The sequence below is a fragment of the Arachis stenosperma genome, chromosome 9, assembly GCF_014773155.1.
Source record: "Arachis stenosperma cultivar V10309 chromosome 9, arast.V10309.gnm1.PFL2, whole genome shotgun sequence".
In the NCBI taxonomy this organism is placed as follows: domain Eukaryota; kingdom Viridiplantae; phylum Streptophyta; class Magnoliopsida; order Fabales; family Fabaceae; genus Arachis; species Arachis stenosperma.
Window position 1 is genome coordinate 147,871,097 of NC_080385.1, and position 72,089 is coordinate 147,943,185.

The following is a 72,089-nucleotide window of genomic DNA, read 5'->3' on the forward strand; positions in this document are numbered from 1 at the left end:
TGATTTTGGCCTCAGACCTTAAGGACGAAAAAAGTACTTAACCCAAATAAAACATAAAAGATCTAATTTTAATAAATGTGGTTGATAAAGACTGAAATTAAATTTTAATTTAAAGTAATTAAATATATTTATAATTTTTATTATGTGAAATTAAATATAAAAATATTTTTTAAAAAAACAATTTTCTCAAAATAATGAGTTATATGGAATAATCTATTATATTGTGAATATAAAAATCAAATCGAAATTAAATATTTTTTGTAACTCAAAATTTTAATAGCTAAATTTTTAATAATTTTGGAGAATTAAAATAAGTCAAATTATAAATAGAGATAACAAAAAAAAAAACTTGTAAAAATAAATATTATAAATCACAAAGTATAACTATTTTAATAATTATATATATAATTTATAGTAGTACTAAGTAATATTTATAATTTAAATTAAATTAAATTTTTTCGTGCAAGATTAAAAAAAATAGTTGTTCCTAATAACCGAGTTCAACTGTATCTAAATTCCAAATTAAAAGATCAAATTTTATGATAATGTGTTATTTTGAATTTAAAAACGTTACATGTAAGAGAAATAAACTACATTCATGCTTCCTCATCAGTTTACTTATTGCACATCAATTTCATTAGTTTAACAATATTATAATAATTGGTCTCCTCATTTTTTTTTTGTAATTATAATTGGTCTCCGCTTAATATTTCAAGAATGAAATGGTGGCCCAATAATAATAAGTCCATTCATGATATCTCCTTGACGGAATTTTGATGCTAACCTAAAATTATCTTCCACCAGTTTAGCTACAATATAGAGCCATTGTAAACCAGTCTTGCAAGCTTTGCAAGCTGCTCAAAAAGCTCTGCGAGCTGCTCCCCCAACAATCAGCATAGATCCAAGTGTCACCTTTACATCGAACCAAAAGAAATATCTTTATATTTACATCTGTATGCTATAATTTCCCATATATATATATACACAAAATTTTAACCAACGTTAAAAGAATTTGAATAGAAGATAAATAGGTCCTAACTTTTTTTTATCCTAAATACTTAAGTTTTTTAGAATTGAAAAATATATTTATATTTCTCACTTTTTAAAATGTTTGATAATTATATCCATCCGTATAATTGGGATTAAAAACGATAACGGTAAATACTAATTTAGAGAGGAGAATGATGATGTGTCTGTTACAATGATGATGTGAATGGTTGACAAAAAGTTAATAGGCAATTAGATTCATGTGCATCAAAACAACACCATTTTGACACTGAGTCCTATTTATTCGAAATCTATCAAAACTATGGCCGTTTATGGTGCTTCTAGAACTTGATGGGAGTGAAAAATGATTGGCCATGGCAAATGAAGGGGTTCTTCATGCACAAAGCCTGGAGTGGATAGACATGAGAGGTTCATTTTAATCAGTAGTAGTTGTGCGTGCCAGGAGGAGACGAGAGAGATGAGATAGCACCAAAATGCTTCTGCGGCGTATATGTCATTCTTTATAAGTCAAGAATAACAACTAACCCTAATAGAATGTTTCTCAAGTACCCATACTTTAAGGTAAGTTCATGTTTTCTCAATATCTGGATGAAATTGTAGTGTGTCTAATTGGTTGATTCTTTAGTAATTTTCTACCGATAAAACAATGGTACTGTAGGTATTTTATTTGACTTGATGAACACCTAAAAAAAATTGGAGGCATAGAAACTCAAGCATTAGGTGTTGAAGATTATGATGAGGGAATAGATGTTGAAGAATATCTGTTTAGAAGGCAAGAATTGAAAAACAAATTGGAGAATTTAGAGAAAAAATTATTATGTATAGAAAATAAAAAATGCATGAATTTTTGGCTTACTGTAATTAGGGTAGTTGTTGCTATTCTTGTTGTGTATTTCTTAAAGAGCTGAAGACTCATTGATGTACTTGTTGTCGTTATAATGAAAATTGTCTCTGGTATAATAATTATTGCTATTGTTGTTGTTATATTTCTTAAAGGACTAAAGACTCATTTTAATTTTCTTTGCAATGAAAATAACTAAAAAAGAACACAAGTCAAATATTATATAAGATAAGCATAGTTTTCAGTAAATATATCTGGTTTAATCTTAAACATAAATAACACAACATAAGTTTGCCATAAACAAAATGATTAGATGGCATGTAAACAAATTTACCAACAAAAAAAGCTAGAAAGCATTGTTTAATTGCTTCTATTAACTAATACAAAAAATAGAAAGTAGGTTGCTATATTTAGTTCTTCTAATTCTTAGAACCAGGATTAGAGATGAACTTGAAAATTTTTGTGGTACCATTGCTAGCTGCTTTCATTTGATGGGCCCCTACTAGTGCTGATGGTTTGAGTTTGTGGTGGATTTGGTGTTGAATTTTTAATTGTTGGTAGCCTTACAATTGGTTGCTTGAGTTTAAATTTAGAGGCAATAGCTTGGAGCTTGGGTTGGCCCAATCTTGGCATCTGGGATGGATCCCTGAATGGAGTTTGGGTTGGAGCAGATGGTATAGCAGTTGTAGCTGCTTGAGGACTGGATGGTGCTGTTGCTGGTGTAGTTGCTGATGCTACTGCCTGCATTGTTGTAGTTGTTGACACACCTAGAACATTCTAGCCAATGACATTACTCTGTAAGATTAACTCAAACACACAATAGATTCAATTAATAGGCTTAGAAGTAAATTTTTGTAATTAAAGTATATTATTTAAAAAGGTCTTACAGTTGATTGTGCTGGCACAGTAATTATTTCATTGATTTTTTCACTTTATGATTGATTAACATCCTATATAACAAGTATCCAACAGATTAACTTAATTGACATATTAATCCATATACTATATTAAAAATGACATAATAACCACCAATAAACAATATGTACTTGCTTACCTCTGGTTGAGTGCTAACTGTAAAAGGGAAAGCAGAACCAATGTTTGTGAGTCAGTAGCAAACTTCTTAGGCTTCTTCCTCTTTGGCTTCTAATTGGGGTTGTTTGGTGCTCTTTTACAAGTCTTATAATTGAGCCATTTCTCATTGCACTTGCTAACTATGACTTGAAAGTTCCTTTTCAACTTATCCCCCTAAATATGAGCCTCAGTAGGGTCCCTGTGGCGATTATGCACCTTTGGCCTCCCAATAGGCCGCTTGATGGGTGGTGAAGCATGTCTAAACAGGTCAGTTCTGGTCTAGAATTTCTCACTCGAAACTGGTTGTATGCAATGTGCATATGTCTTAGGAATGGATTACATGCACAGCCAGGGATGAACATAATCATGTACCTGATCGTGTCTCTTTCTTATTGCAGCAATAGCATGGCATGCCTGGAGTCAAAACAAGTCACATTTATACCAGCATTCAATCAAAAGGAATCAAACAAACTCTTGAAAATCAAATAAACTCTAGTAGCCTAATGTGCTTGGTCATTTGCCTCATTAAATAGCACCTGATTTCTTCACACATTGTCAATATTGGTTTGTATCTGTACTTCACAGCTTTTGCATTAAACACCTCGTACATATTGTTTGTAAGGTTATCCACCTTGGGTCCGTGGCTGAAAAAAACTTTAACCCAAGTGGCAGGGTCAAAATTCATCAAATATTTCTATGTAACCTTGTTAAACCCTTTCAGCTTCTCTATATGGTCTCTTTGAACTCTGGAACTGTCGTGCACCTAGTACACTCCTAAACTATCTCTCTAATATGCAGGTCCTTAAAAGGATTGATAAAATTCTTCTGCATATGCAAGACATAGTTGCGATAGTGTGTATTTGGTATGACCTCCTTTAATGCCGGTAGCAAATCCCATAAGCATATCATATTACAAACAGATATTATTGCAGTAATAACCTAGAACAGTGCAATATAATAATCAAAGCATACTAGTATAGAGAGATCAAAATAAACAAATGTTATCAAAATAAACAATATAATAATCAAAGCATACTAGTATAGAGAAATCAAAATAAACAAATCTTATCAAAATAAACAAATTCTGGACCAAAGCATACTTCTTATCAAAATAAACAAATGTTATCAAAATAAGCATATAATAACCAAAATAAACTAGTCTAATCTTATCAAAATAAACAACATAATATATTAAATTTTTGTTGGTCGAATATAAAGTTTTAACCAAATTGATTAACATCAACCAAGTCTTTCTGAAGCAGTGTGAGGAACCACTTCTATGATTCCTTAGTCTCTAATCTTGTAATATCATAGGTCACCACATAAAATTGATTGTTCGCATCATGTGTCACTGCTGAAAGTAGTTGGCTTTCATGGTATATTTTCAGAAAAGCTCCATCTAGATGGATAAACGGCCTACATCCACTCCTGACCCTTGCTTATAGCCCTCCAAGCATATATAAATTTTGTCAAAAACAGGGAGATTATGGGATAGGCTTCACATCTAGTCTTTTTGTTGACCCGGAATTACTCTTAATTATCTCTAAGTTGTATTCCTTGAGCTTCCCATACTGCTCTTTTTTATTTTCTATAATCCTCTCTTTTGCCTCTTTCACTGCCCTATATACCATCTTTGGATTCACCACCAAGTCAAACTCTTCTCTAAGAAAATCAATTGCCTCATTAGTCATGATATGAGGTTGAGTTGTCATTCTCTTTTCTACTTTCTTATTGATTCAGTGCTGATCAACAGCATACTACCCAAATCTCTTGCATATGTATGCTCTGGCTTGTAGGTCTTTACTTGGAAGCATAACAATGTATTGTTGTAGGATAAATGTGCCAGCCTTGGACAATCCTCACCTATGTAGCCAACTCTTACTCTTTACTTATCATTTTTAATCCAAATTAGTTCATTCCCTTCAGATATAAACATATCCCTTATCACCTCCTTAAACCTATCAATAGTTGCAAACTTTGTTCCAACCTCAAATCTACCCTCACTAAACCCATACTCAGTATAAAACTCTAGAAATTGATGTTTGTATCCCTCTTCTTCTGAAGACACTGGTGTGTGAAGCTCCTCTGATTCATACTTATATACAAGGTCATCATCGTCCGAATCCACCTCATTCACATAAAGACCTATGCCTATTATTGGGCTGCACAGTAAACCTAGATCCTCTAGGATGTATAGCAGGCCCAGTTCTGTAAGGCCCAATTCTTTTGGCACTATCACTTTCACTTGCACTCCTAAGTCCAGCTCATTTTTTAACCCCACTTGACTCCGCCCCTTTCCCTAGCTTCACATTGGTCTTCTTCTTTGCACAACTTTCTCCTTTTCTTTCAAAATTTTTTTCCTCTTGATCCCATCATTTTCATCATCAAAGCTAGAGTAATCCTCATCTGAAACAGTTTCAGTCGCAGTAAGAGAAGGTTTATATAGTTCGTCCTTGGCACTTTCATGCCCATCATCTTTTGTTGATGATGATGACCGAAGCTCCCTCAAAATGTCATCAATATGAAACGCATCATCAAATTCTTCCACCCGATTTCTGCAGTAGCATTCTTTTTCCCAGCATTATCCAGTATCTTTGGTTCATCAACAGGGTGATCGAAGTATATGTAAATCTCATCAGTCTTTGAATTCTTCAGCTTGTTCTCTTGAAGTTCATTGATTCCTGCATCCCTTCTCAAAATGTGCAGCCCAAACTCGATATCACTACATATTGGTCATATCAATAAACTACTTTATAAGAGGCAGATTCCAAACCCTTGAACAAAGTTACCAAGTCTTCAAAATTCACAAAGTCTAAGTCCATCTTCAGAAAATTTTCAACTTTTCCATTAAGATACGCAAGAGTTCCACTGGGTGTTCAACTAAAATGACCTCCATGATGAAAAATGGAAATTGCATATATATCATCCATCTACATTAACAGCATATAAATAAATTAGAGATTAAACCCCACAAACCATATATAAACCCTTGTACAAATATGCAATCATAGATTAAATTCCACAAAGCATATATTAACCCTAGCTTAGATCCCCTGAAATTTTGAAATCACTCAACTCCACATAGCTTTTTCTTCTTGTACACGAATGAAACCATGCAATAATAGCTTTTTCTTCTTGTTTTGATGCACAGGGATCTAGTTGTCCATTAACCTTTTGACAACCATCCACATCATCATCGTAATGGACACATCATCACTCTTCCCTCCATATCAGCATTCTCTGTTACCTTTTTTAACCCCAACTACACGGAGGGGTATAATTATCAAGCATTTTGAAAGGTGAGGGATGTAAATATTTTTCAATTCTAAGGAAATTAATGTCCGTGGTCAAAAAAGTCAGGGACCTATTTGTCTTTTACTCAAATAATTTTAACTTAAGGTCATTTTAAAAATTATTTAATTTAATTTTTCTTTTGATAGACGACTGTCTGTTGATGATTGTGCCATTTCAGCTAATGTATGTGTCTTCTATTGAAATTTATGTCTTTGTTTTTCACAAGATTTAATTTAACAATAAAGCTCTACATCGAAGTTATTTTACTAACTAAGTCCAACCATGTTGCTATAACCTAATTCAGCTCCAGATGCCACTACCTCTAACAACCTTTTGACTTAACGCGCAACTATATATAACTGCATTTTCTATGCGGATTTTGTTTTTTTATCAAATTTTATTAGCGTTTTATGCGTTCTCTGCATTCTCTTCCTTTTCTATGTTCTCTTCGTTCTTTGTGTTCTCTTTATTCTCTTCATTTACGATCAATGTTCTTTGATCTAATTTGAAGAGTCGGACCAAATTTTTTTAAAATTAAGCTGTGAAATCAGGTTTGAACAGGTATTTTGTTTTTGAAGACAATGAATGATGTAAGTTCACACTATCTGTTGAAACAGGGTGAATTAGATTATTATTTTGAAATGAATCAAGTGGATGAGGTTTGGTTTGAACCTCGTTAATGTAGTTTGTTAGTATTTGATACTCCTGTAACTGAATAATTTTGTCTTTGTTTGTGAAAATTGGTGTTCATGGTTGAAAATTTGAATTTAAATGTAATGTAGGATTTTTGAATTTTTTTCGTTGAATATGTTTATTTTCATAGTTTAGATGCATTTGGAAAGACATTTTGGTTTAATTAGGAACAAGTTTTAGTGTTTTTTTAGTTTTTCTATGATGTGATGAGCAGTTTGTGCCAAAGATTGGGATGACTTTTAATACACTTGAAGAAACTGAAAATTTCTACAAAGATTATTCTAAACTTGTAGGTTTTTTTACAAAAATTCATAACACAAATAAGAAGAAAAATGAAATTAAGAACCAATTGATTACATGTAATAGAGAGGAAAAATAAAAATCAAACATATCTTCAACTCATAAGACAAATCCCTCAGCTGGATTAAATTATCCTGCAAAAATTTATATACATATATTGAAGGACGCTGGTGTTTGGGTTTTTTTGAAAGTCGTTTTACATCATTTACATCCATACTGTTCAAATCAAGCAGAGATGCTTAAACAACACAGGAAATTAAGCATGTTTGTACACCGTACAGTTGAGAATAACAACGAAGCTGGAATCAGACCAAGTAAAACATATCAATCATTTGTCACAGCAGGAGGGGGTCATCGTGAATTAAGTTTTATTGAAAAAGATGTGAGAAATTATATTACGAGGGAAGTCCATAATGTTTTCAAACTAGACGATGCCAAAGAATTTGAGAAATGCTTATTAAGAATGAAAGAGAATAATCATAATTTCTTTTTCGAGCTTGAACTTGAAGTTGATCACTCAATCAAAATTGCTTTTTGGGTTGCCACAAGAAGCAGGGTTTCTTGCAAGTATTTTGGAGATGTTATTTCATTCGATACCACTTACAATAAAAATAGATAATTTGCCATTCTAGTTTATATGTTTTTTTGAAACAACCTTCGGTGCATATGAGACTCTTCTTTCAGTGTATATCTTATTTTATTTTTGTGTTATTGATTCATTTGTTAGTGTCAATCACCATGGTCATTCTACACTTCTAATATGTGATTTGATGAAAAATGAGGATATTCAATCATTCAAATAGTTGTTTGAACGTTGGCTTCGTTGCATAGGAGGAAATACTCCAAAAGGCATTCTTACCAATCAATATGCATCGATGCAAAGGGCTATTGAGACTTGTATGCCTACAACCATTCATAAGTGGTGTATTTGGCATATTATGAAGAAGATTCCACATAAATTAAATGTCTACAAGAGACACAAAGAAATTGAACAAGAGATGAGTCATGTTGTTTGGAACTCTTTTACAAAAGATGCATTTGATAGAAATTGGAATGATTTTCTTATGAAGTATGGTATTGGAGACAATAAGTGGCTTTAGGTAAGGGTGTCTTTATTAGAATTAACTAATGTCAATTTTAGTGTTTGGATATTTATGTGTTTTGCTGCTCTAATAATGCTACGAACTCATATACTTTTCGGTGCATTTTGGTCTGATTTACGCATTTTATCATTTTTCAGAGCTTTTCGAAGATTGTCATTTATGGATCCTGGTTTATCTTGAACACCACTTCTAGGCTGAGATGAGAAGCACACAAAGGAGTGAGAGCATGTATGCTTTTTTTTAACAAGTTTATTACGCGCAATAGCTCACTGATCCAATTTATAACAATATGATAATTACCTAGGAAGTAGAGAGCAAAGAGAGTGAGAATCCGATGATGGAGATTTTCAACATGTGTATACTCACGAGAAGTTCAAAAAAGTTCAAGCACAATTTAGAGGAAATGTGAATTGCTTCACAACGTCAACAGAGTTTGCTCTAGGTTTTACAGCATATGAAGTTGTAGAACATGTTTCTAACTCAACTTTCAACAAGTTTGTGGTTACATATGACGCGATATCACGGGAAGTAAAATGTCAGTGCTTATTATTCGAGTCAAGAGAGATATTGTGTCATCATTCTCTGAATGTATTAAGCTTTAAGTAAGTAGATAAAATGACACCAAGATATATTTTAGAACGATGGAGTAAGAACGTAAAGAGGAGGCACACACATATCAAGAGCAGCCACGACAAGCTTTTATTGGAGCCAAGAAGTAGGAGATTTGATGATTTGTGTTTCAGTCACAAAATATTTGTGAATTTGCATCGGAATCTGAGGAGTTGATTGTGATTTTGCACCGTGCTTATGTAATGTGATTGCTGAGATGCAAGAATATAAAGCCAAAAGTAAAGGAAAATGTTCATATCTCACGAAGATGCTTCCTTTGAAGATGTTAACGAGCTTCAAAGCCCACCACGCGTGAGAACAAGAGGACGTCCCAAAAGTACATTGGGATCAAATACAAAAAATATATTGCAAATGATTTAAAGAAAAAGAAAAAGAAAGTTCTAAGTGAGGTAACACTGATGTGCTTTAAGTAGGAAAAATTGTCTTTGTGCATATTAAGTTGTTCTAATATATGATTTAATTTTTACAATTCAACCTTTTATATGGTAGATCAATAGTGCAGTCAAATTCTAGCCTTTATCATGGACAAATTATGAATTATTAGTTCATGGATTCAAGGCAATAAGATAGATATCCCATTAGGTGTTTTGGTATACAATTTTTGCTGTAATTTAGATAATGTTCTTTTTTGTAATTTTGTAAACCTGGATTCATTCAAATTAACAGGATTTTAATACAGTAAATACAAGTCCATAGAATTTTATCAAAACTTTGTAATGAATATTTACAAAGATGAAAAGAATGTGTTTGTTTTAACTATACAGTACGCAGATTATTAAATACTTAACCAATGTAAAAATTCTTAACAATTTACAGCATTCAACCTATACTATTTCTATATCTCCTGATAAAAGTTTATAGAAAAAATTATAAGCATTGTCGATGTTTATTTGAATTAATTTCCGTGTTCCTTTTGTAAGCATTTGATGCAATTTAAATAATGTTCTTTTTTCCTACAATTATATGAACCTGGATTTATACAGTTTAACATGATTTCAATACAGTACAGACAGGTTTATAGAAGTTTAATTTGGCAAAGGAATTTATCAAAATATTGGATTGAATATTTACAAGATACAAATGATGTGTTTGTTTTAACTTACAGTACACAGACAATTCAGTATACAACAAGTATAGAAATTCTTGACGATTTACAACATTCAAACTATCTACTATCAATATCTCCTGATAAAAATTTACAGAAAGGACTTGACAAGGCAGCGGAAGACTTTGAGAGTCTTATGGATTCAGAATCAGCAATTGATTTATCTCTCAACTGATTTATTTCATGAAAGAGAACAATCGAAGCATATTTTCGTTTCAAATTATCAATTTCTTCCTATAATCGAAACAAATTTATTAGTTTGTATTAATTTAGAAGTAGAGAAACTAACTACGTTTATTGATACATACCTATTTCTAATTTTTTCATTCATATTTTCTTTTTTTGATCTTTTTTAGATTGATTATCTCCAGCCATTTTATCATATGTATTGCACACGCCGTCCCAGCTAATAAATAAAAATGAAATAACACAATAAAATAGGTTTAATACAACAGTAACAGAAATAACACTACAATTGTAAAGAATAATAAGAAGATCAATACTTTGTTCGTTTACCACTGATGATAATATATGGGGTTTAATGCCCTCTTTATTATCAACATCTACCAATGGTTTTGCTCCAGTATAAACCATCATTTTTGATATTACCAAGTTCTGAAAATCACAGAAAACCAATTATAAGAATAGAACAAATAAATTTTACTTAATGATTGCAATGCTCAAGCAAAAGTTCAAAACAAGCACACAAATAAGAGAATTGATAAAATAATAGTAAACAATTTAAAATAAAATTATTTACTTTTGTTCTATCTTTATGGAGAGATTTGAATGGAAGGGCACATAAAAGATTTTCTTTCGCACATTTGCAATCTACAACCTCCAATGTCCACTATGGCAAATTGGGGCAAATAGCTGAAGTTTGGCAAATAGGACAATTTTTTAGTCTAAATAAAACTAAATGAAAGAAATATTTAAGAAATAAAAACTTACATATGGATAGAATTCTAGCTTCTTCTTGTCCAGAAAAAGGAGGTACTCCTTAAATACATTGATGCTGTAGGCCTTGTTAGTTTTAGGATCAATGTAGTTGTGCTTATTAGGGTTGTACATGGTTTGGTTAATCCAAAAATCAAACCTGTTTTTTGGTTAACCAAAAATTTAATCTTGGTCAATTAACCAAATTAGTTTTATATGATAAAACTGGTTACTAACCAGTTATAAAAATTAAAAACCGATTTTTAGTCGGTAATAAAAATAAAACCGGTTTAAAAAAACCAATTTTTCTATAAAAACAGGTTTTTAGAAAAATAAAATCATTCTTTGGATAAAAACCCAGTTTTGGGACCAAAAAACCAATTTTTAGAAAAAAAATGGCTTTTTAAAAAACCTTTTTTAAATTAAATTTTTAATCTAAAAAATTAAAATTAAAATTTTTAAATTTTAGTTTTGATTTTGGTTAACCAGTTAAAAACTGATTTTTTTTTAATTTGGTTTTGGTTAACCAATTTTATAAAATATGGATATGATTTTTAAATTGCTTTGTTAAATTGGTTAACCAAAATGTGGTTATGATTTTTTAACCGATTAACTATATTTTGGTTTTTTTAATGTACATTCATAGAGCTTATACTTCATCAACATGTGATTTTGCACTGAAATAATAACTTTTAGCACACAATATATTTTCAAAATGTAATGAAATTGAGGTTAAAGTTTAATGATAGTAGAGCTTACCACCATATCATATGGGATATAGTATATCTGTTCTCGAATCTTTTGATTTTCTTCTTGTTGAGAATTTGGCGCATTGCGGAGTCCACCTATGAAAACAAAGGACCCAAAACCCAAAACCCTAAATCCTAAACCCTAAAGTGAAATCTACATCCCTCCCAATTAGCTTTATGGTTGTACTTGAATATGACCTCCCATTCGTTGGTGCTCCCATCTTTGTAAGTTTTGATATTTGTGGGTCATTGATAGTATTTCTCTCTAAGCTCCTCTGTAATTTTCTTTTTCTTGATCGGAGTTTTAAACTTTTCAAGAAAGCTGAGACTTGATTGTCTGATTGGTTGTGGACTTGTCTCCTTAGCATATTTCAATGCTTTTGCCCCGCTAGCATCGATAACCCCAACCAATTCTTTCAACTCTTCAATTTATAGTGGATTCTCTTGGCTTCCAATATCTTGAGATTTTTTTCCATTGGTTGGTGGTTGATCCTCTTGGGTGAGTGTAGCTTCATTGCTTGATTGACTAATGCTAAGGTAAAAGGATGGTACACCAAAGTCATCATCTAATGCATCATTAGCAACCATCAACAAGCCAGAATTCAGATCTTGAGTCGGGGGAGGACTACGGGACGACACATCAAATAGTTTAAGAATGTACTGACATTATTATAACAGAAATGTATTAAGTAGAACTTACGCATGAGGGGAACTTCATGCTGAGTTTCCTTTGGCAGAGCTTCCTCAGGAGCTTCTTGATGTAGTTGTGGAAGACTGCAGAATGAGGTATAAAATTATTTAAGAAAGAACCAAAAAAGAATTATGTAACCAAAAAAGAATTTAACTAGAACTTACATATAAACAAGTTCTTGTGGAAGAGATTCTTGTGTTGGAGACTGCGCAACAGGTTCTTATTCAGTATGTAGAGGGTTGAAGATATAGGTTTCTATTGATGGAGCAATCTATTCTTAATATATAAAAGTAGATACAAAAGCATGCACCACATTATTTTTGAGATATTTCTTTCCTCCTACTAATGCCATGTTAGCAATATTGCTTACTTGGCACAACTTTAGAATCAACCACTCAATTCTTGCCAAATCAACTATTATTTCCAAATCAGCAAAAAAATAAAATATACAAATAAAAAATAAAAAATAGAATCCAATAAATTTGTAACCTACAAATACATTGAATTCATATTCCTATATTTATTATATCTTACCGTTATAACCGCAACAATTAATTTATTAATTTTTATAAATAACACACTAAAGGTAATAAATATCCATATTACAAATGTCATAATAATATTATTAATCATAATAAATTTTACATTATAAGTATTTAAATTCTATACCATTTAAACTACATATATAAGTCTCTTATCACTATTCCTTCACATAACATCAAATTTAGTACAAAAACTTTATTTCTGAACTGCACATTTCAAACTTACTCAATAGAGCATCATTCTTTCAGAGCAAAACGATTAGAAATCGAATAACTATCCAAGATCTAATGGCTATGCAATGAGAATCTGATGATCAGGTATGACAAAAAAAATCACAACATGCATCATACATTCATACTTACTCAAATACCATATACCTAATGATAACATAAATTGAATATTAGAATAGGAAAAGATCTTCACAATTTTAGGATGGAACTATGTTAAATGTAAAAAGTGTTAGAAGAAAGCATATAAAAAAAAGAAACTACTACATTTGTGGCACATGTAATCAAACACCACAATATCCAACAATAAGGTAACTCTATATACTTTTTATAATCTCATCTATCAAATTATTAGTTGCTAACCCAATACTTATTTTAGGTTCAGAATTCAATTAAAGGTTTCAGATCAAAGTGTTACAACAACTTTTGTACTATTTGATGGCGACGCAAAAAACTTATTGGGCACAACTACTTCAAACCTAATGACATTTCAGAAAAATAATGACATTGAAGCACCACCCCATCAAGAGATTAAGGAGAAAGAAAACCGTACAAATTCAAGACACATCTTCGAAAGAAGAACATACATACAAAGATGGAACCAAATAACACAATAGGAAGTGCATCAAACTCAACAGTTCATAAAGAACATGTCTTCATAAGAACCTACGACAAAAAAAGAAAGCAGCAACTCTAACAACCAACAAAAAAAGGAGGACGAGCACCACATAAGATGACTAAGTTCATCAACTAAAACAAATACAAAAATCAAACTACCAAATAAAAATGTCACTTTGTATAACTCCAACATCCAAATCTTTCGTACTACAAATTATTTAAAATAAAACACCTTTTAAATTTAACTTCAATTTACACATATTTAATTTATTTCTACAAAACATAACAATTTTTAATATTTATTATATACTATCATTAATTTACCGTCCCGCGTATCGCGCGGGTCTCATTCTAGTTTTTTGTAATGGCACTCTAATGAAGGCATACAATAAAGAAATTTATACGCAGTAAACAGTAACAATTTTGGTGAAACATTAACTCAATGATTGGAAAAGGAAACTAAATTGAAAAACTTACATAAATTCAACGGTTCAGATTGAGATTGAGTTTGTTTTCAAACCACAAGCATTTGATCGTTGGGATCAATTCCAAGATTAACAGTTTCACTACTCATACTAAATAAAATCCAGTATCATTTAAGTCAATAAAATTAATTAAAATAAAATTAAGTCAGTAACATAGTTGAATACTTTAGTCACTTGTTAGCTTTTGGTGAATCTTCCATCCTTTGCTGCAGTTGCAATTCTTTCTCTATTATTGCATGTTTAACCAGAACATCTTCCTGGACAGAGTTGGCATCATCCGCTGTGTCTTCCTGTACGTTGAACCTAAAATGCACCAAAATTATGTCAAAAAACACAACAATCATTGAACAATAACAAACTTTTGCTATATGTGAACTTATATAGGTGTAGCCTGCAAACTCTTTTTTTACTTTTTTCGTACCTTTTTTTTCTTGCAAAAAATCTTAGAGTATTTTTTTCTAAAAAAAATATGAAATTAAAGAGCTATTATCGTAGTACAAGAAATAAAGAAATGGTAAGAGAAAGAGAAATTACATGGGATCATTTGATGCATTTATAAATCCCTGAAAGCTTGACTGTGTATTAAACATGCGATCATTTTCACTCGACAGATTTACAAGTGGCATTCTGAGGACAAAATAAATATTATTCAGTAAAACTAGAGTAATTACATAAGCTTTTAGAAAATTTTAGAAAAGAAACAATATAATATATTGAATCTTACATTTGCGAAGAATCATAGTGAGCTTCTGTCGAGTGGTTCCCACTTTTTGATTGTTTTGTCCGAATAAGCTTTCTTTCTTTTTATTCACGGGTGTGGCCTTTTTTAGAGTATTTTTGGTTTTGACCTACATCTTGAAAAAGAAAAGAATCATCATGTAAATAAACATAATAAATATTGACAAAACACTGAAAATTAACACATACTCTGCAAGCTTATCATTTTTTTTTCTTCGACCTTTTTTCTATTTTTTTTTATTTCTTCGCTTCTGACAATATATACAAAAAATTCTGTTTATAAAGAAAATTTTGATTAAAAAATAGAACTTAGTTTTAGAATAATAGTTTTTGAATCTCACTCATCATTAGATTCAGAAGATGAATCCACAATAACGCGCTTTATCTTTTTGGATTCCATTCTGAAAAAGTACAAACACATGAGGTAAATAAACAGAATAAATATTTACAAAAGACAATGAAAAATAACACTTACATTTTTGCCAATCTTTAGGGTTGTTTTCTTCTCTTTGGTGTCTCCTCAAATTCATATTCAGAATCAAACTCATACTCAGAATCACTTTCACTTTTCGAAGATGAGTCCAATATAACAATCTTCTTCTTTTGTTGCTTCTTTTTTTCCTTGATTTTTCCTTTCTTTTCTTTTTTTGATTGGCCTCTCAACTGTGTTCTTATTATGAGGCCCTAAACTAGAAAAATATTTAATTAGCATAATATATTTCAAACAAATGTACCGAAACTAAAGGGAAGAATTTCTCTTGAATTACCATTTCATCATTTTCCCCAGTTCTATTCTTTTAACCAGTATCGCCCTAATCCAATGTTGCACTCATGGTGGTCCAGGAGTTCTATTAACCAGCTTATTCTAGTATATGGATTCATGAAAATATATGATCATCAGTACGAAGAGGCAGCCATCAACTACAAATTTGTTTTGCAATTTGTGATCTCTAATGCCTATGATGAGGATGTTTAGCACATGAGCAGCCCAATTCCATTTTGTATTATGTCCACGTAAAGAATGGGTGGCATGTGAACTGAACAAATTTTGCTTATTGTTATTGCCAACAAAAGCACTTCTGGATAAAAAGGATGAATGTCTTTTTGAATTTCAACTGATTTTCTGGCCCATCAACACTCATGTCAATCAAAGACTTTGTCAAAAGTGACAAAGATCAGCCTTTGAAGCTTTGAATATCTTTCTTCTACTCTTTATTAATTTCTTTATATACAATTTTGTCTGAAAAGTAAAATTCTACAATAGCAACAAAAATATTTCAATAACACATAAATAATGTAAAGAAACACTGGAATTTGATTTACAGAATAGATTACAAAATAGATTTTTACTAGATGCATTCAAGCCAAGGGCATCCCCTATCTTGTCAGGGGTGATCTTGATTACATCGTACCGTGTGTCCAGTGTGTTATTGTACAAATCAAATAAATATGCCAATTTTTTCAAGAGCTTATGTGGGATATTCAAGGCTGGGATATGCCTCATAGTAGCAAATCTCAATTCTTTGACAATAGCTTTCTTGTCATCGCTCATCTTGCTGAATATATCAGAAATAGATCTTGTGGAGCACCTCAAATCATGAGTTTTCTGTAAATAAATGAAAATTATGTTACATAACTATATTTATAAAACAAAAATGAATTGTTCTAACATATATATGCTTACTTTATATCTTGGTCCTTGCTTCTTTGTGGTGCTCCTCTCACCAACTCTCTTAATTGTCAAAGTAATTACTGATTACTACACAAAAATTCAGTTTAAAACATGCAAATCGGTTAAACATGAACAAAAACACATGCAAATTACTTAAACATGTATAAAATGACACCAGAAATACTACAACAACATTCTAAGGCCTTTTTACACCCAATCTAGGACAATAACAGCAATTGTACTACAATTCAGCCAAAATGCACCGAAAATTTTTAATGATTACTACAAATGAACTCAGTTCAAAAGATGTGAATCACTTAAACATTTACAAAAACACATTCAAAATCCTCAAACACATGCAAATAACTTTTGGATCAGAAAAAGTGATTAATATAGGTTAAACGATACGAGAAGCACTAAAACAACGTTCTTAAACTGACCTAACACAAACTGACCTAACACAATTATCACAAAATAAACATTATAATGAGAACAGTAGTATCTACTTTATCGCGAGAACACCAAATAAATAGAAATATGACTATTTAGTGTTTCGCGATTGAAAATGCGAAAAAAATGAAAAAAAAACAAGGAGGGTTAGTTTCTCAATACCTTCAGTAATGTTTATGGTTCTCTTTCTGTGTTTCTTGGTGAAGATTTCGAACGTAGCTTCAAGATTTCCTTGAGTTTTTGCATAGATTTTGAGAAATATTTGAGAGATTTTGAACGTCGTTTGAAGTTTGTTCGTTTCAGTTTTAATTGAGAGAGACGAAGCATTTTTCATATTAACGTTTGTGCTACTGAACAGTTGTACAAGCGCGTGTTTACATATTCTCTGTGAAGTTGATTTTTGTTGGAATTAGGCCAACTTAATTAGACTTAGTTGCCAAAAGGTTGTATATGTAGCATAACTATAAATTTAAGTTGATGGGAATTTAGTGTAAAGAATATATTTTTATTAGTAAAAATAACTACTACACATATTTACTATGTAAATGATGATTAAAAGTTGTGATTAAATAATTATTTAAAATATTTTATATTATTAATATATCAAAATTAAATTGACATAATTAAATAAATAATCTATACTCATTTTTTGCTTTTTTTTTTCTCTTTTTCTTTCTTGGGATGAATCTATATTATCAATTTATCGTGATGGTGTTAGTATTTAGTAGTAGTTACGCAACCTACCTTTATACGCTCTAAATCATTTATGTTTTCTAAAGCTCATATTGTAATGATGAACCTTTTAACTTCGGTCAGAGAAATATAATTGATGATTAAACTTAAAAGAAGTTAAATTGTTACCCCTAGAAATTGCATGTCATAAGCTAATTAAATTCATGATGAAAGAACCAAAAAAGATTTTAAAAAAAGGATAAAAATAATGCGCCAAATCCAATATAGACTCGAATCAATGACATAATCCAAAAGTAAAACATGTAAAATGTAACAGAAACAAGAGCATGAAACTAATCAGATAATAGTATAACTGTTGCAACTTACAAGTGTACCCAAAACCAAAAAAAGTAGTAAAAAATGTTATGTACCCATCTCCTGAAAGTTTTATATCAGTTCAAATTTTTGAGTTCAACATCTTACCATCATGCATTTCAAAGATAACACCACAGAGTTCTGTAACAAGGAAATGCCATATTTCTGCATGAACTGAAACAACAAAATAATATTTTTTGCTTGTATGAAAGTTCAGGTTCCTCGGACTCAACCAAGATCAATTTAGTTGCCATTGCCCTCATACTTTTTATCATTCACCACCCCCACCAAGCCATCTCCAAACGCCACCAGAACCCTGTCTTTGACCGGTAGTAGCATGCTCCATCTCCTGGTCTATAGCAGACTTCTCCTTCCGAAGAGCCTGTACCTGTTCTTCCACTGACTGCATTGATTCCATCAGCTTTTGAAGTTCTTCAATTTTAGCCTGGACACAACATTGACTCAAATCTTAAATTGCAACCATAATTTACGACATACCTTGAAAATAGGAAAGTGAGTTACTGAGTTTCTTACCTCCAGGTTAAAGCACCTTGATCTCTCAGCCACAAGTTGTCCCTGTACTGACTGGAGTTCCTGAAGTTACAGATTCAATGCTGAATATTATTGTTTACATACCAAACTAAAGGACAATTCCACATGAAAATAGTTGCAATGCATACCTTGCTTAACTCAGCATGAACATTATTTAATTCATCTATCTCACCTCCAAGCTTAGTATTTTCAGCCCTGACTTCCGTGATTGACAATTCCAGTAACCTTTTCTCTTCTTTAATGGTTTCGACTTTAACTGAGATATCATCCATAGGATGACCATTAATGGGAGGTTTGGAATTTGTATCCTCTAGTTGCCTGAAATCTAACTTCTCAGATTTAGACAAAGCATAAGCAGAAGTAACAGAAGCTGCAGCGGCGGCAGCGGCTGGTGATTGAAAAATCTTAGGACGCAGGGAATCCCTTGGCTTGGGTCTCATAACAAAAACCTAAATACATATCACACCAAAAATTTAATTAGAAGGTAATGCATTTTAAAAACATAATTATTTCTAAGTCAACCGAATCCTCCCAAGCATAAAATGCAATTTATAGAATGTGAATCAAATCGATTCCTAAATCAAATAACTCCAAGCACTACCTAACTACACTTTGGAACATGTAAAATTAAAACCACCAAATTTAGACAGCCATGCATGTAGAAACAAACATATAGCAGAAACAGAAACAACTGTGAAAGGACTCAATCTGATGAGCAAATTAGTAAAAACATGTGACCATACTGCCAAAAAGACCAATGTGAGCGTGAACCTCTCCAACGGCAAATCTCGATGAAAAAATAAGCTTTTAAATGGTCATATATGGAAGACAGGGTAATATATGAATCATCATTAAGGAGTTGCAATGGGAACAGGGAAACCCAATCTCCCATGCACCTTCATTGAGAAATTTAGTGTTCTACTCCTTTCTTTAAAAGGTAGTTGACATTAGAAAAATGTAAAACCACACACATTGATAGTCATTGACGATGGAAAACCAAAATGAAAACCAAACTTCAACCTAAGTGATGATGAAAGTTTCACAACCAAAGTTCTCTTTCCAGAGGAAAATAAATTAATTAAGCTAAAACATCCATGGTGAACAGAAAAATAATGAATAAAGGTCACACATCACATACCTCATTGCTATATTTCCCATTATACCCACCAAAAGCTAACAAATACTTTTCCCCACCAATCAATGTTGAGCAGACACTCAAACCCTGATAAGCAATAAATACTTGCATCACATACAAAGAAAAAGAATATGCATTAAATGATATGGCAAGAATTTTATCATATTTTAAAAAGATATACTGCACAAAAAATCACCTCGCTAGAAAGTGGATCTTTTTGCTTCACAACAGTCACTACCGACCAAACCAGCTTAGACATGTTTAATAACAAGGTTTCAGGGCAACCTGTTTCCAGAATAAGATAATCAGACATCCACACAGAGTATTCCCAGCAAATGTTGAGAACCTAATCTATTCACACATGACATCAATACTATATTTACCAACCTTCACTATTAAACAGTTTCTTATGGTTCAGTTTTGTTTAAATAGATATAAGGCAAATATGTGGTGGTAGTGTGTGGATGCTAGTGCAGAGTGGCATATTGTTAAAACAGATAAAACTCCATTATGGTTTAGTGCTAGTGCTACTACTCAATGCTGTTACAAACACCAAATGGACTGGACTTCCATACTACATTATTGATTCTCTCTTTCTATCACCACTTTCTTTTCTCATTAATTTTATATTTTGAAGAATATCTTATCGGCTTCCCTTTAGTTGTACTTTTACTCCTTCTTGAAACTACTTTTCCAATTAAAAGAATAATTACATACCACTACTATTATCTCCACCACCAACTATGAACCAGCTTTCATCAATGGTAATACCAGCATGCCCAGCCCTGGGAGATACTGTATCGCCTTGAATTTGTGGTTGGGACCACTCCATCTGAGCCAAATGAAATAGTGAGGACATTCATGCCAAATGGTCAAAAACTCAAGCAATTTTCTGTACAGGGACAATATAACTTGAAACTAATTTCACGATTAGAAGAATATCAGGATCATTGTTTCCCTTCCCCATCAAACCAACACAAGTAACAAGGACTACAAAATAACTGGTAAACAATACAAATAGATTTGAAAAAAAAACTGGTAAGCAATACAAATAGATTTTGGGGAGAAAAAAAAGGTTAAAAAAGAACTCATGGAATCTCTATATAACATTCTTAATGTCCCACTGGTATGAAAAGAAAATGTCCATCCACTGGCAGGGATACAAACAAAAACCTTTGTCCCATAATTGCTAAAGTCAAAAGAGCTGGAATACAAGCTTAAATTCACCGAATGCGCCTAATATCTAAACAACTGATCAGACCCAAATGCAAGAAATGAGCTAATACCTCGACTCACTTACACATGCAGAAAACAAATGCATAAAAGAAATAGTACTTACAGTTTGCATGTCCAATAAGTGAAGATCATTGAAGAAAACAGAATGAGAGCAACCACCAAAAATCAGAAGGTACCGATCTCCTAGCATGGCAGCTGCATGGTCGAATCTTGGAGCTGGAGGTTCTTGCCTATCAAAATGCAAGTGTCGTGATCACATGGAACTTCTCTAAAGCATGTGAACATATTTTGTGGAAGTGAAATACTTACACAGTCTTTATCATATCCCAAGTCATACATTCCAGATCAAGAACGTGGACATCATTCAGCAACTTCCTCTTCATGTCTTCTCCCCCAAATAATAGCACTTTTGAACCAACCAATGTGGCAGACTGTCCTGTACAAGCTACCTGGCAGAAATAATTAAAAGCATATCAAACTGATGACTAACAAAATGAATTCCAAGTTGCATATATAGTATTAAAAGAACATTCTATACAAAATGAATATCCTAAATGCAACAACATCAACTACTATCAAGCATTGTCCTGGTAGATAGAGTTCACCAGTTACATCAAACTACAGCTACACTTACTGGAATGCTTCCAGAAGTCTCGATAACTCCAAACTGCAATGTCTCGATGTCAATGTATCGAACTACAAGAATTCCAATGAACCTTGTGAATTTCAATGGTAAAATATCATGTAAAATGCTAACCCAAGATACCACATGAATCGGAACTTGTATGTTTCTCTACCAAATAAAAATAACATACTAACCCACTAATTTATCAGAAGAACCCTTTGAATCTCCACCAATAAGTAGAAGTTTCTCACCCCACCTAATCTGCAGGAATTTTCAAGAGACTATCAACAAATCAATTATCTAGATAGTAACTAAATACATGATTTATCAATATCAATAAACGAATAAAGCAACATTACATACTACAACCCATCAGCACATAGAGAGAATTGTGCATACAAATGTTTACCATATTGTGACCAGATGTGGCTGGAAAAGTCTTCTGGGAGGCACTGCTATCATTGCTACCAGCATTTGCTTTCAATTTCAGAGAAGACCATATAAAACTTCTCAAATCAAAAACCTGCAAACAGCTAAATCATTGACCAACTACAAATACAAAATGTCCAAGAGTGAAAAGCCTGCAAGCATGCTCTATACCTGAACATCAGATAAATGCCGCCCATTTCGACTTCCACCAACAATGTATAGTTTCTCATCGACTACTGTGGCAGCATGCTACATATGTGGGACAAACAAAAATACAGAATAAGTGACTAGCCCAGGACCAACAAAAGAATGTTCAGCTAAGAAGTAAGCAAATGACTAAGGAATCTTGGTATTCAAAGCCAAGACAACTCATCCTGGATCGAACTACAACAACATCAGCCAAGCCCTGTTCCACTAAATGGTGTCAGAACTCGGATTGACTGATCGGACAATGTCAGTGTCCTATCAAAGACCAATAATGAGTTCCTTTTGATGCCTTTGTTAAAGAGGAAGTTTTGTATTATAAATTTCTTTTATCCTATTCATATACCAAGCTCCTTCTTGAATAGTGCAAAACAATAAACAAGGGTAAGCGAGAGACTAAGAGAAGAAGAACCTTATAGCGCGCTGGTGGACGCATACCGGATACAGGGATCGGTGCCCACTGGTCATATGCTAGCTCCTTATACCAATTGTTGACTTCCATGTCTTTTCAGGAACTGTTTCAAATTCAAACCTCCTTAACTGTCACTTCAGGTTAAACGATAACCCTCATAAACAAGTTGCAAATTACAAATTCTCTGTAGAGTACGCACACACAATAGATAACAAAATTCACAAGTTCGTAGCATACACGTGAAAATATTCAAATCAAAACCGCAGCTCAGTGAAATTGAATTATGCATGAACATAATCACATTTTTATAAAAATATTAATATCTGAGAAGCAGCTCCAGAGTGTCTGATATTGCAAATCGAGATCACAAAGGAATAGAAAATTTACCGAAATTTCAAAATCAATGAACGAAGAGATAACATGGAACAGAAAATAGGTAACTGAACTAAAGAGAGGGAGAGAGGGATTAGGATTGGAACCTGGTAGAGAGGAATGTGCGATCTCGGAAGGTGGGCGTGGGACGGTGGCGGAAAGGGAGCCACCGACCGTGAAGGTGGAGATCTGGATGGATACGTCGTCGTTTGGAAAGTGCGCTTTGGGCAGAGTGACGGTTACAGAAACACACAAAACAGCAGAACAATAGAGCTGCTACGGGCTTACGGCAGTTAAATTTGAAAGTCACCGTTGTAACTTGTAACTAACTATTCACTATTAAGTTGTGATTTGTCCATTCTGTGTAGTAAAGCCCCCATCACTTCCATGATCACTGCTTGAAGTATGTTTGTTCAGATTAATACTTAAAATTATACATGAGATGGTTTTCAAAGATTTAATAATTTTTTTTAATACTTTAAGAGAAAAGTTTTTTAAAGAGACAGTAGAATATATTATTTTTTGTTAATATTTTTAGATCGATTTAAAATTAATTTAAATATTTTGAATGTTTTTGGTGTATCATAAAATTAAAAGCATTGAATTAGAATGGCAAAAGATTTAATAGTTTATATTTAATTTATGAATAATTTATTAAAAATTGAATTTAATTTTAGTGCACGTATAAAATTAAAATTAAATTCTTAAAAATTATAATAAAAAAATATGATTTTATTATTTGGACACTAAAATTAGTTATTAAAATTATTTATCAATATAAAATACATATTCAAATACAAATATACATTAAAAATAAATTAAATCACACATATATTTATACATAAATATATTAGGCTGCGTTTGTTTCTAAGAACAGGACAAGACAAGACACTGAGAACAGGACAAGACAAGACACTGATGGACAGAGACACAAAATTTTGTATTCTAGTATTCTGTTTGGTGATAAACTAGAATAAATTATGAAAATTCAATTTATTCTCATTTTTTTCATTAAAAAAATATGAGATGTGATTGTGTACTAAAAATATAAACCTTTTTTGTACATAATTAATTTTTATAATGACCTACAAACATGGTCAAAAAAGAGTTAACTTCCTCCTAAAGGTATTGGGCTAAAAGGATGAAACCCAAAAGAACACCTTAAGGAGTTGAATTTCTATTCAGTGGGAACTATATTGGTGGAAATGGATTGGTTGGATTTGGAGTGTAAAGGTGTCATCTAGTTAAAAGAAAATCAAACTAGATGTCCCTTCACTAATGTCACATGTCAGGAGCTTTGGTTTAACGTGTGAGAATCAACTTCCTACCTTTTTCAGTTGACAAGACTTGAGGTGACAGGAACACCTAAAAATATTTTGGAAAAAGCAAGTAAACCAAATATCAGATTAAAAATCATTGGACAATAGATTTCCTCTTCATCATGGTTTTACATTATAAAAAGGACCTCAAGCCACCTCTGTAAAGCATCATTACCATTACGATCATCTTCTTCTTCACTTTCACTACTTTTCACTTTCACCTTCACCTTCTTCTAGATCTTTCTAACTCCTGAAGCTAATAAGTTAAAAAACCCATCTTTTTCTCTCCCCAAATTTCCTCTCATTTTGTTCTTCATTACATTCATTGCCTTCACGAGTAAAAAATTGGCGTTCTGGTGTTCCCCCAAAACACTTGACAACCATTAACCAGCCCATGTCCACTTTAAACAAAGCTCATTCATCCTCTTCTGACATTAGTAGAGGTCTCGACACTTGTTCTCCACCTCTATTTCTCATCATTAGTTCTCGTATTGCTTATCTGCCATTAATAGAAGTGTTTTTCCTCACAAGTTTACTTACCCCGAATCTCTCATCTTAACTATTATTTTTCACTTAATCTATTTTTCACGAAACCTACCCGAATCATCTGGCGACTCCACTGGGGAGGAATACTTCGACGTGATGGCCGAGTCTAGCAATACTCATTCTGGACAGAATCGACCACCTAGGCGACGTTCAATAACCCCTCGGAACCTCGACCTTAACTTGGGATCATCTCAAGATGAGGACGAGCACAACCATGAAGAAGAACACATGGAGCAGCAGAATCTGGGTGCAGCAGGAGGAGGAGCTCATTTCTTCACACCCCATGCTGGAGGTACCGCTGGCATGCACACTCATATAACCATCCATGTTCATGTGTACAACTATATGATAGACAACCAAATAAAGATGCAAGCTTTGATCACGAAAATGATGGCTAGGGATCAAATGAGGTATAGAACCCCCTCACCGCCTCCATTTACGAATCAGGAGAATATTGAGGAAGACGAGAACACCCCAGTCACTCGTAGGGAGTTGGCGCGTATTCTAAAGGGCAAAGGAGAAGCAAGTAAACCCACTTGGGAGATAAGTCCACCATTTGGGCATTATATTTTGGCAAAATCATACCCTAAGGGGTACCAACCACCTAACTTTCGTAAATTTGATGGTACCGGAAGTGCCAAAGAACACATCCTATCATTCTTGGATGATCTCGGCGTGTACAGAAACCACCAGGAGCTCAAGATCAAGGAGTTCTCAAAATCACTGACAGGAAGGGCATTCACGTGGTATTGCAAGTTGAAAGCCAATAGCATGAACACCTGGGAGCAATTAGTGACAGAGTTCTGCAACAAGTTCCTAGAAGAGGAACCCTCTATGCACATCATGGACCTGGGAGAGTGAAACAGAGACAGGGAGAAGGATTGGTAGCATTCATCAAGAGATACAGAGATCAAGCTTTACTTTATATAGACACTCTCCCAGAGCCACAATTGGTGTACGGGTGTATTAAAAATGTGGAAGATGGATCTCAAATTTATCTTTCTATGAACAACATAAACACTTTCTCTGAACTCTTAAAGAAAGCATCTGACATAACCGAGGCAATGAAACGCAGTGGAAGGAGATCTAAAGAAGTTTTCCCTCTGAAGGTGTGTGCCGCTGATGGCAGGGCAGGAGAAGTTCCTATTTTAGGGGTGCTAAGAGAAACAGTCCTCCACCTCCGCTACCTCTCTCCAAAGCTCAGGCCATGGTTATTGTAAATGGATGGTTTGAAGATGGAACATTAAATCCCAGAACAGATAGAGAGCCACCAACACCTGAAGACCTGAGAGATCTAAGATATTGCATGGTGCATCGAAATAAGAGCCATGGGTTGACTGATTATTATGTGGTGAGGACAATGTTTCATAGGCAAGTGAAGGAAGGGAAGATACTCCTAAATGAAGAAAAAAACCAAGAAGGTGTAAGAAGCACTCCTTTTCCTCAACATGATGTTAGAATGATAGGCGTTGAAGAAGAGGTAATGTTGACAGAGATTGTAGGTGAAGCAGAAGAGATGGTCACCATAGAGAAGTCCCTGGATGAAGACACATTGACAAGAGGTCTTTTGAAGTCTCGAGGTTGTAGAATCATGTTCAACTAGCTTGGCTTGGAACCCCACATTCAGAAAGAGGTGGCCAGAGCTCTAATAGGAGTCGTTCAGAAGCATGCAAAAAGTTTTGGAGGCGTCAACGCTCCGCTCATAAGATTAGCAAAGGCCCATGTAAATGCCCTGGTGTTTCAGGACCCTGACTCATTCAATGGGGAGTTCTACCATAATAAACCATTCTACGTAGAAGCAGTGGTATAAGGCATGAAGGTTAGAAGGGCCTTGGTGGATGCTGGATCGGGAGTAAATATCATACCCACTCTTATATTTCTAGAAATGGGAGATTCTACTGATCAGATAAAGCCTACTCAAGTAGGGCTCAATGCTTTTAATGGAGCGGGTGTGAAATCTAGAGGGTGTGTTAATGCCGTCTTGGAAGTTAGCCCCATAAAGACCAATAATAAGTTTCATGTGGTAGATGGAAGCTCTAGCTACCATATCCTACTAGGACGTCCATGGATTCATTTACATCGGTGCGTTCCTTCAAGTTGGCATCAATACATAAAGTCTAGCTGGAGAGGGAAGGATATTAGCATCTCAGCCACTGTAACACCCTTTGATGCGGGAGAAGCACATTTAGTGGATGCGAGTTTTTATGAAGAGCTTGCGTTGCCAGGAGTCAACAAAATAAGGCATGTGCAGGAATGCGCCATCGGAACACCTAGATAAAAAGCAGCACGAAAGAACACCCTGATGGAGGAAACACCAAAAGAAAACACCAAAAAACAAGCAACAGCGGTCGAAGACCTAGGGCTTCGTAAGGAAATTCTCCCAGGTGGAGGATATAGGTGGTGTATCCTATAGGAACTCGGGGGTCCAACGGAGGAAAATTACCAGAACTCCTCTGGCCCCAACATCTTAAGTGTACAAGAGAAAGAATATCTGCAAAGCAACGTAGGAAATGCCCCTATCCAACTCCAAGATGAAGCAAAGCAGAAGGAAGAAGAATTGGAAGAGATTAATTTAGGGACTGAAGAACACCCGAGGCCTTTGTTCGTGTGCAAAGGAGAGAAGGAGAAACGGGATTTGATAGCGCTATTAACAGAGTTCATAGATGTGTTTGCTTGGAACTGTGATGAAATGTCGGGGTTAGATCCAAACCTGGTAACCCACAATTTAGCTGTGCGGAAAGGAGAAACTCCTGTCAAGCAAGCTCCTAGAAAATTCTCCAATGAAATAGAAGCTCAAGTAAAGAAAGAAATCGAAAAATTACTCGCAGCCAAATTCTTCAAACCAATACAACACCCCTCTTGGTTAGCCAACATAGTGCCAGTGAAAAAGAAGAATGGGCAGATCCAGTGCTGTGTAGATTTTAGAGATCTAAACAAAGCTTGCCCTAAGGATGATTTTCTCCTGCCCGATGTTGATCCTAAATGGGAGGATCCTTACATTGTTTCTGAAGTACACCCCAACGGACACTGTATCCAGCTGGACCCAGATCATGGAACAACCACTGGCCCCATCAATTTCAAGTATGTCAAGAAGTACTATGCTTAATTTCAGCTTTAGTAGTTAGAATTTCAATTCCAAAAGGTTTCATTATCAAGAGCCAATGTTTATGTTATATTATTCTGCAAGCATCTTGCAATGCACGAAAAAACTGCATTACCAATCATACACTCAAAAGTTATGAATGATGCATCTTAAGAATTTGCAGTACAAAATATTTCTAAAAATTGAAGTGCCCCACCCTCCAAGCTCCTAAAAAAGAGAGAGCATAAATAGGGTAAGAGAGATCTGGGTACCTTCATTTTCTTTGCCTAAAAAAAAGAGGCAAAAAAATAGCAGTAGATAATGCTGCTCTTCTTAGAATCATACCCTCCCCTTGCAAAAAAAAAAAAAGAGATCGTGTGTATCCAAAATAAAATGATCACACAAGCAGGTAAAACCCCCGGAGGAGTATGCATATTATAAAAAAAAGAGGGGAAGCATAACACCCAAAAAGAGGTGTACAATGAAAGTCATAGAGGTAGCAGGACAAAAAATATTTTGTCAAAATGTTACATATTTTACAAAATAAAGTGCTGAAAAAATGTCAGCCACAAAATATCACTGTAAGAAATCATAGAAGAAGCAGCCTCCTTATGCTTGGCCAATTGCTCTTGCTCTAGGCTGATGCTGGCTAACCTAGCCTTTATGGTGTTCAATTCAGATGTAAGTTTGTTAACCTTTTCTTGAAGAGCAAAAACATCAGAAGAGAGAACATGATACTCTTTAAGACAACAATTCTTCTCTAGCAAGATCAGAGACCCCAGGTGCAGGCTCCAATTTAGCAGAAAGATTTTCAAGCCAACGACCACTAAATTTAAATAACTTAAGGTTATTTAGATAATTTTCTACCATATCTCGATGAGCACCCAACAAGTCTGCAAGGGAGTGTGAAGTAAAGAAATCCCATGCGTCCAGGTACCCAAGCTTCTTGAAAAGGCAGTTTAGGTTATTCGGAAGCAAGAAGGAAGGAGCCCAGGATGCAATCTCCGATAACAAGTTCTTCGCAGATCCATTGAAATACTCAAACTCATCGCAGACAGAAACTGAAAAGCAAAACAACCTTTTTTCATCAGGAACTTATAAAATGTTGGCATGCCTGACAAATGAAAAGAAATACAATGAAACACACCAGAAGAAACACTAGTTAAAGGTTCCTTTGTGATATCAGAAGCACTCGAAGCTTGAAAGGTGGACTCATAAACAGCATGAGAAGCTGAAGATACAAACATACACACAAACAGCATGAATGAAATCATGTACGCAAATCTCAAAAAAAAGAGGCAGAGTAAAGCAGTTGTACCTGCACCAGGAAATACCGTTTGGATGGAAGTAACAACACGTCTAGTAGGGTCCCCTTGGCAGGTAACACCTGGATCAATGTCAGCATTGCCCTTAGAACTTGCTATTGCTCGTGGGTCATCTCGCACAACTTCTTGGGTAGTACCCTTGTCAGGGATGCCGCCAACAACAAATGAATTAGGAGAGTCACCACTGACCCTTCTTGAGAGCTCTCATCTACTACATTTACCGAATCAGAGGGTGCATTTGGAATTGTTTTCATTTTATCCAAAAGACGATGGGACCTACGCTTCACAACACTTCTAGATAAGCTAACCACAGCCTTACCATGAGACTGTGATGACTCAACAAAGCAAGCAGCGGCAGAAGAACCTTTAGCTTTTACTGTCGAAGAAGGAAAAATCCTTGAGCCAGTGGAAATTGGTGAAGGCGTAGCATCAACAAAAGGCCTAGGTGGTCTTTCAAGAGACCTCTTTGCAACCTCAACATTTGAACTCTCCACTTTACTACGCTTGACCACTTCAGCAGTAACAACTGAATCGTCAGGTTTTCTTTTTGAAGAAAGTGGATGTCTATAACACCTGGCGTTCAAGTCTACAAAACACCAGCACAAAAGATACAGCAGTTAAATACAAAAAGAGGAGAGAGAGACGAAAAAGAAATGAAGAAACAAAAAACAAGAATCAGCAAAGAGCAAATATTACTTGTAATGGTCGAAGGAAAAAGGTTGCCAGTCATGAAATATGGATCCTTGATTAAAACCGGGACAAATGATCTGACATCAGGGACGGAGGTACCCTCATATTGCCTAATATGCTCCTTCATACGCATAAGGTAATCCACATACTCCATTGTAACTCCCCCATCCCTGTCAAGAGGAACAACCAAGAAAGGATTGTACTCCGGGAGTTCTTCTTGAAATAGAACCTTTTTCATTAAATTTTCTGGTGTAGAAAAAATATGCTCCACATTTTTTGGATCCTGGTCCCACCTTAGTTGGCGACTCACCCTATCAGGATGGTATATCACTGGATAGATCAAAGCTCCACAGTGAAAATTCCTATCCATAACAATCAAGCCAGGAAGGGGGGTAGGAGAAGTACACAAAAGCCAAAAGTCATAAACCCCATCCTTGCCGGTGGAAATATTATTGCGGTCATGTTCAAGACAAGCAAAATATATACGATGAATAGCCGATGTATTAGGCTGGTAAGAGGTTACGTATGGGCGAAAACAAAAATTTTCCTCCAAATCAATAACATCCTCCAAAGATTTTGAAGGATGAGCTGAACCCCAAATCCAAGCACGAGGACTGGCCTTCTTATCTGGAAGAATTGTAGGGGGCTTACGGGTGGGAGAAAACAGAGAGAACCGCTCAAAAAGAAAGAGTTGAAGAAATATTTCGTCAATTAAAGCCAAAACTGGAAAGCGACCATGAGCAATCTTGAGTTGCTGGGAAAATTGATCAAGCCGCGTATATAAGCTGCCGAGATACAGAGGAGCCAATGGTAAACATTCTCCTCTAGCAATCAAGCAGGCTAAAAGAAACACCCCATGGCTCATACACTCATCCGTCGATCCCAAAAATACATATTTACTTAACCAATAAGCGACAAAAGCAGCTTCCTTAAGATCTGAAGGAACAGCAGGAGCGGGGACAAACTCACCATTGAGGAAATCACCAAAGAAATAACGAGACCAATTAGAGTAAGAATACTTAATAGTAATCTTTTTCTTCTTGCGATCTTGCTTGTCTCCAACCACCTCTTTTCCTTTCGAGGACCCACGAGTCTTTGGATGCTTATCCTTGGAAGAAGATTTCTTGACACGCCTACTCATGGACAACTCTTTTGCATATCGACCAGCATCACTTAAACTCATTTGAAGATGTCTCGCAAGCTTAAGCATATCAGAATCTGGGCGAAGAATAGTGAGATCCACACTACCAAACACCAGCAGCTAGGGGTGGCAAACGAGCCTAAACCCGCTGGGCCGGCCCGCGTAACCCGCCAAAAAAGACGAGCTGGGCTGGAAAATTGGGACCGCCAAATAGCAAAAGCCCGCCTAACCCGCACTGCTTAAACCGCGGGTTTTGGCGGGCTTTGGCGGGGCGGGGTGGGCTTCCCCGCCGGGCTAAAGTTTTTATTAGTGAGGGGGTATTTTTGCAATTTTTTTGCCAATACCTAACTTCCCCCAACCTAACTTACAAGAGTATGAAGATAAAAATTGAGTGTTTTGAATTATGTTTATGTTATTTTGGAGACAATATTTATAATTATGTTTTGGATTATATTTATTTTGCTTTGGAGAGAATATTTATACTTATATTTTGAATGAAAATTTGGTTTATAATTATATTTATTAGATATTTATAATTACAAAGACTTTAATGTTTGTGAATATAAAAATATAATTTTTTATGCCATTAGAAATTATAAATTTATTAATATAGTTGTGAAATTATATATTACTTAGTAGTTAATAGTAAAAAAAAAAAAGAGGAGCTTTGGCGGGCTTAGCCCACCAGCCCGCCAGCCCGCTGTTAGGCGGGGTGGGCTAGGATTCTAGGACCGCCTCACTAGGCGGGGCGGGGTGGGCCAGCCCGCCAAAGAGCGGGCTTCTGGCGGGGCGGGGCGGGGCGGGGCGGGCTTCCCCGCTTGCCACCCCTACCGGCAGCTGAAGAAGAACCATAACATCTTCCAAAGTGGGTGAAAACTCACCCCAAGAAGTCAGAAGAGTATGAGTCTGAGAACACCACCTCTGCCAAAGTAAACTCATATCATATCCATTTCGTTGAACACCCAAGCCTGCCAAGAAGAAATCAATTAGTGCTTCTTCAATATATAGCAACAAGGTAAAGAAATTATAAGAATCAATTATGATGATAGATGGTAGAAAACAACCAACCTGTAGATGTGCGAATAGCCTCGGCAACACCAGCTAACTCTAATCTCCTCACGAAATTACCACCCTCCTCAAAAAATACTGTGAACACCCACTTTTGCCAAACCTTACTCATGTGAGTAGCTGCCTCAGCTTTAAAAGACGTCCATGGAAATTCTTGGCGCTTCAATCGAGAACAAAGTAGAGCAGGACCCACTTGATATGAAGGCTTCTCAACAAATTCACCCAAAACTCTACAATCTGAAAAATTAAAGCCGGGTTTCATAGTTTTATCTATACCTAATAACAAGCCAGAAGAAGGAGGGTCCAGAAAAGGTTTCTTCATCAGAGGAGGATCCACAAAAGTAGCCCTCTTATCTGATGGTTTAACCCAAGGTTGGGGGATAGATTCAGAAAACCCGATTGCATATTCTTGAGGAACATCGTCCATATCATTCACAGAAGAGTCAGTACCCAAACTATTACTAGAGTCCTCTGGGTCACTATCCACTATCTCAACAAGTTTCACACGAGGCATGACAGCAAAAAGAAACAGTTCCTAAAAAAAGGTGGAAAGAAGGAGAACAGCAACAACAAAATAGAGTGAACATCAATATCACGCAAATACCAACGACAAAAATGTTCAAAATATAAAGGAGAATATTGCAGAACACTCAAAAAATTCTGAAAAAACCAAAGAGCATCGCATGTCAAGAAAACAATCAAGGAGTTCTCAAATGAAACAAAAAGCAAAAGTATGAAAATCATTCATTATATTCTTTACTCGATAAGGCCACTAACTCCTCATATCCTCACAATATCATATTTCATTTGGTGACATATATAAAAATATTGCAAGACATTATACGTTTATAGCTTTGAAAGAATATGAATATTGAACACCAGTAAATTGTTCTAATTGAAAAAGTTTATAAACAAATTACTTATGACTATACTATACAAAAAAATTAATTAAATTATTTTCATTTTTAAAATAACTATTTAATATTTACAGATGAACATTGTTCATGATGTTTAACTCAATTTCTTTTATTTTGTGATGCCATTGGAAATATATACAAATGAGAACATGTACAACTGAGGATATAACATCCAAATTGTAAGGTGAAAGATCTTTATCAAAGAATCTCTATAGCTAATCCTAAAATTAGCAACTCAATATACATGAGGGCTGAGAGGGGTTACATGAGAACAAAGGCAGAGAAATAATAATAAGGGTTCAGAGTAACAAATAGTATAGAATGATCATTAGAGTTCAAACACGAGTTCAGAGTAACAAAAGTTCAGAACAATACGAAAAAAATGCCAAATATACAATAGTAGATATTCAAGTGCCAGAATCTCATACAAGAAAATAGGAGTACGCATTATATGACAAAAAAGGGGAGCAAGACCGAAGACAAAAGCAAGAAAAGAAGAAAAAAAAGTCTTACCAAGTAAGAAGACAGAATGAGAAGACAGAGCAAAGTTAAATATGGGAGTGTCCTTTGCCCTAAGAAAAACTCCCAATTGTTGAAGAAAACAGAGGGTTTGGATGATGGTGGTGATAGTAGTGATGATACTGGAAAATACGGTTGGGTAAAAAAATGCCCTAGCAGTGATGATGAGCAACACGCTCTCCCCTATCCTTCCAGGTGTTCTCCCCTTCTTATGTATTTCTCCAAATTCAGGTATTCAAATTTAAAACGCGTCCATTAAAAAGGGTAAGAGTTTCTCCCCTTCTTATTCCCTTATATATTAAATTATTATATTAAATCAAATCATCCCTCTTTTTTCATAAAAAAATATATATGTATATATATGTATAAATAATAATAATAATAATTATAATAATAATAATAATAATAATATATTATTATTATATTATTATTATTATTATTATTATTATTATTATTATTATTATTATTATATTATTATTATTATGTACACACATACACTACTTTTAAGAATAAATACATACATATATACAAATAGATTAAGAATATATTTATTTACTAATCTTATTTATCTATTTATTTATTTTATTAATATTTAAAATATTTGTACAAAACATTCTTTTATTCATCTTTTATGAGTACATAATTATATTCATATTATACAAAAATATTTGAATATCATAATATTTACAAATACATATCTCATTATGACAAAAAATAGATAAAAGAGGGGAGATTTAATTCTTTAGAGTTATGATATGTTAACCAAAAAAAATTATTCTTGTTCTGTTGAGTACAAAAAAGTTCAATACAGCTTGAGGAAATACTTTGTACCCTCAAAGACTGCATGGAGACTTATGATTGTGTACTAAAAATATAAACCTTTTTTTGTACATAATTAATTTTTATAATGACCTACAAACATGGTCAAAAAAGAGTTAAGTTCCTCCTAAAGGCATTGGGCTAAAAGGATAGAACCCAAAAGAACACCTTAAGGAGTTGAATTTCTATTCAGTGGAAACCATATTGGTGGAAATGGATTGGTTGGATTTGGAGTGTAAAGGTGTCATCTAGTTAAAAGAAAATCAAACTAGATGTCCCTTCACTAATGTCACATGTCAGGAGCTTTGGTTTAACGTGTGAGAATCAACTTCCTACCTTTTCAGTTGACAAGACTTGAGGTGACAGGAACATCTAAAGATATTTTGGAAAAAGCAAGTAAACCAAATATTAGATTAAAAACCATTGGACAATAGATTTCCTCTTCATCATGATTTTACACTATAAAAAGGACCTCAAGCCACCTCTGTAAAGCACCATTACCATTACGATCATCATCTTCTTCACTTTCACTACTTTTCACTTTCATCTTCACCTTCTTCTAGATCTTTCTGACTCCTGAAGCTAATAAGCTAAAAAATCCATCTTTTTTTCTCTCCAAATTTCCTCTCATTTTGTTCTTCATTACATTCATCGCCTTCACGAGTAAAAAATTGGCGTTCTGGTGTTCCCCCAAAACACTTGACAACTATTAACCAACCCATGTCCACTTTAAACAAAGCTCATTCATCCTCTTGTAACATTAGTGGAGGTCTCGACACTTGTTCTCCACCTCTATTTCTCATCATTAGTTCTTGTATTGCTTATCTGCCATTAATAGAAGTGTTCTTCCTCACAAGTTTACTTACCCCGAATCTCTCATCTTAACTATTATTTTTCACTTAATCTATTTTTCACGAAACCCACCTGAATCAAGATGGAAAATATAACAATAAAAAATATAATTATGAAAAATTAACAAGAATAATGAATGAAAAAATAAAAAATAAGTTGTGTCCCTTGTTAGTGTCTCTGTGTCCTTCCTGTCAGGATGGATACAAAATACACTAATTTAGTGTCTCTGGACACATTGTCTTTGTCCATGTCTTCTCTGCCAAATACGATTTTGTGCCTCAGTGTTCCTGTCTCAGTATCCTGTCTCTGCAAACAAACGTAGCCTAATGACTAATTTTAGTGACTAATTTTAATATACAAATAATATTTTTATAAAAAATGACAAGCCTTTTAATATTTTAAAATTGCCCCATAATAAAATTAGACTAATAATATACAAATAATATTTTTATAAAAAATGACAAGCCTTTTAATATTTTAAAATTGTCCCATAATAAAATTAGACCAATTATCTACTGAAACCTCATTTTAGCTCAGGTTATGGCCGGAAGACCTCTTCCAGCAAAAGAATCCTATGGACAACATCATGGATGGAAGACCTCTAGCAATAGTTCTTTCTTTCTCGTTTTCTTCCGTTTCTTTCACTCTCTCTCTCTCAAAATCCACAATTTTATTTTTTATTTTTTTTGGGTTAAATTATAATTACAATGAACTCTGTAACTTAGAATAACGAATGATTTCATATTATGAACTGGATTAATCATACTCTTCTACTAGTGTCTTTTTTTCTTTCTTCTTAGGAGTTTTAACTTTCAAGCACTTATTCAAAACTAAATCCGGACTAATATGCAGAAGTAGAAAAATGGCATTAAACATAGATTACATAAGCTAAATCCAACATGAGATTAATTAACAAATTCAGTCTTTAGAAATTAGAAGCATGCTTGTCTTTCATTGAGTCTCTTCCTCCGCAATTTTTCACAGGCATTTGCTTCAAAGCACAGAGCAGGCCAGGAGTGGTGTGCATGTATGTGTGAAAGTCTCTCTATTTTTGTTACTATTTTTTGTTTTATAAATATCGTATATTGCTTTAGCAAAATAAAAATTCAGGTTAGATATAGCTATTATATATTCTTTCGCGACTAATAATGAAATATACTACTTATTAGCATTATGATTTTTGATTTTCATAAACTATACATGTGAATGGAGTTGCCTAAGTAGCAATTTAAGACTTTCAATTACAATCTTAATACATATATCCTATATTAAAAGCAATTAACAATGCTACACAATCCTATGTTATCACATCATTCAGATGATAAAATTTTTGAAGAAAATAATAATTTTTAAAATATTTTGACATAAATTTTGAGTTAAATATAAAATTAGGGCTAGAAGTAAGTTAAATCAGTTCGCAAGCTAATTCAAACTCGATTCATTAACAGCTTGATAAGTTAAATTTGTGAGTTTGTAAGTTAAACTTGCGTTTAAATAAACTCAACTTATTGGCTAGTGACCTAGTTCAAATATTACTTATTATAATTACAGAAACTCTCAGGGACAAGCATATATAACAAGATCTAACTATCATTCAGCCAGCATGCGTTTTTATACCAGGACTGTCTCACGCGCTATCACAAACAGCTTTCTCTCACGCTCCTCTCCAAGGAACTAGCCGGATACGCTCTTCTACAATCGCAGTTTCGTTGACAAAGCCTAAAGCTTCACCTTTTATGCTCTTCTTCTTTGTCGCTCATTCCTTCTCAGCTGCAAAACTCAAAATTTCACTCTCTTGCTCCATGTCAATGATGGAATCAGTGTTAGAAGAACATAATATTGAAGTAAGCAATTTCTCCCTCTTCTAATTTCATGATTTTTGTAATGATTTTCATAGTGCATCAATGAACACAATGATGATTATGATTATGAATTTCTGAGCTCGCAAAGCATGCTATTTTTGTTTTTCATAATAGAGTTTAAATTGAATGTACAAAATCCTGATTCATGTATGTAAAATCTCATTAAATCGGGTGCAAAACATCAGATTCATGTGTGCAAAAATTCATTACATTGGGTGCAAAATGTGCTGAGTGAGGTATATATGCAAAATCTCATTAAATCAGGTGCAAAATATCATATTTATATGTGCAAAAATTTATTACATTGGGTGCAAAATGTGCTGATTCATGTGTGCAAAATCTCATTAAATCGGGTGCAAATTATCATATTCATGTATGCAAAATTACATAACAAAAATCTCATATATATTCACATAATGCATAGCCAAAACAACATAAAAAAAAATCAAAACAACAAACACTAAGAACTATAATTTATACCCCTATTGCTAGGCGATCGCATTGGCGATCTCATGTTGTTTTCATTTTTTTGTCTTTCCTATTAAATCAATACAAACAATAATTAAAAATTTGTAGAACAACAAATAAAAAAAATCAAAACTATAAAAAAGCACATACACTATTTTTACCTTGTTTTGACCTCCTTCTCCTCATCTTGCTTTGCATCACTATAAAGAAGCACACATTATATTTTACTTTACATTCTCTTTTATCACAAAAAATAAATCAAAACTAATTTTTACCTTTCCTCATCTGATACATTGTCATCTTCCTTTGACATTTTATTGTCATTATTTTGTTCATCAAATCTATAAACAAGAAATTTAATTAGTGATAAAGAGTGTTTGTAATACTCATAGGCTTCAGTCCTTTCATTTATAACATCCCAAAACTTTATTTTTTTACCTTTCTTTCCTTCATTGTGTTATCTTTATTAAGCTCCTTCGCCTCCCTTTTCTTAGCCAAATTACTTGGTGTTCTTGTTGTGTTCTTTGCAAATTTAGCATCAACAACACCTTGCTTAACTAAAAGGGTAACAATACCCTACAATAATAGTTACACAAATAAAAGTTTTGTAAGAAAATAGAAGAATGTGTCAAGATAAAAAAAAGAAGCTATATTGAATTGGTTACCTTTGACCAAATTATATTATACACTCGTCATATTATGCAAAACAAAAAAAAATCCAGAAAAGAAACACGACATCAAACTGAAACAATTCATATAAATTAAATTAAATTGTACAGAAAGGCAGAAATTAAATTGTACATAAATTAAATTAAGTGAACTAAGTTCTTTCTAGTTTTGAAAGCCTTAGTATATGGCATATGTATCTTAATTAGGAATATATCTTAAAGTTATGTCAGTATATATGTCTTTTCCCTAGTGCTTCTTTTCTGATCTCACAAGCAAATCCTATAATCTCAACAAAGATGAGACAAAAATACTCACAACAAGCCAAACTGGTGCTATGATAATTACATTACAAAAATAAAAGGCTCATGACATGCCTCATCCGCATGTAGACCTCACCAAAAAGGTTAAATTCACTAGAAATTAATATTTAGCTTATAATGCTTTCCATCCACCAATGGAGAACAGTTGTAGCATAACTAGCATTTCATGAATTAAAAATTGAAAATAAAAAATAGAGATCGCATATTAAATTCAATTTAGGGAAGTAAGTTGATATGTATGCAACGGAATAGTCAGTTTAGTTTCAACTTTGTTATTTACCATTGTAATTGTATTCTCTGCAGTTTGCTCCAAACTTGCCACTATTTTTCTTTTATCACACTGCATTCAATCTTTAGAGCAAATAACTACACACTAATTCAATAATAAGCACACCACAAAATAGCACAATTATACTCACAAGACACTTAAAAGAAAAAAAAAGCTCTTGCATTACATTATAAGGCAATTACATAAAACATAAAAAAAGAAAATCAAAACCACACTGATGTAATTAGCAGCATTGGAGCAGAGTCCATATCTACACTCAACAACCTTGAAATATCATTTTACTAACTTCTAAAACACGACATGCAAATATAAGACTTAGAATAAAATTGAGGCACTATCATAATTATAACTATGCCATTTGAGCATTCTATATAGATAGCAGGATTTCAACAATTAGGAATTCAGCACGATTATCTCAAACAGCACACACATCACACATCACATATCACACAAGAACACATAAAGGATCAAATCTAATTAATATATTTTCTCTTGGATAAACAAAACGTAGCTGATAACTAGAAGTGAAAAGAATTCAACTTAGAAATGGATGCATTAAGTGGGTGCATTAATCGAAAGAATTCTGGATATTATAAGCAATCATCAATTTCAAAAAAAAAAAGAAGCTATATTGAAATAAATAAAACAAACTGTTGGCCTTTGCTTTGATGACTCCTGTGTCAATTTCTTTGCAAGTTTTTCTTTATCCCAATAAGCAATCCATGGTGGTGGAGGTCCCATATAATTTTTCTTATCTCCGAATGTGTCTTTGTGGTAATAGATAATCTACAAGCAAAATAATAAATGTAATTATTATCATAAAAAAAGAAATCAAAAAAGGAAAAAAAAAGATAAGTATATTAGACTGATTACCATCAAAACATAAAGACAACCATCAATACTTAATGTATTTTTTCCTTGAATTTTTGAACCCCTTTCATAAGCTCATCATGCACAAATCTTGCCCAATTGTATCTTATGATATTCTCTACATCAACAATGGCACGTAAGTGCTTTGGGGATGTGATAGCGCTACTTGTTGGTGCCAAAAATGAGCTAATAATGAACATTGTAAATGCTCTCCTAAAGTAATCTCTCCCTTTGGATGTTGAAACATTACATTCTCTTGAATGTAATACTTCTTGTAACCATGGGCTTGTCACAGACTTGAACGGGGCAACTAATCTTTCTTACTCTGAAGTCCAATCTTTTTCTTCTGGAAAACTTTTACCAATTGAAGGCAATCCTAGAGCTAACCCAATTTTATCTGTTGTCACATCGATATCCCCCACCACTAATTTCAGTTTGCTTGTTGTTGTGTTATATGCTTTAGCAAGTGCAAGGAATAACCACCTATCAATTTTCCAATCTTGAATAGCCTTCATGGATGAGAATCCCATCTTATCAACTTCAATTTTTTGTTCTTTTGTAAGAGAATTTATTGTTGTGAAAACCGAAACGGGAGAACAACAACATTCTATCAATTTCTGCAAACATAAAGTAAAAAATCTTCACCCAATTTTAACCATGTTTTGTTTGAAAAATAATAAGAAATAACAATAATAATAAATTATCATAATCATAATAAAGTAATATTGGCATTTAGATATAGATGGGTGCAAACTATGCTAAGTCATATGTGCAAAATCTCATTAAAATGGGTGCAAACTGTGCAAGTAAGGTGTGCAAAACTTGACTAAAGTGGGTGCAAATTATCAAATTGATGTGTGCAAAATCCAATTAAAGTGGGTGCAAACTATCCGATTCATGTGTGCAAAAAATTCATTACATTTAGTGCAAACTGTACTGATTAAGGTGTGTAAATTTTCATTAAAGTGGGTGCAAACTGTCTGATTCATGTGTGCAAAATTTTATTCAAATGGGTGCAAAGTGTCTTGAGTAAAGTGTGCAAAATCTCTATTTAAATGGGTGCATACCCGAGATTCTAGTTCTTCAAGAATTTTCTGCTGCATTTTCCTTCTAGTTCCTGTTTCAGATTTCTTTGTATTTATACTTCTTCGCGGCATCTTAATATCTGGATCTTTTTCCATTTCAAATAATCACTGCATATTATTAAGAAACATATTATTAACACAAACACATAAAAAAAACCTAGTAATTAATTGTGCAGTAGCCATTATCAAAGCTCTACCATAACAAAGCTGTACTAACAACTGAGATAATAACTTAATTAATTTTTTCAAAGATTTATAAATTAAAAGTTACAGCAATATTACTATTATGATTCATCTGCATTCAATGTCATGTATTTAACCTTTCACACTCCAGAACATTCTAGAAGCTTAAGTGTTCAGGCTAAAGAAAAAGTATAACCCCAGAAAAGTAATAATAAAGGTAGAAGAAGAGAAGAGTTAAGGGTTGGTTGTTGGAGGGACAGGTTCTTTTGCATTTGCTCGTGGCATTGCGGTAATTTCTCAAACAGGTGGTGGGCAATCTACTCATGAAAATGGTGTTGCTACGTTTTATCATGTTAAACTTCAGCTTCAATTTCCAAAGCTCTACCACAACAAAGCTCTACTAACAGCTGAGATAATAACTTAATGAATTTTTTCAAAGATTTATAAATTAAAATCAAAATTTATAAACAAGATATGATGAATCAAAATCAAAAGAAATTTTATTATAGAGTGCTTAAAGATTTTTCATGAATAGACAGGAAACATTGAGTAATATTTTTGGGTGCCATTATGAATTTCTTCTTGCATGTTTTGAATGGATACAGAATGATGGACAACAAGAAGGTAAGAGTTGCAGAAAGTAATAAATGAACAAAAATCAAAACTCATTAACCTTCACATTAATCTTGCAAAAGCATAACGCATCATTAGAAACGAAGGAGAATGGATAGAGAGCTGAGAGATGCTGTTGCAGAGAGTAACGCCGCTGCTATTAGAGAAGCTACTTGGGATGGACAGCGAGCAAAAGAATGCTGATTTGTATTGAGCATGCTCCAGTGTTGAGAACAAGAAAGATGGCGCGCAAGAGTGTAGAGGAGAGAGTGTGTGAAATTTTGGGGAAGAAGAAGAGCGTGTGGTAAAGGAGCGTGGGTACACGCTCTCTATATGCATTTGAGCTTTATTTTGTTTGAGGTATAAAATTACTAATGTTGGTTGTTTGCTGGCCCAAAAATAAGAAAACTGCTGACCCGTAGCGGTGCTCTTATAATTATTTATATTAATACATCTAATATGTATTTTATACTTTTAATTTAAAATAAAAAAATTATAATCATAAATACATTTGAGATGGATATGAACCCAAATATGTGTTTGGATGTATTAGATAATAACGATAATGTTCTCAAAGTAGATCCAAGAACTCTAACCCGCCAAACTCCAAAAATAGTTGTTGTCCAACAGAGCACACACTCTGTCAAACACCAAAAATTTGTCACCGCAACCAAATGGCAAAGAGAAGTTAAAACTATTATCAAAGTCATTGTTTCTTGGACTCGGTGCAAAGAGATCCAGGTTTTAACATGTGGTCGAGGTAAAGTCATTGCACATTGATATATAGGGATGGCAACACCACCCGAACCCACGGGTACCCACTCCGCTCCTACCTGCTTGGGGCGGGTAATTACCCGCCCCGCACCGGGACGGGTTTTGAGCGGGACGGGGGCGGGGTCGGGTTTAGGTAATACGTGCCCCGACATATATATAATATATGTAAAATAATTAGTAAATAATTAATAATATTGTATCATATTTAAATTTTTACTTTAATTTATGTTATGTATGTGATGATGGTTATATAAATTTTGAAATTTAATTTTATTTGTTAGATTTTAATAATTATAGGGGCGGGTAGGAGCGGGGCGGGTACCCGCAGGGGTAGGTTAGGGTTAAACGTTTTACTACCCACGAGTAGAAGCGGGGCGGGTTCTACGCGAGTTATTGTACGGCGGGGTGGGGTCAGGTAGAGCAAAAACTCTCCCCTACCCGCCTCGTTGCCACCCCTATTGATATGTATTTATATATCCTTATAAAAGGAACAGTATTATAATGTCCAATTTTTTGTATGTAGGAGTTTAAAAGTGTGCAATGACCACAGAAGATGACAAAGTGTGATGTAAATGCACAAATCTTTCGTAGAGAAGCAGTACAAGCATCAAACACATTAATTACTATACATGTTTGCGCAGAATCAAAACTACTATGTATTTTTGGACAACAAAATATGCTTGTGAGAAAAAAACCAAAGTAAAATTACTTGTATATAACATTATAAAAATTACTAATATCTTTTTTGAACATTGTGAATAATAAATGATAATATTTTACACACTTTATCTTAATCTCGATATCTTATAAATAGCAAACAATTCGAGCAAATTTTAAGACAAGACTTAAAAATACATGTTTTACCTTTTTCTTTCCTTGATAATGCATCATTATATTCTTCTCTAGTATTAGAGAATAGGATACAAGTAGGGGTGGAAACAGGTCAGGCCAGGACAGGCTTTGCTCTTAACAGGCCTGGCCTGTTATACAGTTGATTGGCCTGAGCCTGGCCTGCAGCCTGTTATAGGCTCTTCATAAAGTACTAGGCCTGGCCTGTTATTCAGCCTGGCCTAGCCTGAAACCTGTTAAAAGGCCTGATAATTTTTTTTTACAAAAATAAAAATATTATTTAAAAAAATTATTTTTTAATAAAATAGTTATATGTAATATGTCATATATTTAATATTTATAAAAAATTTTAAACTTTTAACATATTTAAAATATACAAAAATATTTATAATAAAACATAATAAATTTAAAATATTTTATAATTTTATTAATAACAAATAATTATTTATATATTTAATTATATTTTAACAGGCTCAGGCAGGCCTGACAGGCCTATAAGGCTAATTAGTAAGCCTGGGCCTGGCCTATTCATGTATTAAGACTTTTAAAAGAGTCTGAGCCTGTACCTATTTTATAACAGGCCAGGCCAGGCCAGGCCAAACACAGGCCAGGCTGCAGGCCCCTGGCAGGCCGCCTGGCCTTTTTCCACCCCTAGATACAAGGTACAAAAGTCATCCAAAAATATGATATGAATTTATGTGTGTATTGTGTATTTTTAGACCACCACCAATATTTAAAGAATATTAAATTTAAGGCCTTAATTAAGTGGATGAGTACAAAACCAACATAATTCAATTATTGCATTACAAATAAGATAGAAACATTAACAATAGTAATAAAATCAAATGGTTTATCTTTTCATAAATTAAGTAGATTGTTTGTCTAATATGTGGTGTCATTGTTGGTTTTATACACTATGAAAACCAGGGATAATTTGTATCAAAATAGAAATTATCTTTTTTGTTTTATAAAAGAAAATAAGAAAGATACAACTTGGATTCAGGGACAAAAAACAAAAAATTTTTTTTGACTTGAGTTGTGGAAATAAGATGAAGTAACTCATGAGCATTGTTTCTTATTGTAAATAATATATATGGTTTTTCTGAAGTTGGAACATGTACTTTTTTTATCTCATGGATGATGTCTTTTTTTTTATATTTTTTTTCTTTTTAAGCATTATAGTTGATATAATAAATTTTAAGTTGAAGAGTGATGTGCATAAGATGTTCTAATAAAAATTATTTGAATTCAAATAGGGAATAATCACTTATTTCAAAATGAATAGTGAGATAAATCTAAGTATGAGGCAGATAGAGATGTTTGCATATGTTTTCAATCCAAATTTATTATCAAGTATATATTTTTCCACGTTCTTAAACAAGTTCAATAATATTCATCCGCTATTATTTGCGCATTGAATCTATATTCCTTGTTATCAACGAGAACACTGTAAAGATAGGAACTTCGTTCGCAACACGTCAAGAACTTTTTTACCTGAGCAAGAATCATATAATTTATCCATGTGTAGAATTAATATTCAAATATTTTTATTACACAAATTGAAGATTCCCAAGTGAGTTGAGAAGGGGGTTGAATCAAGGAACTACTTTTATCACTTAATAAACAATTTTGCAGAATTCTAATTTTAAGAGATTATTTTCGATTTTTTTTGTCCTGTAGTGCAGAAGAGAAAGTGCAGAGAATAGAGAAAGAGAAGAGTGGCGCCTTGATATATCTTGGTTTGGCCATGAAGTGCAATGTGATCCACGTCCAGTCTCCACTATAATAATGGTAGAAAGATTAAAATGGCTTTGTATGCACTACTCTCTTTGCCATTTGTATCTCTCAAAGTAAACTTGAATCTAGAAAAAAAGAAAACTAAGAACACACTCAAATAATAAGAAATCTAAAGTTGTTTATGTAATCTGCAATATGCACAAAAAATGTTGCCTTTTTCTGGGAAAAAATCTTCTTTTATAGAGCATGGTTGCTTTTTTCAATGTTAGAATCATTCCTAATTCATCAACTAGCCGTTGTATCATTTATGAGTTGACTTTATTCACGTTGAAGTAGAAATATTTTTCTTCTTTATCTTGATAATATTTAGCAGGTGTCCAAACACTTATAATAATATTTTAAGTTTGGCTTGATATCTTCAATGATATTCCTCTTAATGATGCTTATTTGAACAATCGTTCTTGCTAGTTTAGTTATATATCTTTGATTGATTTCAACATTGCTCATCATAATAGTTAATTATAATAAAACATAGTTAATTATAATTGTCATCATAAGATATCAAATCAATTCTTAACTCAATAATTTCCTCTTTATTGACAAATGTGATTAAACTTAAATTAAAAAGAGAGTGTATGAATGAATTTTTTAAATTTTAGCAAAGTCTCCCTATTTATGAGCATTCATCAATCAAGAGTAAAAATACAAAACTGTGGTACCTGACCATATACTAAAATAACATAACAAAACTTGGTGCTTATAATATAAGATACTAGAGCAGAAAAAATAAGACATGTCAAAGCAAATAAAACCAATATCAAAACAAGAGATACTAAAAAATATCTATAAGGGACAAGCCATAAAAGTTTAACCCCTTTAATTTTTTTCCCTTTTATCATCAAGAAAAAAAAATAAAGAAAGATACCACCATCAGCAGTAATAGCAGAATAACGTGTAAAAGATTATAGGCATTAATAACTGATGCAAGAATAAAATTCTTTTAAAATAGAAAAAACTTTAAAATAAATAAGATGAGTAATGATAAAAATACTTTAAATAAAATATATTTTAATGCAGCTTAAAAATATTTTTCAAATAAATGCAAAGATCATGTAATAATTCAAAAAAGATATAAAGATGGCAAGTTGAAAAATAAATTTGTTCATCATTTGTCTAGAAAATCTTGTCTCGACCTGAGACAAAAAAATCTCATCAGTTCAATTAAAATATATAAAAAATACTTAAAATTTTTAAAGCAATTCTTAATTTACAAAATCTATCTTTAGCTAAGAGTTTACTAAAAATATCAGCTAATTGATCATCTGATTCAACGAACTGAACATCAATATTTTTTTGTACATATTCATGTATTGAGTGATATTTTATTTTAATATGTTTAATACAAGAGTGCAAAACTGGATTTTTGGAAATGTTAATGACACTCGTGTTGTCGCACATAAGGAAAATATTTTCAGCTTTAATCTTATAATGTTGAGTTTTCAACCATAGAACCTTGGAGCAGTAGAGGAAAACTACTATATATATACTCTGCCTCGGCAGTTGAAAGAGCAACTGGAGCTTACTTCTTGCTACACAAAGCATTGAGGGATTTGTCTAAGAAGCAACATGTTCCACTTTGAATAATGTTAGGCTTTGATGAGGTTAAATACATCAAAGATCCAATCATTTCTCTATATCGAGTCTTATTCACATCTTTGTCATGTTCATCCTTCAACATCTCTATGTTCGGATGTACCTGAACTAAGCCATCGGCCTTGTCGCCGGAGTTGTTGTACTACTAGAAATATGGCTTTTTCGGACGAATTTTGAGACGAAATTGAAATAAATTTTGAACAAATTAGAGACAATTTTTTTCTTTCAAACAAAATTGGGACGCATTTTTTTTGTCCCAAAAAGCCTTGTTGCTAATTTACATTTTGTCTGAAATTTCGTCCGAAATTTTTTTCAGACGATTTTGTGACAGATTTCGAATAGGCATTTATATGCTAGATTTCTAACTATTATGATATATTTTAGACGAATTTTAGACATATTAGCAAGCATAAAGATAGCGTATTTCAGACATAAAAATATTTCTTTTTAGACAAATTTCAAACAAAAGATATACTTTATTTCAGACAAATTTCTAATGAATTTAGTCAAATATAACAAATTTTTTTCAAAAAAATTTAGACAAATCAAATATTTTTTTTCAATTAAATTTCAGACAAATTTAATTTAAAAAAATTTACATATTTGAAACAAATTTCATACAAAATAAAAAATTATTTTTGCACAAATTTTTTACAAATTTAATATAATCTTTCAAACAATTTCCATACAAAAATAATTTTCTATTTAATATATAAATATTTTAGAAAATAAATTGTATTCGATCTGCTTTCTATATTAAGACCATCATAATCATTTTTTCATATTACGTCATTGAAATTATAAACACATAATAAAATCATGAAAAAGTTAATTACCATAAAAGAGTTAAAAAATATTTATTATTAAAATACTTTTGTCCATAAATATAATCAAACTAAAATAAGAAAAAAAACTTAAACTAAAACAAAGAAAGCCTTTAAAAAGGTCGAATATCATGAATAAAATAAAATATACTAACTAATTCACCTAAAAATTCCTTAAACTAAATCAGAAAAAATATATACTCCAAATATCAATTACTCATGTTATCATCACTAGAGCCTGTCCCAAGCTCATCTTCCGTAGGATTAAACAAGGTTGAAGGAAGTGGGAGATTCAACTTTTTATACAAAGCATGAATTGTCTTTTCAGTAGAACCAATTCTTTTCTGTTGAACTTTTAGTTGACGTTCTTGATCTTTTAACTTGTGCTCAGCATCTTTCAACTTAACCTTTTGCTCTTCATTGATCATTTCTTGATCCTTTCACATGTAAAGTTCTTGCTCAATATTTAGATTGTCTTTGGATGTCCCTAAATAATTTCTGGAATCCAACTTTGAAGAGAGATCTAAACCAAAAGCAGCTTTTTTTTTTCTTTTGTCACAACTTCGTTCCAAGTAGTATAATCATCTGGTATATCTAGGCGTTCCTTAGATGCCTCAACATCTCCCTCATTATCCAAGGATAAATCTACTTGAGAAAGTTCTGTTTTTCGCTTTTTGAATTCACCCTACAAAATCAATTCATTTTAATCGCAACTAAATATGCCATGAACAAATACTAACATATAGTGAAAGTTAATAGTTGGAAAAAACAAAAAGAAAAACATATTAGCATCACATACAATGACTTTCTCAGATCTTTCATCAATCCAACTTTTGTCTTTTTTGGTGTGGCATTTAGAATAAACCTCCTCTAGAGAAGGTTTTACTCTCGTAGCTTTCTCCTATAATATTATAGTTTTAATCCACAGGAAAGAAAAACGAATAAGAAAACATTGCAAATAATAAGAACAAGAATAAAATTAAACTATTTTTATCTTACCATTCTGTGTGCATGTTCACCCATAGATATAGAACCACCAGTGTGCATGGAACTTCTAGCATTTGATGCTCGATTCAAAGTATTTGCTGTTGACCAATTCTTAAAATGCGGATCTGTAGCCCAATAATGCAATAGTTGACGCCAAACTGGTGCAAGAATATATTTTGGTATATAGTTAGAGTCTTTTGAATAATTGACTCTCTCCTGTTTCATCAACCCTCTTAATCGAGCACTCCCTTTAATCTAAAAAATTTGACGAACTCTTGCATTGTATTGAGGATCCCACACACAATTTTTCTATAAAAGAAAACAAACATATACAATAAATTACCCACTATGTATAATATCAAAATATGCAAAAAAATGATAATAAATACTTAACTTAAATTCAGTAAACCACAAATCTCGTATTTAAACACTGGCATGTCCCCATGTAGGGCAGAATTCTGAAAATTTGCTTTTAATGGCAGCTGTTACTTGACGAACAGCAATACATGGATTAAACCTATAAGAAATTCAAATAATGAGTAATTATACATGCATTCACAATAGAAGCAATATAGAGAGGATGTTAAAACACAAAAGTGATTGTTGTACTTACTCGTTTCCAAAAGGCATTATTTTCAAGAGCCCTTCTTGAGTGACAGGTTCACCTTCTTGAGTAAGAGATTCATCTTGATGATTTTCATCCGATGAGTGAGAATGATGTAAATTTTGTTCATTATTAGGAACATCTTCAAATGATTGAGGTTGAATAGGTGAATAGTATGGTGATTCAGCTGGTGATGGTGATGGTGATGGTGATGGTGTATGATTGGCATGGAATGATAGTAAATTTTTCTTGAACTTTTGTGATAGCTGTGAAGAAGAGGGTGGTAATGCTGAAGGATTTTTAGATACATGTGAAGCAACTAGAGCTCGTGATTTTGTAGGTTTAGGGTGTGAAAGTTTAGTTTTTTGTGTACTAAACTTATCCTTATTAACAGATTTTTGTACTTTAATTGACAGATGTTTTTTATTTTTTTAGAACCTGACATCTAAAATAACAAAGATTTATAAGATTAGTAACACATTGCATTTAAATTTTAGTAACATGTACATTATCGAAAGAATTAAAATAATAATAATGTAAAATAATACTTGGCTGCAAAATAATCAATTAGGATGTAAAATAAAGTGCTACTTTGCTTTAGTACTAAACTACTAAGATATATGTACACATGAGCATTTTGAATCATTCATAGCTAAATTAATATTTATATAGGGTGGAAAGCCAATGAAAGGTACATATATGGGTCCAAGTATTTTGCATAGGAATCTATAAGTAATTTATAAGTACCGGACATTACATTATGATATGTTTATGTAAAAAGAAAAAATATATAAATAGGATTGTCATAATAAATTCCATTCCTTTCATTTGAGTATATATTCTCCTTCATCACTTTTAGTTTTAGGCATCCAAATAAAACACCAAACAAAACTCCATTATTATTCACTGTTTTAATTTTATAATCATCATTGCTAATTGTCCGCATCATATTTCATTTTACGCTTCCATGTGTGAAAGGGGCAGATTGTATAAAAAGTGGAAACAAAAAATACTAGTAATTAATTTATCACTTATTTATGTTGAAAATATAGTATAATAGTTGGTCACTTACTCCACAAACAAGAAAGGAATGTAAAGTTACCCTGCCTTACGCATTCTAGAGAAAATTTCATTAATTCATTGCATCATTCTAACACCCTTTCAAGAAACTGTTGCTTTCCACATACTCCAACACAAACTCTTATTACTCACTCAATCAAAAGTGTACATACAAATATATCTTTTATATTGGACCCTCATACCTGCATCCATGTGTGCGATACAAGTATAACAACCTCAATCATCATCTGCACCGAATCCTCAATTATTCCCTCCTTGTTTTTAATTTACCAATTCAACAAAGCATCAACATGGTTAATTCACAAGAACTCAACTCAACCAAAACAATAATCGCAACACAACCACAATCAAAGTAAATCCAACTATTAAACCATAATCACAATAATATCAAAGACAATTATAATTCATAGCCAAAAACTAAACTCAATCACATCAAATTATCACATAATACAACGCTAGGTGTTCTAGTACAATTAAATCTCAAATTGGCCCCTGAAATTTGGCTCGAGACTCAAAATGATCCCTACAATTTTATTAGCCTCAATTAGAATCCGAAATTTTCAATTGTGGCTCCGGCTTGCCCCTGCGATCATCTCCGTCACCGAAAAGCTGATCTGGCACAGTTTCATGACACGGTGGACTATAGTAAAATGACGGCGTATGGCTCCGCGCCCAAACCCTATTGAAACTACGCGTTTAACTTGTTTTGGCGGTTAAAACTCTCCCTCTTCTCAGTACGACGATCATAAGTTGCCAATCTTCTTCTTCTTCTTCTTCTTCTTCTTCTTCTTCTTCTTCTTCCTCCTCCTCCTCATTTTTCCTGATATGTTGCTGTGAAATCCAAAGGAGTTCCTTCTAGCCATTCTGAAAATCTATGCAAACTTGGAAGTTTTGGCAAGAGTGAAGAAACCACAAGCACAAGTTCATACAGAGGTTAGTTACAAAGCTCATTGCTACCAATGTGCTATCTTCTATTTCTTTAACTTTGGTTGCTGATTTTTCTTGTATTTTGTTAATAAACTGTTGTGGTTAATGTGCACATGCAATGTAGGACTTAGGGTTTGATGCTTTTTTTTAGTTTGCTACAAAGTTAGTTTTGTTGATGAGTGATATACTGGTTGTTTGTGGGTCTAGGATTAATGTTGTAACAGAAAGATTTGACGGTGGTGCTTTTGGGATGGTTTCCTATAAATGTCGTATGCATAAAAATTGCTTGAATTTGTTTGAAATTTCTTTGCAGATGGATGATCATATAACCATAGTATTTCACCATGGAGGTAGGTTTGTTACCAAGGAGGATGATAATGTAGCATATGTTAGAGACAACACTGATGAGTTGGTTGGATTAGATGAAGACACAATGGATGTGTTTTCAATCAGGGACTACTACAAAGTGTTAGAATATGATAACATTGTGGAATGTTGGTGGCTGGTTCCTAGAAGATCTCTGAAGACTGGATTAAGAGCTCTGTCACATGATTTTGAGTTGTTGGAGATGTGTTTTCATGCGAAGAATAACCAAGGAATTGTACATGTTTACTTTGAACATGGAGTATCCCAACCAGAATTTGATGATGAAGAGGAGTGTCCAGACTTGTGTGAGATTTCTCCAAACTCCATTTCCAATCCCACCCCAAACCCGAAAACAAGCACCACCCACACCCACGAAATAATCCACTATTGATTCAACACCCACAATCCCCATTTCTAATACAGCCATTTTGGCAAATAACAGGTGCATCTTTCATTAACATATGTACTTTAAAAATTTGATTAATATATATATTTGTTTATGTTGTTGAGCTAACTTTAACTACTTTGACAAATTATTGCTAATACATGTATTTGTTTATGTCATTGTATAATTTTTTTAATATATATAGTTTTGTTTTAATTGTTGAGCCGACTATTACTTAGATAAATTTGATTAATATATATAGATTTGTTTACGATGGTAATAAATTATAGTAGGAGTACATAAAAAGTACATAGGAAGTACATTTATGAATTTGTTTATGTTTTTGAGCTTACTGTGTAAATTTCATTAATGAGTCATATAAATTGTAGGTATGCCATGTGTCACGCATGTGCTGCATTGTCAAGGGTAAACAAAGATCCTGAAGACTTTTATCACAAATGCTTGACTATGGATTCCTATAAGACTACATACTTGCACTCATTGAATCCAATTCCAGGCGAAGCATTATGGGAAAAATCTCAATACCTTAAGCCTCTAGCTCCTAAAGTAAAGAGAACGCCATGAACTTTGACAAAGAAGAGAAGAAAAGATGCCGATGAAGAACCTTTAGGAAGTAAAAAACAAAAAAGTGCAACTAAGTTGAACAGAAAGTACAAGCAGTTTACTTGTACCTATTGTGGGATAAAAGGCCATACTAAAAGAAGTTACAGTCATAGAAAGGCTGACGATGAAGCCATTGCTGAAGCTACTGCTACTGCTATTGCAAATACTGGTGAAGCTGTTGTTACAAATACTGGTGATGCTGTCGATGGGCATAATGGAAATACTGCTAGCAATGATGGACATGTTGTTGCTAATGATATTGGAAATGATGCCGGAAACAATGCTAATAATGATACTGCAGCTTCAGAGGTTGAAATCACACAACCCAGTTATTTACAACCATTGATTAATGAAGTGGTATGACTTTTTAAATCATTTCAAAGCAATAAACAATAATTATTCCTTGCACATTTCTTTAGCAAAACTGACTCATTATCTTGCAGGTTGCTCCACTTGTTCCAATTCAACTTACAAGGCCAAACAAGTTGCCCCCAAAGAGAAGATCTCAACACTCAACTGCTGCAAATATAGATCCAATGCAGGGAGCAAGTTCTGGGACAGCAGCAAGATTGGCAGGGGTCATGAGGTTTGTCCTTACGCCAAGCTTCATACCTCCAAGGAAGAAGTGATGAGAAGCTTTATGTTTTATTGTATTTAATTATGTTAAACTTGGGTTCATCTTGATGATTGTATTTTGGGATTAGTTTATGTACAAGTCAGAAACAGTAGAACTGATATAGAATGTTTAAGTTTGGATTTCAATAGGTGGTTCTATTTTGAATGATTTTAATATTTTATATAATGAAGACGATGATGAATTATTAGTTTAGGGGTTTTGAGCCATTGTCTAGGGATTTATTTCAATCGTAGGGGCCAAATTGAGACATAAAATTCTATCTCCAGGTCATGTAGCTGTTAGCAATCCCACTCAGCACTTAACAGGCCACGTGTAGTCCACTGTGTCATGAAACTGTGCCAGATCAGCTTTCCGGTGACGGAGATGATCGCAGGGGCAAGCCGGAGCCACAATTGAAAATTTGGGGGGTTCTAATTGAGGCTAATGAAATTGTAGGGGTCATTTTGAGTCTCGAGCCCAATTTCAGGGACCAAATTGAGATTTAACTCTGTTCTAGCAACAAAGTTCCAGTCATAAATACCTTTTTACTCATTTCTTCATAAGAATGCATGCTTATGTCGTAGTCTCCACCAAAGTATGTGTGTGTGTTGCCTCGAGAGAAATTATTGCCTTTTCGATAATTACAAACTGTTCTAAGCCTCTAGGAACCGCCTAAATAGCTCTGAATTATAGTGCGTAGAGCTTGTTACTGACTCCCGCTTTCCTAAAAAGAAGCCATACAAAGGATACAATGAAAAGGTTAACAAACTTAAACTATTCACGAAGGGGTTCGCAAATCTTGAAATTGTATAAGGACCACATACACCATATGACTAAAAAAATAAAAACAAGACTACAGTCTTTAATTCCTACTAATTATTTATTATTTATTGCCTATAAAAGCTTCTACAAGTAAAGACCACACTGAATCATTGACTATAAAGAAAACAGCAAATTAAAGTCGGTAATTAGCTCCTTTTTCCTTTTTCAAAATCATAAAATCTTAATGGATACAAGATTTATCATACTAAACTTTTTAATAATCTTAATTGTTTCAAAGAAAGAAGGTACAATTTTAAGACTACTCTAACATATTTGAAGGATTACCATGTGTTCATAACACGCAGCGGAAGAAAAATAAGGTAATCCTTAAAGATCTATTTTTTGTGCTTAAACTTTATTCCAATAATAAAGAATATATAGATCAGATCTAAATACCTGAGTACGCTAGTAAAAATCCTTTTTCTCCTTCGATGGTACGAAGGCGCTATGCGTATCCACACCGAGACCAATATTTGCTGTCAACCCCTTGACCAATGGACATCTGATCTAAATTGAGAAACCTCTTGCAACTCTTTGCACACCATAAAATTCTTCTCTAAGAATTAGGTTCACATACATTTATGTGCGTAGAGATAAAGGAATAACAACCCTTGTTATTCTCTCTGTCTTTCTCATGTTTGCCTCTACTCTTGGCATACCTATATATAGTATGAGATTTGTTGTTGATTTTAAATTTGAATCTCAATTCAAATTTGAATGATATCTTACTATTTTAATTTGAATATTTCAAATTTATGAATCATATCATAACTCAATTTGAAACAAAATCAGTTAGGATCTCATCCAACTTTATAATTCAAATTTAGAAATAGAATAACTAATTATTCTCAAATCTCATTTAATATTCTCAATTATCATACTATTATTATATTTTTGGTGCTAGCAAAAAATATAATAATATTCCATTTGAATTAATATAATTATTTATTTGATCAAATCAAAATAATAATTAAATAATTCTATAGCAAATATTAGAACACTCGTTAGTGTGTGACCCCATAGGTTCAATACTAAGCGGGTAGTAAATTAGTCATACTAAATTTACTAATCAAGGTTGGCGTCTAGCAACACTCCTCAACGGCCCGATAGTATGAAGTAATATATTTTTACTAAGAACCTTAGAAGAACAAAGTATATTTCTTTCCATCTTTCCAGCTCTTGGTTAACCTTTAGAGTATGGTTTAATTGTCAAACTCTAACTTGTTACCATTATTATAATGAACTGTGAATGACCTAAGAAACTCATTTCTTCATTCATTCAATCCCCTTGGCCAATGTTTTATTCATCTCAGTCATTATAATCATAGAGCTCAAACTCTTTACCGAGAGTTGACGGATTCCTTATTGACTAATCATTAATTCTACAAGTATTTAAATCATACCCAATATCCATTCAACTAGCACCTTAGGGTATTAGGTGTCCGGAATCAAAGTATAATAAATACATTGTTAATTACTATGACAGTCGCAGGTCAAAGAAAACTCTATTACTATGTTCATCTTGAGAATATCCTATTGACAAATATACGGTAATTATAACCATTAGGAATTCTCAAAGTGAGTCAGTTCAATGGTCATATCTCTATATGCACCATCTATATATATAATTTAATAAATGAGATCTATTAATCTTCATCCAATGAAGACCATTATATATATATTGATCTTTCCGAATTATTAATGTCCTTTTTAATAATCCTATGACCAAGAACAATTTAGATTAAATTATAAAAAATTTATTTCTCAATATTATGATCACTATCATAATAATAAATCTCTAAATTTAATCTAGGACGTTAGTATATTAACATTTTAATATAATAACAATAATAAATTATTTGAAACATGATTGATTGGATTGTGGTCATACTCCTTATTCCCAACAATATTAACATTATATCAATTTTTAAACTTGTTATCTAGAAGAATGTTTAAGAAACTTAATAGGAATCTATAGCATTACCAATCACTTTAGCTTAGATTGCAGTCTTGAATTGGGAAGATTACCAAGTGAAACTCTAACATATTAACATTATATCAATTTTTAAACTTGTTATCTAGAAGAATGTTTAAGAAACTTAGTAGGAATCTATAGCATTACCAATCACTTTAGCTTAGATTGCAGTCTTGAATTGGGGAGATTACCAAATGAATATTGAATAACACAATATATCTAGCAACATCATTTAAACACTGATCCATATATCTAGATATAGCACCATCTTTACTTTTTATTGTTTTATATAACTGATGAATGATACACAATCTACATAGATACATCTTCTCAATCTCAGTCTCAGCATATACACACATTCGAATTGCTTGATTACTTGTAAACAAAGATTGACATATTATTGAAATTGACATTAAAAACAAAAAAATCATGCATAAATAAAAAAACACAAATCAAGATGGCAGAGGATGCACAAAAATTAGCAACCAAATTAACAATGAATAATGCTGAGTAACAATCAAATTAACAATGAAAAAACAAATTAACAATGAACCTGGCAGAGTAACAATCACTACTCATAAAAATTGGAACCTGACAGAAGATGCACAGAGAGAAGAAGGAGGCAAGGGCAATCTAGCTAACCACGAGGGTGGAAGTCGCGTCAGGTGCAGTGTCTGAGGCTAGCGGGGGTGCAAGTTCTGAGATCGGAGGAGGTGGCCACATGCAGAAGCAGAACGGTGTGAGCAAAGCAGTGTGAGCAAGTGGGGTTGTAGCCTTGAGCGTGACGCACGAGCGTGAAAGTTGCCTGAGGTGTGAGGTCCGAGGCTTGCCTAGCGTTCGTCCCGGAACATCAGCGGCGGCCACAGGCAGGAGGCAGAGCACGCAAAAGGAAGTGACCCTAGCTGTGATATGAGGAGGGAGAAGGCACTCTACATCTGAAATCCCTAAAACGAAAGGGCGGTTTTGATTAAAATTTTGATTTTTGGCGCAGGTAAATAAGTGGCTTTAAAATAATTACATATAATAAATTTTAAAATTAATATTATATCTAATTTTTCATATCAATTTAAAAAAAAGATAAGATTATAACGAAAAGAATTAAAATTAATATTATATCTAAAATTTTTACTTTCAAATTAAAAAAAGATAAGATTATAACAAAAATATTTAAAAATAAGTTATGGAATATTGATTTCTAAAACATAGATATTTTAAAAAATTATATCTAATATTAATTTTAAAGTATTTGAATTAAATTATATTTTTAAATTTTTGTTACATAATAATCTTAAAAAATAAATATTTAGAAGATCAATATAATCAAATACATCTTTTATATTAATGGATAAGATAGATAAGATAAGATAACTGCCTCATATTATATAAAGAGGTGCCAGATACCCCTCAGTTACATTACTCATTCCACACACATGTACTTCCTAAATCTATTCTGACTTAAGTGTCGGAGTATCTTTATAAGTACCCACCACATCGCTCCAATTAGATAAATTGTCTCGACTTACAAGTTTTCGATCCATCTCACAACCCGTACCAGAGACATCTAATACACATGTCGATAAGTTTCAATTAAGATCCCAAGTAAAGTTTTCTCCAAATTCTTTACCGTGTTTATATAATTCTTGTATGCGTGACACAATTATTTGGTTAATAGATAAATTAATGTATGAAGCTATACTTACATATACATAAAATCTTATTGTAGGAATTGCGGTAAATTCTTCTTTTAAGCTAGTGTATCTATAGCAGTGTGCTAAGGGATCTCCTAAAAAAAACTTTACATAGGTAAATACTTTTTTTAATATCTATCATTATGTGATTTAATGTTGGTAAATACTTTTTTTTTAATATCTATCATTATGTGATTTAATGTCTACAAGTATAATTTTTCATTATTAATAATTTTATTATTATTTTAAGATTAGTTCTTTATTTAATTTATCTTGTTTACTTGGATTAATAATTTTTAAGATAAAAAATTATTTGTGTCTCTTTATGAAAAAATGATAAAGAGTAGAATTGATAAAGAATAAGTTTGAATTGATTTTAAAAAAAAACATCTTTTTTTTATCTTTTTAAAAACATATACGGACGGAATACTTTTTAAACTTTAAATTAAATAACGTTAAAAACTTGAAATAATGAACGGTCATATTCAAAATGATGAGATTTATAATACCGGTATGATTTAGTAAGGTTCCAGTAGATCTCTTTGACTTTTTATGATTGAACCAAGGTTCTGACAACCAAACCGGTCATCGAACTGCTCTAATTATTGGTTCATTGATTTATTGGTTCAACCGGTCTGACCATAATTCAACCGAAAAAACTGTTTTATAATAAAATAATAAATAAAATTTAAATAAATACACTAGAATATAATTATAGTCTAATATAAACTTTAAAATATCCAAATTAAAAGTGCTACATAACCACAATGTTATGATCTCATTCAAACAAACTCAAAAGTCAAATAACAAAAACAACCAATCAAACATCAATTACCTCTCCTTAGGGTACTTATAATTACCTCAACAATCAACAGTTACCCACAACAATTAACTCTCCTTAAGGTACTTATAATTCTTCTTTGTAAATTACCTGTTGAAACTACCCATCACTTACACTCTGACAAATCTCCCATCTATCACCAATTTTGGCAAAGCTCCTAAAAACAACATGAAAATTAATTAGTACATAAAATTTCTCAAGAATATTAGATAATTCTCCCAAAACCAAACTTCAATAAAGAGAGACAAACCTAGGAAGGGGTGCTGGTTTGGATTTCTCTGCAGATTTCAGGTAGAGATCAGCTTAACTGTGGAAGAATTTCAGTTTAGTCGCCTTGTCATTGAGTTCAACCTTGACAGTCTTTCCAAGCAGCCAGCCATGTCAACCACCCATTTTTCCATCAAAACTACAACATCTTCAACCTTGAACCTTTCCATGTCTGGCTTAAAGGTTACCTTGGTCCAGTTCTAACCTTCTTTGCATTTGGTAATCACGGGATCAGACTTTTTTCCCATATTGTTCGAAAACACCTATAGCAACAACCAAGCAATACAATAAGCATTGTCCAAAAAAAACTGCATTCAGATTCATAAATGTACACGGAACTTGAAATTTCAACAAAAACGAAAAAGATTTAAAAAAAAAAAGGAAACAATTTAACAAAGAATCAACTAAACTCTCAGTTCAGTCCTAAAGCTCCATATATATAGGGAAAACAAAACTTATGAAGATCCAAAATTCACAAATTCACTTCATACACGCAGATAAAAGTTAGGGTTGAGCATTACCAATTAAGTAAACAAATTCATAAATCACATAGAACATAAGTCCAAAAAACAAAAATCACAGTTCATAATTCATAATTCACAGTTCACAAAATTTCATAATAACAAAAAATTATTCAATTATAGTTAAAAAAAATTACCTGGAAGCTAGAAACCTTGAACAAAGCACACAAGAGGGAGACACCGAGACAAGGAGTACCTTCGAATGGGCTTCGAACGGGACAGTGGTTGCGGTGGAACAGAGCTAGCTCGGCGGAACCGTGGCTGCGCGACAAAGGCTTCCACGTTCGCACGGTGGCTGCACGATGGAGGGAAGGAAGTTTGCCATAGCTGCTGCGCGATGGAGGGAAAGTGACGGAGCAAGTAGTGGCTCTTTGAAGTTGGAAGTTCCGACGGTGGTGGTAGCAAGCGGTGGATGGACGGAAGTGAGGGAAGACCAGGAGCTCGATGAGATGAGCTCTGGACTGAGTGTGAGAGAGAGGCAGACGACGTGTTCTGAAATCTGGAGTTTATTAGGGTTGGGCTAGAGTAGTGGAGTTAGGACTCAGCACGAATATAAACGACGGCGTTTGCTTCTATTTCAAAAAAACCGACCGGTTCTCGGCTGGTTCATTAGTTTAATGGCGATTTTTAAAATAGGACGTTTTAGTATTTGACCGATCCATTTTTTGTAACGATTCACGATTTGACCAGTTCAACCGGCCGTTCTGAACCAGTTTTCAGAACCTTGGATTGAACATTTTGAGAAATTTTAAACTTCACACGGTTCGGTCGGCCGACCTTACCGAATTTGACCAATTTTGACCTGTTTGTTCTGAATTTGACCGATTTTCTCCAATTTTGAACTTTCTACGGTCCAAATATCGGATAAGATCTTTTGCAAGCTTATTTTTGTATTTTTGTATTTTTTAGAAATTTTAGAAATTCTAGAATTTTTTTATGTTCACTGGTGTATATTTTTATAATTTTTTACATGAATATTTATTATTCATTGTTCATATAAATTTTTTTATCATTATTATTGATATATATTTTTTATAGAATAATATTATTTTTTTATTTGACTTTGTGAAATTTTTACCATGTGTTTTTAAAATTAGTATATATTTTATTTATTATTGTCATTTTTTCATAATATAAATTTCAACACATACATTTAAGTTTTTTTCTAAAAAATTATAGTAAAATAGTTCATTTTAATAGTATATATACTAATTTTTTAATAGTAATTTAAATTATCGATGAAGTGTGGTACATTTTTTTTGAGATGATTTGTTATTTATCAAAATATAATATTATGATTTTATAAAATTAAATTAGTTCTACTTATAATTGGTTATCTCATAAAAGTATAATTTAATTAATCTAACTTTTAATATGCTTTATATGTAGATATGAAAATTCTAGAACATCGAAAGTGGATGTACAATAGAAATTTGTCAAATCGAGCAGGATTACGACTGAAATTTATCGATGGTGTTCGACATTTTATTGATACAATTACAAAACAACCTCAATTTGTACTTGACGGCAGTCTACTTAGATGTCCTTGCAACAAACATAAAAATAAAGTTTTCTCAACATCGGATGAGGTTTCACTAGATTTATATAAAAATGATTTCATGCTAAGATACTGGTGTTGGGATTCATATGGAGAGAGTCTATTGTATTTGAATGTAGATCGTGATAATCAAGAAGGCACATGTTCTTCTCCGCAAGCTAGTGTGCCAATAAGAAATTCGTATGAATCTATGGTGGTTGATGCTGCTGGACCAGAATTAATGAGTCAATTTGAAGATGACATGGAGGAGCCTCCGAATGTAGAAGCTAAAAAATTTTATGATTTATTACAGTCTGCTCAACGCCCATTATTTGAGGGATGTGTTGGTCATTCAGAATTATCAATGGTAGTTAAAATGTTGAGTATAAAAGCTAAAGGGAATGTATTTCAACAAATCTTTGATGATATTGTGAAAGCTATAAAGGAAGTGATGCCTAAGGATAACTTACTTGTCTCCAATTTTTATGAAGCAAAGAAGCTAGTATCAAAATTTGGCATAGAAAGCAACAAAATTGATTGTTGCATTAATGATTGTATGCTATATTACAAGGAGGATGAGATACCAAGAAAAGAATATAAAATTTGTCATTCTCCAAGGTACAAGATAGGTAAAAAGGATAAAGAAGTGCCTTTGAAACGAATGCACTATTTACCGCTTATACCTCGATTAAAAAGACTTTATGTTTCAATGCACACAACACCTCACATGCGATGGCATTTTGATCACGAGTTTAAAGGAGTTCTTGAGCATCCATCAGATTCAAAAGCATGGAAGTATTTTGATAGAAAACATCTACAATTTTCTCAAGAACCACGCAATGTCAGACTAGGATTATGTGCTGATGAATTCACCCCTTTTGGTCAATCTGAAAAACAATATTCATGTTGGCCAATAATTGTCACTCCTTATAACCTGCCTCCTTCTATGTGCATGAAAACTCCTTACATGTTCTTATTTATGATTATCCCTGGTCCTCGTAATCCCAAAACTAGGATTGATGTATACCTGCAGTCCTTGATTGATGAGCTAAAACTACTATGAGAAGATGGTGTTTTAACTTATGATATTCATTCAAAGTCAAATTTTGTAATGCGAGCTACATTGTTGTGGACTATTAATGATTTTTCTGCATATAGAATGTTGTCTGGATGGATGACAGCAGACAGGCTAGAATGTCCATACTGTATGGAACGAACCAAGGCATTCCAATTAAAAAATGGGAGAAAGTCATCATGGTTTGACTGCCATAGAAAATTCTTACCAAAGAATCATATGTTTAGAAGAAACAAGGATGCATTCTATAAGAATAGAATTGAGAGATCAGAACCTCCGTCAAGATTAACTGGAGAGCAAATATGGGATATAGTTCAAAATTATGATAAGATAAATGATGTTGAGCACATTGAGATAGAAGGATATGGAAGTACGCATAACTGGACCAAACGAAGCATATTTTGGGATTTTCCTTATTGGCGTCATAATTAATCCGTCATAACCTTGATATAATGTATATTGAGAAGAATGTATTTGATAATATATTTAATATTGTCATGAATATCAAAGAGAATACTAAAGATAATGTAAAGGTTAGAATAGATCTGTCATTATACTGCAAGCGACAAAGTTTAGAATTGCCAAAAGAAAGTGGAGGTAAAATTATAAAATCCAAAGCAAATTACACATTTACTCTCCAGCAAAAGAGAGTAATATGTGAATGGGTGAAAGAGTTAAGGATGCCTGATGGATATGTTTCAAATTTAGGGAGATGTGTTGACATGAAGGAAGGCAAGTTATATGTAATGAAAAGTCATGATTGTCATATATTTATAGAATGTTTACTCCCAATTGCTTTTAGTTCATTGCCAGAGTAAATATGGAAGCCAATAGTAGAGTTAAGTCAATTTTTTCGAGATTTTTGCTCAACATCATTACGAGAAGATGTTCTCAATAAGCTTGAAGAGAATATTCCAATTGTGCTATGAAAGTTAGAACGTATTTTTTCTCCTGAATTTTTTGACTCAATGGAACATCTACATATTCATTTGCCATTTGAAGCATTGCTTGGTGGTCCTGTGCAATATAGATGGATGTATCCTTTTGAGAAATACCTTATTCACACCTCTATATTTATTCTCAATTTTTTTTATTATTTTATTAAGTTAATTGTTTGTTATTTGATTTTTTCTATAAATTTTTTTATGACAGATTTTTCCATCATCTTAAGAAAAAAGTCAAGAATAAAGCACATGTTGAAGGATCTATCATTGAATCATACCTAATTGAGGAGATTTCTCACTTTTGTGAGTACTATTTTAACCAAACTAGCATCAACACAAAGCAAAATGATGCGGGTGATAATTCAATGTAACCAACTTTGTCTATTTTTAATTTGCCTGGTTGTTTGGCTGGTGAATGTAAAACTCGTTATTTAGATGACAAAGAATTCAGTGCAGCCATGAATCATATTCTAATAAATTGTGATGAAATTAAGCTATATATTGAGTGAATATTTATCTTTCTATATATATTCTTACATGTTAATAATATTTTCTTATATTAATAATTTTAATTTTTTTAAAATTCATGTACTATAAGATCTTTGTGGACTTCATACGCCAAGATCATATTACTTTAAGTGATAAACAAATTGATCAATTTATTGAAGTGAATTTCGCAAAGTGGTTTAAAAATTATGTAAGTCAACATAATATATATGATAGTCTTGTTGTACACTTTTTTTGGTAGATGACATATTGTATTCTAACTTACTGGTTCTTATTTAATATAGGTTCATGATCCTTTAAATAATATGACAGATTTAGATATTCATTCTTTGGCATGGGGTCTTTTGAGAATTGTTAAATATTGGCCTATCTACAAAGTCAATGGCTTCAAGTTTCACACAAGATCTCACTCAAGTGGAAAGTCAACTCAGAATTATGGAATATGTGTCAAAGGCACAGGTTATGGTGAATATGAAAATGATTTCTATGGTCAGCTTGATGAAATTATTCAAGTTGAGTATACTAGACTACCACTAAAAAGAGTTATACTATTTAAATGTGAATGGTTTGATCTCACGATTGGCAAAGGAACAAAGATAAACAAAGAGTATGAAATCATACAGATTTAAAAGAATCGACGATATGGTAAATATGATCCATTTATTATTGCACATAAAGCAATCCTAGTATATTTTGCACCTCATCCAATAAGCAACACCAAGAAAAAAGCAGAATGGTGGTTTGTATTCAAGACTAAAGCAAGATGAGAGATTGAGATTGAAACAACAGAGGATTCTGCATATAAAAAAGATGCCACAAATTAATCTAACAATCATATCTCAAATGATATTGATATTATTGTTGATCTATTGGATACCAATAGTACAAGATATGAAGATGAAGATGATGATGATGATGATGATGAGACACTTGGGGATGAGGACGAGGATGAGGATGAGGATGAAGACGAGGACGAGGATGAAGATGAAGACGAGGATGAGAAAAATGAGGACGAAGATCAAACTGAATAGTATGATAAAGTGCACTATAAAATGTATTCATTTGTATTTTTTTTAATTTTTAATATACCTTAATCTTATATGAAAAAGTATATGATTTTTTTATTTTACGTGATTTTTTATTATTATTTATTATTTGTATTTTTTTTAGAAGATTGGATATTTATTTTTAAATTTTTATATATGTGATTCTTTTAGATACACTTATCTTAAATTTGTTGCAAACTTAAATTTTGAATTATTATAACGTAAATCATTAAAAGAATAAATTAAAAAATAATAGACTAATTTAAAATATAAATAATATTTTTATACTAAATGTTAAAATTTTTCAACAAACATTTGAAATTCGTTTGAAAACTGATGCACTTTTAAACAGAATTTACAAATGATGTTATTTTCGTCCTAAATTTGTGGGAAAAAATCTAGCTACTTCGAAAGGTTAGCTATAGTAAAAGCATTTAAGACTAATTATAGACAAATTTGGGATAGAATTAATATTTTTCAAAATTCGTCCCAAATAAGTTATTGCGCATATTCAGATGGAAGACGGACGAATTATAGTTTTGTCCAAAATGTGTTGCTAATCTGTATAAAAATTTTGGCGCCATCCAAAAAAATTTGGTGCCAAAATTTGGGACAAAATTTAGACAAATTTAGGACAGAATATATTATTCCAATATCTCCACTAAAAGTTGTTCAACATTTGTCTCAAATTTTTTCGAAATAAAAAAGTCATTCAGATGGAATAAATTTCGTTTGAAATTTTTGTCCGAAAAAATTCTTTTTCTAGTAGTCTCACGTGCTGCTGGAGTTGAACCGTTCCTGTCACTATCCCGGTCTATCTTTTTTTCTTGATTCTGCTCTAACTTTCATGTTCTATTATGCCACCATTTAATCTATGTTGTTCTTATTTTAATTCGATTTTAGTTCTGCCCTGTTTTAGATTTCCAGAATTATCGTCAGTTCCATCTTATCGCTACTCCGGTCCAAATTATGTGCACATTTGTTCCATTCTATTTCAATCATCTTCACTTTGAATTTGGCACTCCGGGTTTGGTATCTTCGGTCCCTTGAGACCACATTGTGAGTAGGTTTTACATTTATAAGAATTAATTTTTTTGGTTTATGCTATTCTGAAGTTTTAATTATATTTATAGAACTATTGTTGAAGAATTTTGATTTGGATAAAATAATTTATTTATTATAGTTGAATAATTATTTTTATGAAGTTCATACCTTAAAAATTTTACATGAGACTATATATATGTTTGATAAAGTTTTATATTATTTTAGAATATTTAATTTTATTCGAATATATACTTTTTGAAGTATTGAAGTATTTGTAAGTACTCACTTACTTTAAAATTGTGGAATATGTTCTTATAATTGGAAAATTATTATTGAAAAAAATTTCTGATAAGAAAGTATTATCTGATTTGATTTGATTCGATTCGATATCTTATATATTTGAAAGATTAAAGATTTATTGTATTTGAAACTATATGTTTTGAATTGGTTTGGAAGGCTCGTATTAGAAAACTATAGTTAACGGTAGTTATGGCGTTAACTTAAATGCATCTAACTCAGACTCCGATCCAACTAGCAAGGGTGTTGCTAGTCTAACGTGTAGGCCACACGTTAGATCTGTTATTCTGTTAGGACACACAAGAAGAAAGGGCTACCCATAAAGTTGGAGCCGCCTATGTGTGGACTTTTGATTTAATTTCTGTATGAGAGTTTCCTTATTGATTCACTTATATTATCAACTATTATTTTTTAATTAAAATTCTTTGATAATAATATTTATATGGTCTCATGTCGATTATAAATGTATTGTCTAGTTATTGAGTTGCAAAATTCACCCTATTTTTTCTAAAAATATTTTTCAGAAACAAATACTTAACTATGTGAGACTTTCTATTCAAGAGTAACGATCTGCAATGAGTACTTGTTCTTTGTCGAGTTTCTAAATGTATATGTTCTATATGTTTTAGGCAGGATCCAACCATTCATAATTATTTTATTTTTGTTAAAAATATATGTATAACTATTTATTTTAGAACTTGTAAAATATTATGTAACTTTTTTATTCAACTTATATTTGAATATGTTAAACTTACTATGAAATTATTTTTCTAAACGCTAGTCATGACTCATTTTAAACCGTGACACATAACCTCATTTTGATTACTGCTTTTAGTTGAGATTCGGTGAAATTTACTGTTAATATCATCATCATTTTATTTATTTATTTTGTAATTAACTATATCTTCACCTCTATTAAAATTGAGATAATATTATTATTAATATTCTTATATTTTTAAAATATGACATAATTATTCTTATATTATAAACATAACATTATAATATATCTTAAAATAAGAAAAAAAATATAATAAATTTTACTAAGTTTCAAATAATCAAATATAATATTTTCATAATTTGGAATATAAATAATGTTAATTTCATCATTCTTTTGCGTTTAATGTCCCAAAGATAGGGAGATTTGAACCCACAATCTCTTAAACGAATATGAAAATATTATACCATTTGGGTTATAACTTATTAACACGTTTAATGTCTATTATTAATAATAAAAAATAGAAAATGCAAATCTTAAAAATGATAACAATAATTTTTTAGAAGACTTTTTAATTTTATTTTTCAATAATTCTCAATTTAACATATCAAAGATTAATTCAACATAAATAAGGACTTTATTTAAAGGGTTGTCACGAACAAATAAAATACTGTTTGACAAAATTCCAACTTTTATCATTCACATAAATAAACGAATAAACTAACTACTTAACTACTAATCCAAGTTAGTTGAAGACTTTTTAATTTTATAACTATAATGTTAAATATTATTAGAAAAAATGGCATTAATTATTCTTTCCTACCTTATGTTTAAATAATATTTTTTTTCTCGCTATTTATAAAATATGCATTAGTTTTCCTCTAAGATAAAAATATCATACGTTTAAACTCATTTGACTAAAATTCTCATCAATATATTATTATAATTATTATATATAAATTAGTGATAATGATTTGGTTGATTCAAATAATATATATTATAATAATAAATATTCTTTATCTTTAAAATTTGATCACATAATATAAAATATTTTATATTGTGTAATAAAATTTATTATTATAATCATAAATATATGTTTATATTTTCTATTATTATTATTTGATAAAATTGATTAAAGTATATTTTATTTTAATTTTTTCAGAAAAGGTATTATTTAGATATCTCAAAAAAATGTTTTCTCTAATTTATTTAAGAAAACTATATACGTGCAGACTTGATTAACTCCTAGTCTTAGGAAACAAGCGACAAGAGATAACAATTCACAAAGGCAAACAATCCTCAGTGTTATGCTCTGTACTTGGCTTTCTATCCTCACAGGGATTAACCATTTTACAAATAAAAACCATGGATTGATGAATATTCACAAATCAGAACCAAAATATCAAAACTAATTAATTATACTTAAATAATCATTAAAAAAGGATAAATATATCCATCCACGCGATAATATAGTGGACTGTTAAAAAACAATCTAGCATGACTCATTTAGGGTTTAAATTCTTGTTTGTTCCCTCATCAAAAAAATAGTGCAATAACCAAACTAGAATATAATTATCTAAACAAAATAAACCAAACAACCAACACTATGCAAAAATAGCAATTTAAAAATTTAAATCCTCAAACCCCTCCCTTCCATTCACATGTTCCAGCACCTCAACCACCATTTTTTCTTCCTTCTTATTCCCTTATTCTTATTCCAAACTTGGCAAAATCTTCCATACCCTATTTTCCTCCTGGTCCTTTTCCCTCCCCCCAAACGGGGCTTGCGCATTTCTTTCCCCATTTCTTTTTCTAAAAACTCAAAACCCCCCAAAAAAGAGAGAGGAGAACCAAGAAGAGAGTAGTGTCCTTGAGAAAATTAAACTCCTTCTCTTTGAAGAAGGATTATAGATTTTCACCACCAATAATGGCTTTCGCCGTTCTTTTCCTTCTCTTCCTTTCCGTCCCTTTCTCCTCAGCAAAACTCAACCCCGACTACTACAGCGCCACGTGTCCCGACTTCGCCAAAATCGTGAGGGATCAAGTCTTCACGAAGCAGAGCGTGGTCCCGGCCACCGCGGCCGGCGTGCTCCGCCTCTTCTTCCACGACTGCATCACAGACGGCTGTGATGCCTCGATCTTTATATCGTCAAACGCTTACACCCCCCACGCAGAGCGTGATGCTGACCTGAACCTGTCCCTCTCCGGCGACGCCTTCGACCTCGTCATCAAGATCAAGAATTTGTTGGAGCTGACATGCCCCGGCGTAGTGTCTTGCTCGGATATCATTGCACAGGCCACCCGAGACCTCATCAAGATGGTCGGCGGCCCTTATTTTCCGGTCCGGTTAGGGCGGAAAGATAGCCTCAACTCAGACGCATCTAAAGTTCCTGCTAGCCTTCCAACCCCAACCATGACCATGGATGATATAATTAACAAGTAAGAGGCAGATATTTATTAGTTTTATTTACAACATTTAGACAAGTAATGAATTTGCAACCTATAAACTTTTATAAAAGATTATCATGTTTAAAAGTTGTCAAATTGTCACATAATCATATATTTTAGAGTCAAATATTTTTTAACGAATCACACTAATTTTGATATCAACAGTATTATGTTTATATATAAAATCAATCATTTATTTAATTATTTGTATAAAATATATTTAAATATAAAATAAATTAAATAATATATATATATATATATAAATATATAATAACTAATTTAGTAGCTAAATTTTGTGTGCATGTGTTATTTTTGTTTTGCTATATCAACATTTATTTACCTTTGTTTCTTTTGGAATTTATCATACAAATGCAAAAAATAGTTTATTTTTAGGTTTAGTAGTTAATATAATAGATAATTTGTTGTATTTACAAATCTTTGAATAAGCTTATATATACTTGGAAGTCATTCATTCCCAACCTTCACAATGTTTTTTAAAGAAAAAAAGAATGATTGTGTTTATACATAACAACAGGTTTGCTGCAAGGAAGTTCACAGTAAGGGAAATGGTGGCATTGACCGGAGCACACACCATTGGGTTCACACACTGCAAGGAATTCGCCAACAGAATCTTCAACTTCAGCCCAACCTCCCAAGTAGACCCAACCCTCCACCCTAAGTTCGCGGAGGGTCTAAGACACGTGTGCTGGAACTACACAAAGGACCCATCAATGTCTGCATTCAACGATCCAAGATCACCAAGCAAGTTCGACAACGCCTACTTCGGCAACGTTCTCAAGGGTCTAGGCTTGTTGAGAAGCGACTACCTTCTTGGTGCTGACCCAAGAACAAGGCCCATTGTGGAGGAGTATGCTAAGAATGAACAAGCCTTCTTCAGAGACTTTGCTAAGGCCATGGAGAAGCTTGCTGTTTTGGGTGTCAAGACTGGTAATGCTGGAGAGATCAGGAGTAGGTGTGACCAGTTCAACCACATTCCTGCTTAATTCAATTTTTCTTTCTTCTTCTCGCGCGCCCCACAATTGTTGTAAATTCGATTTTGTTTCTGGGTATTCAGTACACGCATATTTAACTATGAGCCTACTGAATGTACGAAACAAAAGTCGAAAATATATTTAAGTTATTATATATTGCTAAAGTTAAAAATCAAAATGGATCGTAAGGTGAGATGATGATGTTTATGAAATTGGTACAATCTTTCAAGTTGATGAGTAGATCCTTTTCAAAGGCATTTTTATGTCACATAGTCTTCATCAAGATGAGTTTTATAAATATCAAGTAGAAATGGCCTTCGATTCTCCAATATAAGTGATAAGATGTGATGAGATACTTATTTTTTCCCCATTTTAAATCGTCCGCTTCTTTTAAAATTTAAATTTAAAAAAAAAAGAAAAAGAAACTTTTAAAATAGCTTACAAATAAGTATCGTTATTTTCCGATGTTATTTTGTGTGACCTTGGGCTCTTATATATCTTTTTCGACTGAAACATTAAAGAACATAAGAATATTACTCTGTTTGGGATGAAGGCCCAATTAACGACCCAACTTATAAGTGTTTAGAAGGGTCAGATGTGCAAAAATATGGCAGAGACATTGCACCATGCTAATATATTGGCCTCATAGAAGTCACATCCAGGTTCGAATCCCATCTATAGCTGGGTAGTAATGGAACCTTTGGTGTGTGTAAGTGAGTGAGTGTTCGAGTGTGTACTGTGTATGACCCAAAACAAAAAAAGATACAAAAACTACCATTTGTATTCATAAACTTTGCGAACGCTGACAAAAGTACCCATAGAAGAAGAAAAGTGACTTTGTACCCATGAATGGCTGGATCTGTCTGTCGATAGTACCCGAACATCATTAAAACGTTAACTCCGTTAACTTAAAGGCCAACATGGCACGTTAAGTGCTTACCTGGCTTTGAATCAGCAGTCTGATGTGTCCAAGCATGTTGTTACCGTTATAACATCACTCAATTCCCTAATTTATCGTCAACTGTTTCCCCAATTTCAATTTGAAAACCCTAGAATGTCTAGGAGAAGCAGAGGTTCGAATGGAAGCATCAGCGAAGAAGGGACTTCATCTTCCAAGAGGGGTGAAGAGAAGACTTTGTCTGGGAGATGCTTTTGTGGATAGGGTGTGGTGTTGCTACAATCTGGAATCTTAACAAATCTTGGGAGATAGTTCGTAAGGTGTCCTCTATGGAAGGTAAGTCTTTTTGTTTTTGTGGTTCTATTCAGATTAACTTATTTGTGAACGATTCTTTATTCCTCCTTTTTATGCTACAGACGATGGATTGCAAGTATTTTGTATGGGTGGATGAGATTAACGGAGGATAGGAGGGACTGGCAAGATCCCTTGTTAGAAAAAATCAAGATAGCTCCTGTGGTAACCATGAGGTCAATGTCACTGGGCAAAGAAGAGAGATTCAAGAGAATAGTGTGAAGATCCTGCTAAAGATAGGAAAGCTCCAGGATGAAATTAGAACTATTAGGTCATCGATTATAACAATTTTTTTGAGTTTATTGATTTGTGTAGGCCTGAATCTACTCCAATTAATCAATATGTAACTGTGCGTATGGTGTATGTTGTCCTGGGGTCTTTTTGTGCAGCTATTTGGTTTCAATGACGATGAATGACAAAGCTGATTGGTTTCGATGATGATGAACTTCAAAACTCTGTTAATATATTCAGTTGTTGTGAAAAAAGTCAAGTTGTGTTATGACATTAATGTCCATGATTGTTAATGTATTTGATATCTGTGATGTTGGAGTTAACACAATTTTGACAAAAAAAGACATAAATGTCGTGATTTGACAAATCTAGCCGAAAATTTGGTATTGTATATTAAATAGCGAAATTGTAACCTGGAAATGGAACTAAATATTCATTCCATAAGCTATAATAAACCTTGACATAATTTTAACACAAGCATTTAGCAACAAAAGCCTCAAAAGAAGTGTATGAGTCTGATGTAGCAGTAGCATATCAAATGTACCTAATAGTACCAATACAAACCATGAACATGAAAGCATTAGGTTGTGAAATATAAGCACTAGGCATAAGTTACAAAAAAACCATAGTATCAGAGTTGATAGAGCTCTTATTACAGTAAG

The 72,089-nt window shown here is 32.7% G+C and overlaps 2 protein-coding genes across 4 annotated transcripts; one reads left to right on the top strand and one right to left on the bottom strand.

Annotated features, from left to right (window-relative positions):
* Positions 1 to 18,125: 18,125 nt before the first annotated feature.
* Positions 18,126 to 23,526, bottom strand: LOC130951920 (acyl-CoA-binding domain-containing protein 6). Of its 3 annotated transcripts, none has more exons than XM_057880669.1 (14): positions 23,274 to 23,526; positions 22,795 to 22,897; positions 22,350 to 22,427; positions 22,159 to 22,272; positions 21,944 to 22,010; positions 21,759 to 21,820; positions 21,434 to 21,573; positions 21,228 to 21,354; positions 20,606 to 20,720; positions 20,085 to 20,173; positions 19,892 to 19,975; positions 18,882 to 19,202; positions 18,736 to 18,795; positions 18,126 to 18,646 (listed from the first exon to the last, which is right to left on the bottom strand). In XM_057880669.1, the coding sequence occupies exons 2-14, from the start codon at positions 22,882 to 22,884 to the stop codon at positions 18,473 to 18,475; spliced, it is 1,521 nt and encodes a 506-aa protein (XP_057736652.1). In that variant the 5' UTR covers positions 22,885 to 22,897; positions 23,274 to 23,526; the 3' UTR covers positions 18,126 to 18,472. The 3 variants fall into 3 exon arrangements, with proteins under 3 accessions (XP_057736652.1, XP_057736654.1, XP_057736653.1); XM_057880671.1 differs by having other exon boundaries at positions 22,795 to 22,922; positions 23,274 to 23,513; XM_057880670.1 differs by having other exon boundaries at positions 22,795 to 22,928; positions 23,274 to 23,513.
* A 44,908-nt stretch (positions 23,527 to 68,434) lies between these two features.
* On the top strand, positions 68,435 to 70,112 carry LOC130947418 (peroxidase 65-like). The gene is made up of 2 exons (XM_057876118.1): positions 68,435 to 68,946; positions 69,491 to 70,112. The coding sequence occupies exons 1-2, from the start codon at positions 68,435 to 68,437 to the stop codon at positions 69,957 to 69,959; spliced, it is 981 nt and encodes a 326-aa protein (XP_057732101.1). The 3' UTR covers positions 69,960 to 70,112.
* The last annotated feature ends 1,977 nt before the right edge of the window (positions 70,113 to 72,089 follow it).

Bases quoted from the DNA above. Each gene is read 5' to 3' on its own strand.
- LOC130951920 (XM_057880669.1), bottom strand. From the start codon at position 22,884: ATGGAAGTCAACAATTGGTATAAGGAGCTAGCATATGACCAGTGGGCA. The intron at 22,273-22,349 runs GTATAGAGCATG...AGCTGTTTGCAG, and splicing joins GGCATTTATCTGATGTTCAG to GTTTTTGATTTGAGAAGTTT. The intron at 20,174-20,605 runs GTATGTAATTAT...TTCTGGAAACAG, and splicing joins TGGTGGAGATAATAGTAGTG to GTTGCCCTGAAACCTTGTTA.
- LOC130947418 (XM_057876118.1), top strand. From the start codon at position 68,435: ATGGCTTTCGCCGTTCTTTTCCTTCTCTTCCTTTCCGTCCCTTTCTCC. The intron at 68,947-69,490 runs GTAAGAGGCAGA...ACATAACAACAG, and splicing joins ATGGATGATATAATTAACAA to GTTTGCTGCAAGGAAGTTCA.